The following is a 72,089-nucleotide window of genomic DNA, read 5'->3' as shown; positions in this document are numbered from 1 at the left end:
GACCATTTTTTTCTTTTTGTAAACCAAGGACCTCAAATCAAAACACCCAATGTCTATATCACTTATGGTTTACAAGTTACAAAAAGGTATCACTTATTTCAAATACATAAGAGGGAATAACTCTCATATTGAGACTTCGTAAGGCTTCGGTCAAAATAAAACGTAGCATTCTGAGGATATAACGAGCAATTTGGAAGAATCTGAAACACTACATGTAAAAGTGAATACTTTTGATGAATTTTTCTCAATATCCTGGCATAAGTTGAAATTCCCAATCTTCGTACGTCAATTCTATCATAACATGGATTTAAAGACAGCTAAATAACATAATGGAATCAAAAGTTAACGAAAAGGGATAGAGAATATGACATGAATTTGCTTGAATATCACATAACCTGTTTAAAAAGTAAAATCACAAAAATACTGAACTCCGAGGAAAATTCAAAAGGAAAGTACCTAATCAAATGGCAAAACAAAAGCTCAAACACATGAAACGAATGGATAACAACTGTCATATTCCTGTCTTTGTACAGGCATTTTCTTATGAAGAAAATGGTGGTTTGAACCTGGTTTTAAAGCTAGCGAAACCTCTCCCTTGTATGACAGTCATTCTCCCGGGAACTTTTAAAACCTTAGCTTTAATACCATGACTTTTTTTATCAACTGTCAACTTTTTTGAATAATGATTACGGCTACTTCATAATTTCCAACACAGAATTACACCTGCAGCAGTAAAACGTTTAATTGGTTCCGCAAAATTGTGTTTAACATTAATTGTGTCATTTATTTGTCAGAATCTTTACCAGGTCACGAAAACCACAATAAGCATAAGTTGTTACGGTTTTTAAAAAATTCACCAAACATCCCAGCTGCATTTTGTCTCAAAAGCGGTACGTCCCTAAGTTGAATAAAACCTGAAACGAAACAAAATAATGAAGAAACTATATTTAAATCAATAAATAGTGCTGCTCTACTGGAGATTTCCAATTAGAACTTCAATTGAATGTAGAGAAACAGACAAACATTGAAGGAAATAGACAGTTCTCATAATCTTTTACAATGGGTATACTCAACAGTAAGAAATTTAAAGTAACAAATGGAAAACTGATACACGATGAGGAAACAAAAGTGCACACCTTATTCATTGATGTGGTCATTTATTCGTTTTACTAATGCCTCATTGGTTGTGTCGCCATGCACTAACCATAATTTGTTTAAATTCTTTACTAATTTGTTGACCATGTTTCGAATTTGCCGTTGGAGTGTTTAAATGTCGCCATTTAAGACTATAAAGGATTATGTATGGTTTCTTGGTTTCCTCCCTCCCCTCAAATGAAAATCACTGTATGTTAGATGGATGGGTGGCTATTTAACAGCTAAAAATAAAAACATCAAAAAAAAAATGCATATTAAGATTGAGGATATAGTGTGATAAGAATCCTGCTAACTAGTCCAACTAGTCCAACACTGAGTTAACAGTCCACAGAAGGCTATGTAACCCTACCCGGACACATAATTATGTTTCTGAGTCGACCAGTCGTTGTTCTCATTTCCCTCACTGTCATTGGTTTAGGTAGCAATACACAGTTAGAAGTTTAGTTTCGCATTTTGGCCATGGTGTATTTTTTAAATATGAAAGTTTTTGTACAATAAAATTGATTTTTAGATAGTTGAAGAATAATATAGCCTTCCAAGTGGGTTTATATGAACATTTATATTGCTTTTAGCATGTTTTATAGGACATTTTCTGTTTGAAAGTCCGTAATATCACATCCGTACCGACCATCGGTCCAGCAATTATTGTAGTGTTTTTCAACGAAGATTTGACCCTCGATCTTTTCAATTGAATTTTATGGAAAAAACGAGCATAAATGCATTTTTTTGGACCTCTTGATAGATAAATGTCTATGGTTTCAGGAAATGTATCTCTCTAATGGATTGAAATTTTCCTATGGACCAAATTTTTGAGACTTTTGTGACATTTTCACCCCCCTTTTTGCAATATTTTGTATCAAATAAATGCAGTTTGTTGCCATGGTTACACCAAAAGAGATTATATTTCACCCTTATAACTATTGGAAATCAAATCTATGGAAGATGCTCTTTCCATAAATATACACATGCATAACACAAATATTAAGCCTTATTTGTTAAAAAGGAAGGGAAAGAGGGTGGGTAAACATTATGAGTGTCAATTTTAAGTTTTTTTCCTAACTGTGTATTGCTACCTTCTTGCATTTGAAATAGCACATAATTGCTTTTTTTAAGACAAATCATATCACAAATCTATTGATATGTAGATTATATATACAATTCTGAGGGAGAAACATCTTTTAGTATGCCAATATATGATAATTTTGTTGTTTATTGCCCTTAGCAACCAATATAGACATTTTGACACAAAGACTTGGTTTGGTCATAAATCGAAACTTTATTGGGTACCCCTTGGAAAAAAAAGAATGCGCTTAATGTAGCAACCTCAATATGGAACGCTTTATATTTTTTCATGTGAATAAATCAAATTTATATTTGTAGCAAGTATAATGTTACAATTTAGCATGAATTAAATCTAAATTTGTCCCCGCTGTTCGAAATTGATTCAATATTTGCCCAGTTTTACATAAGGCTATGGTTTGCTAATACACAACAAAATTGACATTCTAGAGCTTTGAAATATCCTTAAATTGTAAAATTTGTCTACTGTTAATGTTAATTTAAGTTTTTTAACAATAAAAGACAAACACAAAAGGGATAGTTTTAGAAATTTAACTACAAAGGAGAATTTACACTTTGACATGGCATACTTCTTCATATTACTATTATGTTGCATTTCAGTGGCAACTGCTAAATAAAGGCAACAGTAGTATACCGCTGTGCGAAACTCATAAATCGATAGAGATAAAAACAAATCCGGGTTACAAACTAAAACTGAGGGAAACGCATCAAATATAAGAGGAGAACAACGACACAACAAAAACACAACATTAAAATGTAACACACACAGAAACGAACTATAATATAACAATGGCCATTTTCCTGACTTGGTACAAGACATTTTAAGAAAAAAATGGTGGGTTGAACCTGGTTTTGTGGCATGCCAAACCTCCCTCTTTTATGGCAACGTCAAACACAACACCAAAACGACAACATCACATGACAGGACCACAATACAAATAAATGGGAGAACATATAGGACAAAGAAACACACGAATAATAGCTAGCAGAAGGTACTAGGCTTAAAATTCAATACGCCAGACGTGCGTCTCGTCCACACAAGACCAACCAGTGACGCTCAGATAAAAAAAATTTCATAAAATATCTATTTCTGACCAATTTTCAAAACTAGCAGGCCAATTTGCTCGTTTTAGCTACCAGTACACAGAAATCCATTAAAAGTGGAAATTGAAAAAAAAATGTTTAACCTTAAGGTAGCAATACACAGTTAGAAGTTTAGTTTCGCATTTTGGCCATCATGGTGAATTTTCTAAATATGAAAGTTTTTGTACAATAAAATTGATTTCTAGATAGCTGAAGAATAATATTAGCCTTCCAAGTGGGTTTATATGAACATTTATATTGTTTTTATTATGTTTTATAGGCCATTTTTCTGTTTGAAAGTCCGTAATTTCACATCCGCACCGATCATCGGTCAGAAATTATTGTAGTGTTTTTAAACAAAGATTTGATCCTCGATCTTTTCAATTGAACTTTATGGAAAAACGAGCAGAAATGATTTGCAATATTTTGTATAAAATAAATGCAGTTTGTTGCCATGGTTACACCAAAAAGGGATTATATTTCACCATTTTAACCATTGGAAATAAACTCTATGGAAGATGTTCTTTTCATAAATATACACATGCATAACACAAATATTAAGCTGTATTGGTTAGAAAGGAAGGGAAAGAGGGCGGGTAAAAATTATGAGTGTCAATTTTAAGTTTTTTTCCTAACAGTGTTTTGCTACCTTAAACTACGAAGTTCCGCACGAAATGCAAACACGATATCACTTGAATACAGAGGCGATGACGTCATGTCATTGGTCGCGAATTTAAATTGTTTAAAACTTTCATAGTATTTAGTTGTATGCTATTGAAAATATCACTCAGAATGCATTACATTCAGATAAAGAGAATAACACCGTCTTATTCCCTGACAACACCTCGTGACAACTCCTCGTGGACTCAAAGTATTGCTGCTTTCCTATTTGTATTGATAGAAATACTAGAATTGATCTATGTATTGTACGTTTGCATTAAAAATGTCATCTTATAAAAGTAAGTTTGACAATAATGATACACTATTATAATACTTACATGTTCAAAGTTGCCATATTTCTATGTTACTTCCCCTATCGGTAATGACAAGAATCTGGTTAGTTGTTTTGTCACATGCAATGCTTAATGGATTCTGTAAATCTTCAATAATTACTTTCGCTGTTTTCGAATTGAGATCCAATCTCATGATTGCACCATTAGTTTTGTCACTGTAGTATAAGCGATCATCCTTGTCAATAGTAATACCTCCAATATCACAAGTTTCATTCCCCTTCTCCGCTAAAACAACTTCCTTTCGATAATTTACTGAATCTAATTTACAAATGTGCTGATTGTCAGACACATACACGTCGCCTTTACTATCAACACAAATGCTATTTGCGTGAAAGCCTATACTTTTTATTTTCATAATCGATCCATGTATATGTGAAAGAATAAGTATTTTTTTATCAACTGTATATATAACGTCATCTTGATATGCAACACAATCTGAAAACGACTTTAGAATATGTTGTTCCCTTTTTGTTGTCGTGTTGACAAGACTTACGCCATTTTTACCCATTGCCACTAGAAACGTTTTATCATCAACAGCAAATACGTCTTCAGGGAAATCACTTAAATTAATGCGCTCTTTACTTTTATTAATGATATTGTAAGTCCATACTGCGCGTTCATTGCCTACCATTAAGACCTCTCTTTTTGGATTCCAACAGCTGTTAGATATTCTGCCATCTTCTCCCAAATCAAATTCTGTGAAATCGTAATCATGGAGACGATATGCTGCCGTTCGTATTCGGACTGAATCTTGTATGCCTCTATACTGTCTTGAATCTATAATATTCCGCTCCTTTACCTCGAGCTTAACTTCTCCGAATGTTTTTAACACTTTTTTTAGGTCATCAACTGTCTCTCCCTTGGAATACGACAATTTGAATATGTTGAGTGCTTCTTGAAACGTTTCAAAGAAAGATTCTTCTTCACATTGTATGCAATCGATGTTCTTTGCTGCAATGAAAGTACAACATTCGGAAGCATGTTTTGTTGTTAAATGAAGAGCGCTCTCTAAAGATGAGAGCGTATGGGATCTTTGTTGGATAGTTTCTATGTGTTTCGTCATTTGTGTTCTACATTGCTCGTAATAACGGTCTAGCTGATTTCCAATTTTATCTTCTAATTCATTTAAATACTCATTCATGTCTTTTCGGAAATGGCTTACTTTAGACTTTATAAGATATTTTTGAAAATTTAAATCGGTTAAATTTAGTTCTTGTTCTTCTATCAATCGTAGATAATTTTCCTGCCAATCAGCAAGTTTTCTTTCCAAATCAGTAACTAGTACTGATGCACTATGCTGGCATCCTTTTGCAGCTTTCTCAATACTCTGGACTTCCGTGCAATTTATATGTTTTTCTGTCGTGCACAATGGGCAATAAATTTCGTCGTGGGATTTGCAGTGTAAGAAAGAATTTTGAAAACATTTATTGATACACTTGCAAGGTCCAGTTATAACAGATTTGTCCATTTTGTCTACTTCTGATATAGAGATAATGGAATGAAATTTTCCTAAATGAGTTTCTCTACATTCGGTACATATCGGTTTCAAACAATCAAAACACCAAAATTTTGCTTTATTGTTGTTTTCTGAACTAGGACAAGACCCACACAATGTGTTAGTTGATTCTGACATAGACATGATGATGTAGGATCTTTGTCGCCAATAATGTGCTGGTCTATTAAATCCTGTAGAAATAAGGGGAAAAGTGGTAAGATAAACTGTTTATAAGTATCTAGTAATCAGCCATAAAAATCTAGCATTCCTAAAATCTAGGTAGATCTCTCACAATACAATTACAATACTAAACGTGGATGCAGCTGAGTCTTCCTGAAAAAAGGCCATAAAAAGTAAAATAACAAAAATACCGAACTCCGAGGCGCAAAGACAAAATTTCAATCCTAGTATCTATGATGAGCTTATTCTAAGCGAACAATCTCTAAGCAAATGGCAAAATCAAAAGCTCAAATACATCAAATGAATGTATAATACCTGTCTTATTACTGACTTGGTACAGGTGACGTTCCTATTGGTTGTGTTAAACCAATATGAAGGAATCGATAATTCATTAAATAAAAAAGAACTGTATTATCAAATTTTTACAGATCAATTAATGGATGCAAAATAGTCTCAAATGACATTTTAAGAACTCTCAGCTAATTTTCAGTAACTCAATAGTATTCTGGTATATGACTTTGTTTTTATTGTTGTGATACAACTCGTGATCTTGCACAACTTTAAATAGTTAAGCGGTACTGTACTGTTGTTCTTCAATAGGTCGAGATTAACAGGGAAAGGTTGACATCATTTTACACTCAACTAATTAACGGTTAATTTAATTGCTGTGTTACTTTCTCTTCTTCATTTATTCAGTCATTTTTGCACAGCTAAACCCCGCCTTATACAATCAAATTATTGATCATATTACTATAAGCTATATATGCCTTCGTTACTGTCTTTCATTTGAGACTTACTAGAAATTTATTTTTAACGGCAACAAAATGTACACCCAACTGCGATAAAGACCGATAATTACATCATTTTATATATATACAATCCTGTATTCTGTTATGACCATTATATGCCTTAATAAAACCTACTGATATTCATTCACCGCTATCAAAATGTAACATGATATGAAGTCCTATCAACAGGTTAAGTAAGGACTTTGATACACTCTCTGTAGCATCGAGCATTATTTTTATCTATAATTTATAATTATTTGATTGAACTTTGGTATTCATAATCTTTTATACCGTTTAAAATCAGATAATCTATGTCACAATGCTCTTGATTGTCGCATTTCATATATTGTTGTCATCGTTTTAAGATCTTTAATGTTGTCGCTTAATTTTTGAATCTCGTATTATTTAGGGCAGTTTATGTTCATTTATCATGTTCGTATGCATCATGTCTACTTTTAATCAAATATGAACTCAATTAATACCAGGAATGACATTGTGTTCACCAAACGCAACACGCTGCGTCTACAAAAGACCCACCAGCGGCGCTAAGACCAAAAACGTACGAAGCATGCCACGATATAAATTCTAATATACGATGCTTTTTTGCCTTGTAACAACAACATCATAAAATTCTCGATATAGTTAATACTTGGTGCAGACTCATAAATTTACGTGATAAACGCTGTTCCAGTTAATCCCGCACGTAAATCCACATGTATAGTTACCTTTTTGCAAACTATATATACGAATATGAGTACGAAAGTTTTATTTTGATTCGGTTCACATAAAACAATACCGATATATTTTATTTGGACTTGTTATATTTTAACCTGAAAAGGGTTAGTTACTCTGCGAGTGTACTATTAGTGTATAGGGTATGACGATTCCATCAGCACAGTGCTTTGAAATTGATGTGATTGAAGGCTTTAACATTGTCTGTTTAATAGAATTGAGAATGGAAACGGGAAATGTGTCAAAATGACCACAACTCGACCAAAGAGCAGAAACAGCTCAAGGCACCAACCAATGGGTCTTTACGAAAGCGAGAACCTCCTGCAACCGGCGGCTCCTAAACGACTGCTATACCCCTAATTTTGATATTTATACCTGTAATGTCTGTTTGTTTTGTTTACCCATTGTTGTCAATATAATGGAATTTTATGCGACTGTCATGAAAGTGAGAGATTTAGCTAGCTATAAAACATGAAAAAATGCCTGTACCAAGTCAGGAATATGACAGTTGTTATCCATTCTTTTGATGTGTTTGAGCTTTTGTGTTCTGACGGTTTTTCTATGTTTTTTTTTATCCTATTTAATAGATTTTTTAATGTAAGTCATCGTTTTACCGGCATTTTAATGTTTTTTCGTTTGACGAATCAGGTAACGAAATGGGTTTTCCCGGTGTCTCCCATGTTTTACTTTCAATGATGACATTCTTTTCTTTTCAAAACTGAACATGCATGAATACGGATTAAAATGGATTGAAATGATGACTTGCAAGCCAATTATACATTTGCGACGTGTGAGTCCTAATTTTGACATACTTTAAAATAATATGACGGCTATAATGTAATAGCTAAAGATCATTTCAATATTCCACTTTCATCAATGTCTGAAACCACAGATATCATCTTTCTGACATGTTACATTATTATTGTAAAAAGGAAGCTTAGTTTAAACATATTTTATTTGCTTAAATATGCAAAAGGGATAAGACACAAGTTAATCAAACTTATATAGATTGCTCCCATGTACAATTTATATAACAATAGAATATTTACAAAGCATGCATGCAAACTATATTTTATATATATATACATATGTGTTTTTTTTACTCTTTGATCGGGTTGTTGTCTTTTTGACACATTTCCCATTTCCATTCTCAATTTTATATTTATTGGATCTGTAAAAAGATGATGTGTGATGATGTAAATGATTGTACACAATTGGACTCTATAATAAATTCATATACATTCTTTAAAATTCTTTCATTTTCAACATTAGTTAATGGCGTATCGCCGGAGGTTCAGCTGTTCAAGTTTAGTGGAGAGTTCTCTGGTAACCAGTTCAAAGAGATGGTTGAATAGTTTGATTCGTATATTCGCATAATAAGAACAACAGAAAAAGAAGTGATACGAATCTTCACGCTTAGCACCAAAACTACAAGACGGATCTGAAATGATATCGACTCTGTTAAATCATAATTCAAAAAAGGGTTGTGTCAAAATGATGCTGAGTTTACGATTGACAAATTCATAATGTTTAAGTACTGTGGCTTTTGAATTTGATGTCAGATGTTTTAATTCGGTTTTAAATTTATTTAAAGAGTTAATGTTGCATGTCATAACATTAAGGTTATTTCATAGTCGTATAGTTGAAGATATGAAGGACTTGGGTCAATGAAAGTCTACAAAAAGGGTATACTATGGATTCATTTATTTTCGTGGCTACCAATTTTCGTGGATTGAGTAAAACTTGCATTTTCATGGATATTTGATTTCGTGGATTTGCCAAAGTCTACATACAACCTTATAGAAGATATGTAGATACATTTTTTACGATACTTTTGACATGAGTGTTCCATTTAGCATCTCTACTAAATGTAACACCCATGTGTTTGTTAAATTCTGCAACTTGAATATTCTTACCATTGAATGTGAAATTCATTTCCGGAGTTTCGATGTATAAAAACAACATAATTTCTGTTTTTTTGTAGGTTAAAGGACATCAGCCATTTTTTTTAGACCACTTGCTAAGCCCACTCAGGTCGTGACTGATCACTGATTTTATTTGTGAAGTGTCACGATTAGAGTAGCCTAGAGATGTGTCAACTGCAAATAATCTACATAAACAAATCAAATTTTCAGTAATATAGACAATAAATAATAACGGTCTTAAGTATGTAATTTTGCATATAAAGGTTTATTTCTAACACAAACTAGCAGCTGCAATCAGTTGTTATTAATTAAGTTAACAAGGCCAGGATAAAGTACTGATACTTGATGGTTTGTTTTTTTAATAACGAAATTAAAGATTTCAATAACATAAAAAAAATGAAAACAAAAAGCGATCATCCTTAATACAATAACAGACCAAATGTGTTTTTATAAATAAAAACCTTGTGCACTCGAATCGGTCTCTTAAAGTCATATTATTTACTTACTATTTGAAGGTATTGTCAATCATTCCATTTAAACACATTTGGCATATAATGATATTTTATACTATATATTAGTGCAATAACGTTTATCTTAGATATCATATCAAAACTACCAGATAAACCAAGAAGGTTAGATTAAGGCAAATAACACAGCTTTACACGAACTAATAAAGAGGTTTAATGTAATTGTAATGAGTAATTAAATAATATCTATTGGTAGGAAAACAAATCTAAATTCACTATTTCAAGTATCCAGAACACTACCTCTATTGATACCGATTCTGCTAAGAATAGACTAATTGCAATAATTAAAGATATTTGCTAATATAATATTATCTATGGCCATTCAAACTAGTGACTTTTACTTTCAATATGATAGAAAAAAATACAGTGTTCTTTTCAACTAGATAGAATTTTGCTAATAGGTATTTGAATGCTATCAATATTAGTGATATTTTCTATCAAAGCTTTGTGAAAAAAAACAATATCTGCTTACATTGTACTTAAAAGATAAAAAAAAAACTTATTTAGTCAATTTATCTAACTAAAGTAAAGCTTTTTGACCCTGAACCCATTGAGCATTTTACTCTGAGCACAAACGGTTTTTAACCGTTGGAAGAATTTATGTTTGTGAGAACGTCATCCAAAAATTTTTTGGTGCTAGCAGAAAACCCTTCAAACAAAATCATTTTATATGCAAAAATCGTAATTTTTATTATATAAGAAAAGAGCTATCAATTCATAGAAAATATTGGAAACTCGAAAGAGGCAACTTTCAAAAATCATAAATCTGTCCTTCTTCCATTCTTTGGTCATTACATAAAGAGGACGTTGAAAATCTCTCTTCTTTTTATCGTCCGACATGCAGTGTCCTTTAATATTTAACTTAACAACTTTCCAAAACCCGGATGTTTTCTTCAGTAAAATATATCGAAAATCGTGTGATAAGGTAATCAAATATGAATCTTTAAAATATAGACCAAAATCTCAAACACAATCGATATAAAACTTTTGATTTTCTATCCCACGTGCCTAACTAAAGAACGATTAAACATACGCTTAAAACAGTGCTTGTTCAGCAAAAATAATATCATAGATACAAGTGTCTTGTTCAACTTCAACAACCCTGACTGTAGCATCAAATACTTCAAACACTCTGTTTATATTCCTATGGATACTTGTTGTGCAATTGGCTCGGATGATTTCGTATTAATATAAAACAGAATGAAACGCAAAACCTTCTCAAAGGCAAAAAGAAAAAAACATCTTTGCAAAGTTTTTATTCCACAGTTTGTTTTGTCACACAGTTTTACACATGTTATTGCGTCCTTGCATCTCATACATTTCATATTTTTGGATGACCCTAAAATGGATACTACTTAAACAGGAAGGTCTGCTTCATTCTTTGACCGACCTTTCTTGAAATTGACGTACGGTTTTCAAGTGTTTCTGTCTGTCATATTTGTTTTTATTTATTCTTTCATCAAAAATCATTTTTAGGGTTTTTTTTCAATCATTTTTTTCGTTGTCTTGTCGGAGCTAGTCATGGCTAATTAAACAGTGTGAGTTTTACTCATTATCAATGTAAAAGGCCGTAGCGTTACCTCCTATTGCTTACATTCATGGTATTTGGGACTCGGGTTGGTAATTATCTTATTGAGTATCATACTTTATATCTTTAGTTGTATAATAATGAAAGATTTCAAATAAGTACCTCTTAAAGACATAACTATTTCAGTTGAAATTCCCGTTTCTCTGTAGTACATATCTTATGTCTCATCATATGGCATTGCCATTTCTCAATTCAATGGTTACACACGTCCATGAGCACATTTTAGGACTTTATTAAAGGGTTGTTCTCCTTGCTCCAGTAGTGTTATGATGAATTATGACTGAAATTTACACTCCACAAGTTGTACGGTCACCATCACAAATAAGATGCGTCTATGTTTCGACTCGCGTGACATATTTTCTTTGTCTTATAACTTAAGATATTATATTCGTCTTTTATTTGATATCAATAGCCATGATTATACAATATCCCTACATTCACCACCTCACTCTGGTGAAATTGTGAAATTGCCGTTTAATTGGTTTTACATATTGTATAATTTGTCTGAATCTTAAATCATATGACAATGTATGTTCATACAAAGTACGAGATAGTGTTGACCTCAAAGAAGTTATCCACTAAAGTTAAAGAGAGGCGAAAGATACCAAAGGGATATTCAAACTCACAAACTGAAACTGCTATGGCAAATAACGACGACGAGGGAGGTTTTAAAAACTTTGACTACCCATGAGGGTCTCATACGGTCGGTAAAAACTAAAGAGGACAAAAAAGAGACAAAACACAACAAAGAAAACTAAAGACTAAGCAACACAAACTCAATCGAAACCCGGGGGTGTTCTCAGGCGTTCCATAAGGGTAAGCAGATCCTGCTTTAAATGTGGCACTCGTCGTGTTTCTTATGTACGTACAAATCCGATGATAAGTCTAATTCGGTAGATCCCATTCGAGGAAAATGAGGACGGAATTGTATAAAGATTATTTAAACAACTTCATCTTTGAGAAGAAATTCTTTAAATTGTATATTTGCCATATTCATTTAAGAAGATAGTCAATAGGATTTTTGACTTTTTCGTAACTAGCATTTGACTACGTAATTTCAGACTTTTAACTACTATGGCTTCTGACTCTTAATTTCTTTTCTCTTTTTCATTGGAAATTTACTGATTAAATATCAAAATATGAATCGAAGGTTAAAAGGCATTCAAAATTATATAATTCGAACTTATGTGAATTACGATGTGTTTTAAATGGGGAGCAGGATCAGCTTACCTTTTTTGTATTAGATTTATGAGTTTGAAAACTAGTACCCCTTTGTTATCTCCAGGCTATCTTTTTTGTAAAAAGATTAAGCAAATAATGATAGAGTAAAATGGCGTTTTATATTTCATTATGTCTATGGCAATACATAGTTTCTTCATTATAAAACTCCAAATACAACTGTGTAGATAACCTTAAATGTTTTTGTTAAAACATTTTAGAATTGCAAGTCTTTATTACTCTTCAATTCCGTACTTTATTTGACCTTTTTAACTTTGTTTGATTCAAGCGTCACTGGTGAATCTTTTGTAGAAGAAACGCGCGTCTGGCGTACACTATTTTAATCCTGGTATCTATGATGAGTTTATTTACAAATTTCAACAATCAATACAAAAATGTATGAAACCATGGTACATCCATTAAGGGCCTCATTTACAATATTGTTATATAACTGATTTTAAAACTACTCATAAATTGCAATGAATGTCATTATTTCAAATGTTCACATTCTAGATGCAATATAATCCCTCAATATATACAATTTAAACTTTTGTGCAGTAGTTATGATTTTAAAAATAGACCAGGAAGTCTTCCTGGTACACTGAACCTATTTGTCATTTGAAAAGTTTAATGAAAGCATACCACAAAAAAAATTCTATTTCTGCTGACATAGAATGGGAGAAATAACTTTCAGTAAAAGTGTTTTAACTATTTATACATAGCATTTAATACGTTAAGGAAAAATGATACAATATCTCATTAATATCTGCAATTACTTACATCGAAACTCTGAATATAAAGCATATTGTTTCAGAAATGGGAATTTTTCATCATCTATTTGAGAATGAGAAAAGTTTTTTCTATCGTATTTCTTTAAATTTTTATCTTGTTTTGTAAGTAAGGAAGCTATTTCATCCTCTATCGACTTCTTGTGATTAGAAAAGTCAATAAATTGTCCAATTCGTAGAAAAGCTCCCAGATATCGCTTTGCGATTTCATTTGCCTCCAGTAGGTCGTAATTAATAATAATAATTTCCCTGTTCATATCACGTGTATAATTGTGCCAGGCATGTTTCCATTCTTTCTCGTTCCAACGAATAGTTCCCTTGTACTCTTCACTCAAAACGATGATAAATGTTTGAGTATGTGACATCACATGTATCATTTCCTCTTCGCGAGGTACTCCTATTTCACTATCTCTGCAGGGCCAAAACACCCTAAACATGTGGTTCACCTCTAGAGAAGGCAGTAAATGCGTCGTCAGCCACAGACGAATTTTTTCATCTTCTTCATTGCAGGCAATATATACGTCGTAAAACAATGTCAAAGGATAAGAAGTTCCCTTAAAATATTTTACAAATTTCCGTCCAATTATAAATATCTCGAATCGAAACGAAAATATGATTGCTGATAGTAAAACGACAATAATGAACGCCGCAACGATAATTGAACTTATCCATATGAAATTAGTATCCGGTATTCTACATCCAAGGTCTTTCCTTGTCATATACTTTATGGAAATTAATTGTTCCTTAAACCGACACAAAACTTGTACATTTTTGTGACATTTAGAATCACTTCTTGGAAGCCATTGTTGCAACCAAATATCATTACACTTACATTGCATCTCTATAGTGTCTAGATAAATGTTGCAAGGGTTTAATTCCGCAATAGATCTGTGTAATGAATTAATATTGTTTTCCCTAAAATCGATTTCTGCTTTCCTTAAGCGAAACAAGTTTGAGCGGGGTAACATTCGAACTTGGTTGTTTGAAAAATTGAATAATCGAATACGCTCGAGGTAGTGTTTAATATTTCGACCATGTTTATGCATGTGTCTGAACTGAAGTGGCAGATTTCGTAGGCTGTTATTTGATAAATCAACCTCTAAGACATTATAATCAGGGAGCATGCGTGGAAGCTTTGTGAGATGCAACTCTGAACAATCAATGAGAGTCCTATTTCTGACAGCTGGTTGATACATACAGCGACATTTCGGCGGACATTTGTCTGCTAACGACAAATTACAAATTAAACCATCATATTGTCGGTCCTTTATAATTGTGAAAATTGATTTATTTTTATATGTTCCCGGGGCATAACATTTAACGTCAAAGTAACCCCTTGTCATGACCTGCGCAAGTGGTTCTGCTGCTTTGGCAAATTGATAGATTTTGCAATCGCAGTTCCATTTATTATCTCGTAAGTCAAATCCATAGTATATAAGTTTTCCAATTAGGAGAAGGCGTTCAAATCCGAGAAAATGCAACGTATCCAGATCAAAAAACGATGTAAGTGAATTATTTGACAGATTTACCATTCCTCCGTGACCAAGTGTGGTATTCCTTTTTAATTTCCATGTCTGGTCATTTGTTAGTGATTTTATTGAATTATGGGAATAATCTACCCGACAAAAATATTTCTGTTTTGATGCGATTGCATTTGTAATATCTAAAGTGGACATCATGTTAAAAGATACGTTGAGATAAAATAAACTTCCCTTCATATTAAGCAGAAAACCTGGATCCATTAAACTGATTTTATTCAATGATAAATCAATTATACGAAGGAACCTCATATTCACGAACGTGTTATTATTCATGTACTGAATATTGTTGCCACGAAGCAGCAGAGTATCTAAGTTTGTCAAGCACGAAATTGTATCGAAAGTCTTTATCTTGTTGAAAGACAAATCAATTATAAACAGTTCTTTAAAATTACAGGTATTCCCAGGCAGAAATTCAAGATTACCATATCGATGATTCAGCACATAAAGTTCATGTTTACCTCCATTATTCACAATTTTTGGATCATAATGGTTTCTTTTGTTTACTATTGTTAAATGTCCCAGATTTTTAACATCCGATTTTGATTGACATATACAGCAAGACATCTGAAATATTGACGGTCCGTTGTTACATTTCATTGGACATCTCAAATCAGTTCTATTGAATAATGATTGCATGTCTTCTTCAACATAATTATGCGTTAATGCTTGAATCAATATGAAAAACTGCAAGATAAATGTTGTCCAGATAATATTGATGTTCATTCTTGAGAAAATTTAATTTCGCATATTTTTTACAATGTCATCGCACTGATGAATTACCATTAACTGTTTCTTCCGATATATTAGTATTCAGTAATCACCTGTTTCCGTACTTTAAATATTACTTAATATATCACTAGAACTTTGCATAATTTAACTATCGAAATGTAATACATATTTCAAGACTTAATATCAAATGGCAATGATGCATCCACTCGAATTTTCACTAAGTTTTAAATTATTACATTCAAAGTTCCTAACATGTTTTATGTATTATACAAACATACTTCATTTGGGGAATTGATTTAAGAGATAGAAATAGTTTACGCATTACTAGTCAAATCAATATTCGTTCTTTTTCGATAATCTTATACTTTGAATATTTACCGGCCTCTCAAAAATACTTACAGATTTGAATTTAATTTGATGTCGAGATTTTTAAAACTTGTTACTGCTAGTGGTATATGTAATAAATTCATGTTTAAATAATATTCACAATTTGACATGAACATATGACACCTGTTAGAAGTCTGACTCATTTTTTCTTTGCTACAGTTTTGTTTACTAAGCTTAAGCGGCTTGTTTCCTGTAGTACCGAGTATATGTTGTTGCTGGTTTTTTATTCATGTGCTGTCTTTTATTCTATTTTTCAAGTGGGAAAACACCCTGCTGGTAGTATATGTCTGTGTCTGTTTTCAGAGTCGTAGGTTGTCGGTGGTTTGTATGGTTAATTACAATTGATATCTTTATTTGGCAATTGGCTTAAACTATGCGTGTTCGTTCTGGTTAAGAGGCTGTAAAATTCCAAATAACTTGTGAATAATACCGATAATCGCAAAACTTCTAGATATCTATTCAGCAGTCGATGAACTTTACACAACGGCCAAAACAGCCATTTTGTGGAACAACTGGATATTGGACATATGTTTAGCTCTGACTACAAATCAACAGCGACATGACCAGGGTGTAGACATAAATATAGGAAGATGTGGTATGAGTGCCAATGAGACCACTTTCCATCAAAGTCACAATTTGTAAAAGTAAACTATTACACGGCCTTCAACACGGAGCCTTGGCTCACACCAAACAGCATGTATTCATTTAAAATCAATTAATACGGAAGGCACACATGCATGTGTTTTTGGGAATTAATTTCCCCGTGTCAAGACCTATGGAACGACAAAAACCAATGTCTTTTGGTTGTTTGTGTATTTAATATTGTATCATTAACGTATACTTCATATCTCATTTGTATATAAACGTTTGGAAGAATCAAGACCAGAAAAACATTACCTAACAACAAAGCTCTGTAGGAGGGATTTGCAACTCTTATTTGAATAGCACAGTTTTTGTTTGAATATGTTCAAAATGTAATAGAACTACACGTTTAAATAAATGATAATACTGTATTGTTCTAACCTTTGGCAATATATAGATCATATCGTACACTTTCCAAACTTTATAATGCAAAGTACACGCTATAGAACCTTATTTACAATTAAATGGTTTGCAACTTTCACACAAGCTGAATGCTTGCATAAATTGTACTAGCAAAATAGTACTGACATGAGCAACATGATGGGTGCCACATGTGGAGCAGGATCTACTTACCTCACGGGTATCCATGAGATCACCCACAAGTTTTTGGTGGGGTCTGTGTTGCTCAGTCTTGTTTTGTGTACTATTCTTTGTCTGTTGGTCTTTTGTCTTTTTTCGCCATGGCTCCAAAAATTGGAATGTGCTAAAAGCTATAGATGTGACGCTGTCTAATGAATTAGAAGAGATTTTTAAATCGAAAATGAAATTTACGACGAATTAGAAGATTTTATGTTTACCATAACAAACTTGCTTTCTTTTCTTGCTGCTAGTATATTTTACAACTAGTACGTATACTATCTGTTGAATGTGTTCTAGTGATGATGACTTTATACAGCGCAAAAAGTTAATATTAAACGTTATTAAATGATATGAGCAAATCAACCCTTATACGGATAAATCAGCTTGTGCAATACTGATGACGTTGCCCTGTCGATATTAAATCTATCATCACATATTCATCGAATACAGTTTCATTTTGTGTAACTCAGCAATATTTTTTTTTCTGGATGAACTTTGTTTTTCAGTTTTGCTTTCATTATTTATTAAAATCAGATGGTAAATGATTTATATTTGTCAGTTCGGGTCTTTCATAGCTGACTATGTGGTATGGGTTTTGCGCATTGTTGAAGGCCGTACGATGACCTATAGTTGTTAACCTCTATGTCATTTGGTATCTGGTGGGGAGTTGTCTCATTGGCAGTTATACTGCATCTTCCTATTTTTACATTGTCACTGGCAATTAATAAGTTTCATACGTTTAGAATATGTTAAGATTTAACACCAGTACAGTGCACATGACAGATATATTAGATTTCAATTACAAGAAACTTGGAATAGTTAGTGCTTTTATGGGTGTGTAGAATAGGAAATCACATTCATCTTGTTTTTGAAACGAAAATTAACGAATAAACTAAAATTAGCCACACTGCATGTGAAAGATGTCAAAACAATACGTTTCAAAGTTGATACGAAAAACATGAACCTGGAAACCTGAACAATTGAAGAATTAACGTTTTAAGTGCCGGCTGCATGGACTATGTAAATAAATTTATTAATGAAGATAATTAAAGAACACATGATGATCAATACATGAATTAAAATTCAAGTTTTTTATATGGCAGTTTGTTTGTTTGAGAATCATCAAATGTGCTGATATAGTTTAAGTACGAAGTTTTATCGTGTGATGACTTTTTAGATTGCTAATACTAATAAACTCATATCATTACCTGTGTGTTAGAACAGGTCATCCAAATACGTATTCACAATTGTCGGTTTGGGGAATTGATACGGTTTAATCTTAACTGTTGCGCATTGACATTGAGATGTCTTGATAAATAAATTAAAACGATATGATTTGGCTTTACTGTTTAAGATATTCATGCGAAATAATTAGTTTATATTTTCATTCATTCCTTTCATATCTTTAATTCCTCATAAATGAGATTCAATGAACATATAATTAATGAATATAAGTAAACGTCATAATACACACAAAATATTAGTATAAGAGCAAAATATAAAGTAAATACACAAAAGATAAATGAGTGTTTATACAAGCAATATTTAAAATACTGATGCAGTGACACATCATGTATTGGCACATCTAATAACACTGTCTAAGAGATCGACTATATTCTGCTACACACTGGATAACATGTGCATGACACAGCTTGAGAAACTGAACCGATTCATCTATGTTTGAAAAAATTGTCAGTGGTTTTCGACCGAGTAACATTTGAAACAGGATTTCGTCGTCATACATGCTTAATTCACAGTAAAGCTGCACTGGAAAATTGTCAACTAAAATGTCCCACCAGACTTCGCGCTGTGCATTAGTACTTGGGCAATTGCAACACGCGTGTACATAAACATCTTTAAAATTCATTGTACATATATCACATGTATTACTTGTTGTATTTGGTATTTCAGTTAGTAATTTAGTGATTAAAAAGGAATTTTTAATCTCCTTAAAAGAATTTGAGTATTTCCAAAATTCCGTAATAGTCACTGACGTGTGAATATTCCTGAAACGTGTGAAATTGTCATCAGAATTAACACGGTTTAACCAATTGTTTAACTGTATACTATCAACTGCGCTATAAACGATAGACTTCCAAATTTGTTTTGATGGGAATGTTCCCTCTTCAATATAGTCAAGAAGGTAACTAATAAGTCCATACTGTTTTAAAATGTCAACGATATCAGGAATAAATCCGTAGTGTTTCCTTTAAGAGTCTACAAAGAAAGTAAACAATCTGGTGAGAAATATTCTCTTAGAAAGAGAGGAAATGTCTAAGATACACAGTTTTTGTAGGAATATGAGTTTTCTTTTGTCAATATATCCTGTTATTGGATGAATACCAAGAATACTTTCGCACATATCAGATCGAGTCGACGTTTTCAAGTTGAGAATATGTTTCACTATAAAATGTTGAAACCGGTTTAAAGTAGCTTTGTCATAAGATTTCATGTTATTCCACGTCTCACACCCGTATAAAACACTGGGTAGTATCACAGTTTTATATAGTTTGAGTAATACACACGGATTCGTTGCGTTTGTCTTTATACCATTCAACGCAAATTATGCGTTTCTGCCTTTTCTGCATGAACTTTCAGTTCTTTGATTTGATTTAAATCGAGAGTTTAGTTCTATACCTAAGTGCAGATAGTTATTTGCTATCGGGATACGTTCATTACCAATTAACCATGGAAAATTGACATTGATCTCTCTTGAATTTACAGAAAATTGAATAATACACGACTTATTTGCATTAAAACGAAAACGCCATGTCTTTGAATATTGGTTACACACATTAAGCATACGTTGTAAGGCTACTGGAGATGTGGCAATACATGATATGTCATCTGCAAGAGCTGGTGCACAACAATTGATATTGAAAATACCTGTATTTGGATTAAATTTTTCCAGATCACAAATTAAATCATTTATAAATACTAAATACAATAAACCTGAGAGCACACCTCCTTGTCGTACACCTTCTAATACAGAGAAAAAATCTGATTGACATTGATTGACAACAACTGCACTTTTCGTATTATAATGGCAGTCATTAATTATTAACCATAGCTTGCCATTTACACCAAGTTTAAACAGTTTGTACATTAAACCTAGCCTCCATACCGTATCAAATGCTTTCCTGCTATCCAGGAATGCTACAAAAATTTTACTAAATAATTCAATATTATGAAATATAGTTTCATGTAAATTAAAGGATGCAGTAAGACATCCGAGATATTTCTGAAAAACTTGCTGCTGAGGGTTCGGAAAGACACTTTCATCAAAGACATATAACAACAATCTTGACTTAATAACATGCTCAAACACTTTGAGTACACATGAAAGTAAGGTGATTGGTCGGTAACTGTCCGGTGAAGTCTTAGGTTTATTGTTGCCTTTAAATAATGGAACAAGAAGACCTAGTTTCCAGCCATTAGGGATACGACCTTTACTCACAACTAGATTGAATAACGATGTTAAGCATCGAACTAAAGTATTTCCACCATACAACAGATGTTCGTGTTGAATTTTGTCATGGCCACTAGCTTTTCTACGCTTTAAGAGTTTAATTATACCATCGACTTCACTTTCTTGGATAATACCACCTGGTAAATACACGTTTTGTTCATAACAAGATTTTAATATTTTATTGTAATCAAGTTCAATCTGTTGTTTCGTGTCATTATCATACACTTCATCACTGTCAGGCTGGTAGAGTTTCGAAAAATAGTCCATAAACGCATTAGCGATGCTTTCGGGAGTGTTGCATATATTGTCATCTTGGATTATTTCAGGATAAATTTTGGACGAGACAGTTTTATTACGTTTAATGAGTTTCCAAAAAAGACGGATATCGCATTCAGCTGCCTTGTTAATGTCATCGTTAGTTTGTTGTATATATTGTTCATACGCAGCCTGTTGTATATTTCGGAATTCATGTTTTGCTCTCTTGTATAACCTATATGAATCGTGATGCATACCTCTAGGGCGACCATCAATAACCCAGGCTTTTCGTAATGATCGTTCCTTCTCGTGATAAATTTAAAAAAAATCAAAACGCATGATTTGATATGAAATTTTAAAAGTTCGAAACTGATTATTTTTTAAATTAGTTCATTGCAATTACATAGGAGATCCAGTTTTGGTAAAGCGTTTCCTTTGAATTTATCGATGTTAGTGTAACGTCCAGTGGCAATTATCAAGCATGTTTTGATCGCATACAAATCAAGTCTAATATTTGATTTATAAGTCACGTTAGTGAGGTTGATGGTTCGACCGAAATGAAAGGTTAAACATTAAACTGACACGTACAGAGAGGAATTCTGACTCGTTTGGAAAATACTGAAGATATTCAATTATTAGTTACTTAATAAACTTATACTGCATGTGGATAAATTTATATTATATTATTTAGATATATAAATTTTATTCAGCAAATTATCTTTTTTGCAGCATTTAGAAGTCTGGCATCAACAACTATAGTTTTATTGATACGTATTTGTCCTTAATTCATTTTAATGGGGAATATTTGATTGAGATATATTATCTAACGAAAATAAATAACGTTCGGAATGGACAGATGATAGATATATCTATCTGGGTTGCTTTTCTGCTTTAGTGATTTACCTTACAAGGAGGGCGACACTTTAAAGTTTAAAAGGAATTAACATCAGTTTGAATTAGTTTAACGGGGAGGTGGCTTGTTAGTTTGACGGAGGTTAACCGAGTCTTAAAATAACTTGAATGACCACAAAGGAATCTATTTGACTGGTTTTATAATAGTTTAAAATGGATTGAAAGATAGAAAGTCGTTTTTAATTTTTGTTAATCTTATTCAATATTCCAGCAATCTTTTTTAAAGCGGGTTAATACTTATTTGGCCGATCAATCTAAATTCTGGTTACTAGTGTATAAATCAAGAGTTAATATTTCCTTTCGGACAGGGCCAATACGGACGTTTACTTCCGGTTACAATTTTCTTACGCCGTATCGTTATGCATAAAAAACATTTGTATCAATTTTTTTTTAAATAAAATCATAAAACAAAAAAGTTTAAATGATGTTCAGAGTTTTGTAACGTCTTGAAGTCTTGAAACGAAAATATTTCACAGCCTTTTCGAGCACGACTTTCGATTGTTGACACTGTTTCATTTCCGTTGATAAATCATCAGAACGCAGACGATCTAAGAGTAATAATAGTTAAACTGTCTGATTTATTCTTCCCAGCTACTTTATATTTGCTAGATAAAATGATTTGTAATAGCATAATATTCAGTACATGGACAAGAAATTAGAAATTACATCTGACAATGTTGACAAAAAATCCATGGACGTGAATGCGAAAAGACAAGTTCAGATATTAAATTCTGTATCTTCTTCACGGTAAGTTTCTAAGTTTATTCTAAATAAAGAATTAAAATCTTTAAATAAAAGTGTTATGAACTGGCTGTTTCTGCATTGGCCCTGTTATAGATTCTCGGTCAGCTGTATTGGCCTTCGACTCCTCGAGTGATTGAGAATCTATAACAGGGCCAATACAGAAACAGCCAGCTAATAACACTATAGTATTACTCATCTTGCCTTTTATTGTGATATCGTAAAACATGATTTTTGAAAATGATAGATTAAAACTTTTTCTTACAGCTAGCATTCAAAACAAACGTGTACAGATGTAAAATGCATATTTATTCAGCTAAAATGTTTTCATTCCGATTGTCTGAAGATTGGAAATACAAACTGGCTTGTCACAAATGATAGCGATTTCAATATTTTTTGAAAATTCATAAATTAGATAGGAGTATTGTTTATGTTTCTTTTTACTAAAACACAAGGAGAGATAGGGTTATCTTTTACAATGCTAATTTTGTTGATACTCAAGTAAATGTATTGAAAATATAACGATTATGTAACATCCACTATGTTCCGTCAGTTACTTTGTTCCGGCGGAACTTTTCAACTAGTTATTTCGTTCCGATGGAACTTTCCAACTAGTTGTTTTATTCCGAGAGCAGTCGAAAAGTTCCGGAAAAAAGTAGCTAGTTGAAAATTCCCGGAACAATGTAGCTAGTTGAATAGTTCTGGCGGAACAGAACAACTAGTTACATCGTTCCGAATATACCATATTTCGTCCTTTTTGTAAAAAGAGGGGGAAGAATGAGTATCAGTATATATAAGAGTAAATCATTAATTTACAAGAATACCAAACGCACTGAAAGGGGTTTCTTTGGGGACAAATATTCAAAATGTAATTTGTATTTCATAGCTCACGTAAAACGGAATAAGTTGCATTATCATGCAAATTTAGTATTCATAGTACCCACAAGAGAGGGAAGAATACCCCCTCCTCATGTGGTTCTTTGCATCAATTCTCCAAATGGAACTTTGTGACTGGTTGATAAGTTCCGTTGGAACTTTTGGGCTAGTTTGTTAGTTCCGGTTTTGACTTATTTGCCAAAGAGGAACTTTGTGTCTAGTTGATAAGTTTCATTTGACTTTTGTAATCAGTATCTTGGTTTCCCTTTGAAAGGTTCAAATATAATATGTTGCGCTTTTACTTTGCATCAATTCTCCAAATGGAACTTTCTTTCTGTCTGGTTGATAAGTTCCGTTGGAACTTTTGGGCTAGTTTGTTAGTTCCGGTTTTGACTAATTTGGCAAAAAGGAACTTTCTGACTAGTTGATATGTTCCGTTTGAACTTTTCAACTAGTCACTTTGTTCCGGTGGAACTTTTAAACCAGAGGTAGAACAAAGTAACTAGTTAATAAGTTCCTCAGGAACTTTTCGGCTAGTCAGTTCTTTCCGCCCGGAACTTTCAAACGTCGGAACAAACGAGCATTTACATTTACACCTTCTTAATACTATTTTGACAACATCCTTCGACCGTTATCATTATAAGATTAATTCATTTAACCTCAATTCTTTCAAATTATATGAGGATCTTTTGCTCGTGCACATGAAATAAGGCAAAATAATTATCATGTTCCTTAGAATTATAAGATTATTTTTGGTGCCACTTTTCACACTCAGTTGTACTCGTCCAAACTTTTAAACAAGACCGAGTCAACTCGGACCGCTATAAATAATAAAACTCGTCTATTAAGATAACTCAGACTTTCTATAGAGACAACTCGGACGTTCAACAGACCATGCCTGTTATATTATTCGATCGGTTTGAAGACATATGTTGAAAACCAGTAGGCCGTTAATAGAAAGAAATTAGTGCGTACGCCCTTTAACTTTATTAAAAAAACAGATACAGTCCGCTATCATGCGTATAGAAGAGATTACCAGTAAAATGACATTCGTTCGTAATTCGACGTACGTACCTAATTGGAACGGTTATTGCCAACCTATGCATTCTGTTAAATACGTTACTCAAGTGATAACAAAGTTTTCAAAGACTTTTAAAATCATGCACTTGAATTTTTGTTCAAATTAGATAATTTTAACATGATGAAAAACGATAGAAATCATGTATTTTTTATCACGTGGTTCTCCGGATTCCCGCCTTAATTTTCACTGACATAAGATACGTATCCCTTATCTATCATACTATCGATTTGAGTTACCTGTCATGGTTTTGGTTTTGACAATTATTTGACAATATACTTTGCAGATGAACGCTCCATTATCCTATATCTTACACGTTTATTTTTCGCTAGCCGATGTTCTTTCTTTATCTATCTATGTATTTATCTTTTTTTTTTGGTGGGGAGAGTTTGTTTAGAAAGATATTCTTCTGACCAGTCAGAAATGTCGAAAGCAGTGTTTGTCAAAATTTGTCGATACACAGCTTATTGGGTTACTGAATTTGTTTTTACTGTTGAAATCATAAAAGGGCTTGTGTCATAAGTAAGAAAAAATATATAAATTAGATAATAAGATGTCAATGCGTAACTGCACGTCATTTGTTTTTTGTTTTTTCGATGGTTTTATTCCCAATGTAGTGTAAAAGATCACGACTTTGCGCAGCGTAAATATATAAATATCAACCGGACGAAAGTGTTCAAGTGTTCATTGCATATGTATTTTGAATTGAGGGATTACTGCAGTCGTAATATAAAACAAAACTTACGAATAACGCTATCCAAAAAAATTATAATTTGAGCGTTCTTTTCATTCATACTTTATAATAGTATAATAGAAACAAGTATTTTAAGAAATACTTTTGTTAAAGTTTATGCATGAATATCATGATTCCACTATATTTTCTTTATTTACAGTTAAAATGAAAAACACCAATTATGAGGGATTAATATATTAATAAATGTTGGTTGACGTCAACTATACACCTAAAAAACAACATACAAAATCATCAGGAGGTCTACCATAATACACGGGTGTATGCACAATATATAAAGCTGACAGTTTCGAAAAGTACCGAATAAATTTAAGGAACTATAAATAATCAGTCGTCAACACCAAATTCACACAAAAAACACATAAGTACATGAACAAACACTTCTAACAGATTATGGCATAGAATATACAAATAAAAATATCGCATGGTTACATTTTTTGGGCGATATTAACCATAATAGCAATAAAAGGCATGTTGTAAATGAACAAGCAAGGACCATGATTAAAAGAAAACAAAGACAACATACCTCAAAAACACTGGAAATTTAAATCATTTATGTTGTCCTTAAGAGATAAGTTCCAGTTCCACAATTTAAGTCACACTCGTGTTTATTTCCTTTTTCTTTAATTTGGGGAAATTTCGTGTTTGATGAGATACACATGAACAAAAAAATTGTTGTAGCTACGACATAGATTATATACCCCTGTAATTAGTTTAATAAATATACATGATTTTAGCTTGTTGATAACAAAACAATCTCGGTAAGTAAGAGATATATATCGACATGTATGATTGGAACAAAATAATGTTCTATTAAGTCCGCAAAACGTTAAACAATTACTGTCCTTTCTCAGCTAAACGTAAATCCTAATATTTTGTTTTTATCATGATTTAAAACAATATGAAAACAAGGAGATGTGGTATGGTGACAAAGAGACGACACATACATTAAATGTGCTGAAAATTATATAATGTTTAACCCTAGGGAAAAGTTTAACACAACGTAGATACAGGACATACTCAGTTATTATATGGTTGTGGCCTGTTATCTATTTCTTGCATCAAGAGATATTTCTCGTATCACCTTGGACGGAATGTGATACGAAAAAGTGATATGACAATTTGCGTTTATTTGATTGGCTTATTCAGCATCAAGAGACTATATAACGACATTTCCATTGGCTATTCGTTAGGTCATTGATAACTTTCAAGGTTAAGACGATGTACTTTCGTCCGTGGAAACGGACATATGTGATTTCTTCAAAAATATACAAAACACTCACACTTTTGAACTGACAATCTTCATTTTGTCAAATTTTATTACATTTTGAAGCGTACAAAAAGTTTTAAAATGTCTGATGTTAAAGTTTGACATCGGAACAGGACATATGACGTCATACTGGTATGTGCAAAAGATTAGATCAACGATTCGCGGGATTTTTAATTCAACACAATGAAAGTGTTGACCAAAAGAGAAATAGGTTTTACAACTTGTGAGATTGGATGTCGCTTGATATCAACTCTTGTTATTTAATTTAAATAGTAATAATAAACTCCCCGAAGGCTCGTTTATTTTTATATCGAAATTAAATAACTCGAATTGATATAAAGCGATATCCAATTCTCACTCGTTATGAAACCTATAATTAAGACTACTCAATGTGACATTAATTACATTTCCTATTACAGAAATAACGAAAACGATTGATTTATTTAATTCTAATAGCAATTACATTTAAATACTTTCTTATAATATATATATGTATATATATCGCATGCATGAGATTTTTTTTCTGATTTGTTTTTGCTTTCAGATTATTAACTGATTACGACGTTAATATTCACCAACTACATTTATATTAGAAACATAAGCACTTCAACAGCAGTATCCAAAAAAACATAATAATATCAATATGAATATTAAAAAAATACCATCAAAACAATGTTTAAGGTGCAATGAGATGGACGGACGTTAAGATTAATTAACCACTTATCACCTATTTCCCCCTTAAATCATCATAACTAACTGCGGTCTGGTTTTTTTTTTAAATTTGGTTCTGTCCTTCTGAAACCTGATACACAAAATAATGTTCTAAAAGCGCTTATTTCCTTACAGGAACTCATTTATTAACTCAATTCTACAAAATATATTTTTTGTTAAAAGTTCATTTGACGAAGCCACGTCATATATTAAGGCAACAGTAGTATACTGATGTACAAATATAACAATTCTTCGATCAAGAAGACAAATTCGGGCAAAAATCGAAAACTGAGGGAATCGCCTGAACTCAAAAAGATAAAAGGCCGAGTACGTCAACCGGGTTATCGTCTATTGCTTTGCCCTCATGCAAATCCATATTCAGTTTAAATATCACACCCGGAAATAGAACACAATCTATAAAGTTACAGATTAAACCTTGTTCCCAAACCATCGTATGTATTAGAAAAGTTAGCAGTTTAATACTCAAACTAAAGGACGGACATTAATATTGTTAAGCAAAGGAAGAAAAGAAAAACAAGTAGCATTGGAAAACTAAAACTTAAGCAAAAAGATCCTATCTAAAAATCTGTTTGAATTAAAATCACATTGCCATACTTCTGCATATCAATTTTCTCAAAACTCTAGTTTTGAATACAAAGGATATTTTTTCAGAAAGGGCATTTTTTCCTCTTCGATCACAGCAGTGACACGGTTTTCTCGCGCATAATTTCTAACCTTTTTATTATTGTTTACATCTATTGACGATATGTCGTTCTCTATCGATTGTTTATGATTAGAAAAATCAATATAGTGTCCAATTCGTTTAAAGGATCCTAAATATTTTTGGGCAATTTCATTAGCTTCAAGAAGATCATAGTTAACTATAAGTATATCCCGATGAAGATCACGTGTATAGTTGAGCCAAGCATATTTCCACTCTTTCTCATTCCAACGCAAAGGTCCATTGTACTTTTCACTCAAAATAATAATAAAATAGCGACTTCTGGACATCACCTCAATTATTTCCTGTTCACGTGATGACCTTATTACGCTATCTCTGCAGGGCCAAAACACTTTAAGCGTTTTTTACTCGAGATTTGGTAATAAATTTGATGACAACCACAGTCGAATATTCTCATCGTCTTTATTGCAAGAAATATACACATCGTAAGATAGTGTTAATTGAATTGAACTTCTTTTAAAATTCTTAATAACTCTACGTCCAATAGTATATATCTCGAATCGAAAGATATATATAACTGCCAACAGTAAAACTACAAGAACGAACGCAGCCACGATAAAACTGCTGATCCATATGATGTTTTTATTCGGTATTGTACACCCAAGATCTTCCTTAGACATATTCTTCATGGAAATTAATTGTTCCTCTTTTCTACATAGTACTTGCATATTTTTCGTACACTTAGACTCCTCCTGTGGAAGCCATTCTTGTAACCAGATATCATTACATTCGCATTGCATGATTATAGTTCCTAAATAAATGTTACAAGGGTTTAATACTTCAATAGATCTATGCAATGAATTAATATTGTTTCCCCTTAAATTTATTTCTGCAGTCCTTAACAGAAACAAATTAGATCGTGGTAGAATTTCAATGTTGTTTTTTGTAAAATTGAATAAACGAACACATTTAGAGTAGGATGTGTTAGTATGTTTATGTTTTGGTTTAGATTTGAACTAGTTTTGTAAGACGCACAAATCGTTATTTGATAAATCGACTTCTAAACTTTTGTAATCAGGAAGCGCATTTAAAATCTTTGTGCGATCAGAATAAGAGCAGTCAATCAAAGTTCTGTTTCTTACTGCTGGTTGGTATATGCATTGACATCGTGGTGGAAACTTGTCTGCTAAAGACAAATTTCAAATCAAGTTTTCATATTGGCGCTCTTTAATAATTGTCAAAATTGACCTATCTTTAAATGATTTCGGAGTATAGCATTTAACATCAAAGTTATCCCTCGTTATTGCATAAACAAATCGTTCTGCAGCTTTTGCAAATTCATATATTTTGCAATCACAATCCAATTTATTATCTCTGAAGTCAAATCCGTAATAGATAAGTTTTCCGATTTGTAGAAGATTTTGACAGCCAAAGAACTTCAACATCCTCATATTAAAAAATGACGTAAACGAATTATTTGACACATCCATCATGCCTCCACGACCGAGTGTGGTTTTATCTTTGCATTTCCATGATAGTTCATTTGTTACAGTTTTTATTGAATTGTGAGAGTAATTTACCACACAAAAAAACTGCTGTTTTGACGCAATTCAATTTGTTATATCCATTGTAGCCAATTTTTTTAATGGATAAGTTCAGATAAAATAAACTTCCGTTCATTTTTCAGGAGAAACCCTGGGTCTATTATATCAATTCTATTAAATGATAAATCAAGTATACGAATAAACTTCATATGCAAAAGTGTATAGTTATTCAAAAACTGTATATTGTTCCCATGAAGAAGAAGAGTATCCAAGTTTCTCAAGCACGAAATTTCTTCTATACTCGTGATATTTTTGAAGGAAAGATCCATTACAAACAATCCTTCAAATTAACAAATATTCCCGGGTAGAATAGTAAGGTGACCATACCGATGATACAACGAATTCAAATCATGTTTTCCTCCACGATTCACAATTTCGGAATTATATTCACCGTCTTTGTATTCAATTGTTATATTTCCAAGATCATCTACATCCGATTTTGAACGGCATATACAACAATGCATGTGATTTACGCCGGGGTATCAATTACATTTCAAGGGACATTTCAAGTCTGGTCTGTTGAACATTGATTGTATATCTTTTTCTACATAATTCAGCTTTAATTCTGAACTTATGCAATAAATCACAAAAAGAACTATTATGCCTATGTATATTTTATCTTTATAGACTCGCATTTATTGATCAATTAGTTACATTTTCCTTTATCTCAGAGGTTATAAAAACGCATTATACATTTTTAGATGGAATGTATCATATATCATGACTTTAGAGTCACAAGAGAGCTATACGTGATATTTTAAAGATGACCTTTGATTTGTTAATTAGTTTCCCATAGAAATAATTCAGCGAAAAACAATTATATGAAATAGAAAGATCTTACTGATATCCTATTTCACACGGACATATTTGAAACATAAAACCCAAAGTTAAAACACAAGTTTTAATTCTAATTGCTCTTATTACAAAGTACAATATCTATTTAAAGGTATACTTTCAGCAAGACAATACTGGACCATAACTATTTATTTTTTGTCTTACGTTTTTTTAATTTTTTTTTTTTGTCAGATTTTGTTTTAATTAATTGAGCTAACCGCATGCATTATCCATCGAGTGAAGAAATCTCTTTTTCTTCCGAACATTAAACTAGTAAATATATTTGAGAATTGATCATTACGACATAAAGACAGAGTTCTTCAATGTTTTCATTCTTAACGATCCATTTTTTATGTAACACTACCCCAGCAGCCCTGTAGACTAATGTATCTCCAAGATGATACAATAATCAATGCCATGTGTTTCATATCAGGATTTTCTTATTCTTACACGATTTATCCTTTTCCTGACCTGTTGATTATTTGTATTTAATAAACGTGTGGTTCGTTTGATCTCAGTTCTTCATTGGTCAAAATTCGATTATGACGTCAAATTTTCTTTCTTTCCTCTAAATTTTCTATTGTGACGTCATGAAAAAGGCGACCATGCATGATGACGTCACATAGAAAGAACACATCCTTTTGCAGATCATTCGAAAAGAAGGATTGAATTTGTCTGCCTATCGTTTAAAATCATTAGAGAAACATATTCAACCACCAAATCTTGTGCAATACGATATTTATCAACTCTCGATAGTTAAATTTTAAATATTTAAAACCCAAGGCGCTCCTCGCGTTTTAATTTGAAAATTTAACTCTCTCGGGTGACTAAATATCTTATCATAATCGATACAGTGGTAGAATCTATATTTCTTTGACAAAAAATCTTGAAGATTTCTAGTCTCATCATTCTCGTTGCTAAATATTTTTTTACATCAAAGATATCATGCATGTTCCATTTGATGTTGTCATGATCCTGTCCTTCCTTTCTCTTGTCTATGAATATTATCACAGGACTATTGATTGACTTTTTTCTGCAAACTTTCATTTTTCATGTTACAAAAGTCCAGCACCCAAACTATTTGCAAGATGATAACATATTCCATGGCTTGTGTTTCGTATCAGAAATTGTTTAATGTAGGGTTGCTGCTTTTTTTGCATGAAAACTAACAAAGAGATACTAATTGTTACTTTCAGTTAATGTCTTCGAAAGTTTTCTGACGTTATGATCATTTGGTTTGTCGTTATGGGATATCTGTGACGTAACAGATCATGTGATTTTGTATGTTCCATTTGCTCAGTGCTTTAACAATCCTATTCTTCTTTATTCGTTGATGACTTGTCACCGAATACCTTGTGTCACTCATCATTTTATGAATGGTCATTTGTTATATAGCCTTGAAATTAGTGCATATTCTGGAAAATTGAAAATCTATATAAATTCATTACCTTTGGAACAATAAATTCACAGTAATTGTATAAAAAAAAAACGCGAAAATGATATTTACACGGAAAAAAAGTTTTTTTCCTATTGTCTCTAGATCTCATTCTTAAAATATACGAACACTTATCGCTATATTAGTTTATCACACATAAGAATGAATTATTAGGTTACAATTTTGTAAAATCATTCTTAATTAAAATAATTACGTCATAGATATGCACAGGACTAGGTAAGAACAAAATCCTTACAAATATGTATGCTTCAAGTACAAATTTAAAGATTTATAAAATCGTTATATTTATATTCCAATTAAATTGATTGAAAATTTTCTTGCAAAAACATTTTTATCAAAATGAAAACGACCAATCCTGAGATTTTCGCCGTAGTCAAGATGCATACCAACACTTCCTAAATAAATAATGTAGGAGTTTTTAAAGATGAGATAGTCAAAAGTAAAATAACAAAAATATCGAACTCCAACTCAAATAGATATAAGAAGATGTGGTATGAGTGCCAATTAGACAACTCTCCATCCAAAGCATACTTCAAACATATCTTTTCCGCATAATATTTCCTGATAAGACAATTTATTTATACAGAAAAAAACATAATTTCCGTATGGATGAAGTCAATGAAGATGCTAGAAACGGCGATTATCTTACGTCGTTTAAACGTTATCCTCGTGTATCCTCATGTGTTCTCGTGTTTTTTTCTCGAGTGTGAGCGTAGAGTATTTTATATGTCGACATATAATTATGTTAACAACACGAACAACATGTGCTGGAAAAAAATGAAAAGATAAAAACAAACATGCATTTTACATTGTACGTACACTTCGCCTTAACATAGACATTCATTTATTTAACATGTTATAAAGAAAATATCTAGAAAGTAAGGGGCTAAATACAAGAATTATCGTCCTTATTCAATTGTTCCTCCGCTTCGATGAATCGGTGTCTGATTGCATTACGGCCAAAATAAACATGCCTTTATGCAGAGGCGGATTTTTCAATTTTATTTTGGTGCGTGGAAGGGGGAGGGGGTGATGCATGAACTTACTTACTTTAACGATAAAATGAATTTGTTGGCCCTATTTTGCATAGACATGTTTGAATTTAATGACTGACATGACGTCATGTTTATTTCTATACTTGTTTTCCTATGATGTTGTAAGGTCTGACGAAGCTGGCATTTTTTCTTTGACATCAATTGTTTTGCATGTTATGCAGTGATGTTTTAGATTGTAATGAACATATTATAAAGATTACTAATACATTTCTTACAGCAATTTTGAAAAGCATGTTATTTCACATTCACATTTGTATGATAGATTGATTTGTTGTTGCTTGTCTGCTTTAATTCAAGTGACAAATATGTCATGCATATTCAGGAGGAAAACAAATTAAAGTCTGTTTGAGCTTCTATAAATCTTCAAACATAGGTCTTTTAAGGGGGTACACAACACCTAAGAAAGATAACTCTAACTCTTTGGTCTGTTTCATTGTAGCGTTTTAAAATTACATGCAATATGCAAGACTTTTAAAGATCCAGATCAGAATGTTTACTTGTTGCTAAGAGCAGACGATCAGGCTATTGTAATTCGTTAATCTTGTTAAAAATCTACCTTAATCTATAAATAGTTACAAATTTTTCCATAAATGAATCAGCAAAGAGACAAAACAGGCAAATTTCAAGGCAACGTTAATGTAAAAAAGAAAAACAAGAGGTCCGATTTTTTCAAGTGGTCACATGAAGGGAAGAAGAAGGACCCCGAAATAGTTGGCTTATTTAATGACCACTTCAACTACATTCATGACCACACAGATATAGCAGCAGAGGCTGAGATCACTGATCCACTTTATGGGAAACAACAGTCCTGGGTTGTGGGGAGGAGGATTGTTGAATTAGACCTTCTTGCAGTGGGAATGTACTGCTGTATTTGTAAGTCCCCTCTACACCTGTCCAATACAGTAGGGGAAAAGCTATTTGGTCTAAGTGGCATTATAATGATCCGTTGTGAACTTTGTGACACAGTGACAGATGTCCAGACAGGGAAAAGAGGACCAACTGGAAGTTATGATATTAACACAAAAGCAGCCATAGGTAGGTTTACATTTAGTTATTGCGAACCCAATGGTACTTTTCCACAGATTCACCTGCAAGTTACCTGTCGATTTAAACTTTTGTAAGTTCTTTTGTCCCATCTAATAAATACAATAGCTATTGTTCTCTGTGTAGTTTATTTGATGGGACCTTTAAATTTCTTCCAAGAGAAATCTATCACTCACTGATTATTTTACCTGAACAAAAAATTGAACTGTCAAAAATGGAAATACATGTACAAATACTAAATAAGGACTCAAAAAAACTGCATGTGGTGTTGTTTGTTTATTTGTTTTTTGTTTTGTATTTATTCAATATCAATAATTCATTTTTAATTGTTTCAATATAAACACTGATTCAAAAATTAAAAGTTGATTTCTGAACAAATTTTTTATATTTTCCTTATTAAAATTTGCTTTTTTTTGTGTGTTTGACAAATAAAAACTTGAAAATTATTGTGTTTAAATTAAGGTCTTGATAAATGTATTCTATAACTGAACAACAACAAAAACATGCAAATTCATTGGAACAATACTTAAAATTTTGTCAGAAATAAACTTTTTATAATTGAACAGATTGAAAATATATTATTGATATTGATTAAATACAATATTGCATGCAGTTTATGCGTGTTTATACATCTATTTCCCCCAAAAAAGAAGATAATTTTTTGGTCAGGTAAATTAATCAATGAGTGATAGATTTCTCCTAGAAGAAATTTAAAGGTCCCAGTGAAAAAACTACACAGAGAACAATAGCTATTGTATTTATTCAATAGGACAAGAGAATTGACAAAAGTTTAAATACCCTGGTCAAGAACAGATGACTCTGTGGAAGACTTTCATTTGGTTGGCAATAATACAATTTTTAGCAGAAACTATAAACAAACCTAATCAAGTTCAACCAGGATCTTCTATAGCTAGTAGATTGTACCTGTATACTCCCCTCCATACTCAAAGCTTGAATGCAAAATCTTAAATCCAATTTTGTGCAAAATAAGAAACATTTCTAAATATCTTTTTTTGAACTTTGTTGTTAATGTTTGAATTTGAGTCTCACTCTGTAGAGAAGAGCAAATAACAGTAGTGAATCAATAAATTTTTATCAGCCCCCCCCCTGACTGCAGTAAGAGGGGGCATGTTCCAGTCATGCTACAGTGATCCCTAAATAATCCACCAAATTTTTCACACAAAAGGAGGGCCTAGGCCCCTATATTTGTTTCTTAATAAATAAACATTTTTTTAAATTTTGGCCTTATTCTTGTAAGCAATAATTTTAAACTTCTCCCCATGAATTTGAAAATTAAAAAGTTAACTTCTCAAGCAAGATTTGTGAACAAGGTAAGAAAAAAAAACCTTGCACAAGGTAGAAGAATTTGTTCAATTCAATAATATTTTTTTCAGGATTGTTTTAGATTTATAATTCATGGTTAACAATAATAACAATAAAAATAGATATCTTTGGTTTGATGAATGAAATATATTTCTTTTCAAACATTAAGCATGAATTTATACAAATGATTCATACAAAGACCACATTAATGTCTTCAATAAAGCAGAAACTATATACACCATATATGCAGACAGCTCTTAATTGCCCTTATGACAAATCCAGTGCAAAAAGTATACATTGTATTAAAATATCAAATATGCTCTAAAATGGAGCATTTATAAGGGAGATACAACCACTGACCAAGCATTTTAAACCAAGGAGACTATAATTAAATTATCTACTTTCATATGCGTAGATATGGATATTTCAACACACTGAAGTATCCAAGTACACCGTGAGGCAAAGCCCAAGGGTGTACAGGGTACTGAAAGGTGTTAAAATATCCATATCTACGGATTATAAACGTAGATAAAGAATGTTTCCCCAGTCTTAGTCAGAAAACAGTAGTTTTAAGAGAAATTGGACCACAAAGTGTAACATTTTTTAATTATTTAAAACTATTTTATTGAAATTTGAGAATTTGACATTTTAACTGCGCTAACCAATCCAAATCCTAGAAACATAAAGTCAGGGATAAATTTATTTAGTCACTCTCAAACAGTAACCTCCCACTACTATGCCAATGGTCAATATCATAAAACAACATATATACAGGTACATGTATCAGAGCATTTTTATTCAACAAACAAATATATTGTCCGCTCTATGGTCGGGTTGTTGTCTCTTTGACACATTCCCCATTTCCATTCTCAATTTTATATATATTCAAAAGCCTTTGAAAATATCTCATACCTAAAAATAAAAATTTTGTTAAGAGAAAAACATGCATTATTCCTATATCTCTATTCACTTACATCTTCATGCATTGCAGGAATGATACATGCAGGAATAGGACCTACCCATCTACAAAACTTTCTTGCTGAATGTAATTTGCCATCTATCAGTGAAAACACTTTGAGGAAGAAGGAGAAGGAGCTTAGTAAACAGATTGGGGAAGTTGCAAACAGATCTTGCAGAACTGCACAGGAAGAAGAAAAAGCGCAGAGTAACAATAGTAATGTAAGTTTAATAAATAATGTGTTTAATTGATTAAGAAAAATAAATTTTATTCTAATGCAACATGGTTTGTAACGTTTAATTTGGTTGAATAACGTCATAAATTTTAATGGTTTAATGAATTTGCTGGATCCAAACCCGTTCTACATCACAACAGAAGAACAAACATATAAAAACTTTTTTTCAGTCAGGTTTCATGTTTACTTACTATTTACTGCTAAACTCTAGACCAAAGGGTATAAAATATTGGACACTATGAAAATAAGCCAGAATTCCTCTACGATTTGCACTTATATATCTGATTTGATGTTCTTATATATAGTTACAGACTATAAAAAGGATTTTAATTGCTCTTTTTTATAAACATATTTTATTTCTACAAATATCCAATATTGATTCATATATCAAAATTATACGTTCAAAAAACTTTCTACCAATTAATTTTAAAAAAAAGGAAAGAATATAATTGTCATTTACCCTGTCTTACATGCTGCCTATAGACTTTCTTTCAAATCTTATTTACATGTATGCATAATACTAGAAATAAAATTATATTTTGGTAGGTTGAAGCTAGTTTTGATGGTGGTTGGCAGAAGAGAGGCTCTGGATGGAATTACAATAGTAATACAGGTAAGAATTAATATTGGTATGCATGATGTATACCAGTAAAACCAGTAAAAACCCAACTTAATAAATCCAAACAATCTAGCAAAAATTTACTCTTAAACCTCAAACTAATATTGGAACAAAACAAATTAATGTGTTTTTTTTGTGTATTTAATAAATATGATTTACCTACAGAAAAGTAAACCAATTTTAGTTAAAATATGAAATGAATATTCTTGTAATTGTATTATAAAAATCAGAATATATACTAGTAGTAAGTCAAATAAAGCCAGTTTGGTCCTTGGAAGTATCTTAACAAGCAGAAGACAAAAAAAGACAAATCCTTCTTTTCGCAAGAGTAACCTCCCCTGTGCCATTGAACATTTCTAAGAACAGAGGTTAATGGGCCTAAATCAGGACATCTGGATTTTAAATTTACCCTTTATTCAGGAATTAACGATTAATTTCTCAGGATCTGGGAAAGTCAGATATTTCATTTTTCAAGAAAACATGGTGAAATTCACCCTTTTTCTAGTCTATTAAAAATGGATGACACCCCTCATACCTCCCCCTTTTAGGAGATTTTAATAATATAATTTGGTGGTTTCCTATGGTATGATTTGTTAATGCAATAAGTTTGAGGTCAAAGTTTATTTTCAGTGGACTATATTAGTTTCAATGTTCTTTGAACCTGTGTAAACTGTTAACTTAATATATATATATAAATACAAATTAAATCTTCAGCCATGAAGGGGTTCACTTTAGATGGGTTCATAAACTGTAATGATGTACCTAAATAATAGAACTGAATGTGTCAGTGAACTACAGTAATTGCTACATTAGTATTTTAATTTTAATCGTATCTGTGTGTATGTCACTCTGTCCATCCAGAATCTTGTTAAAGTTTTTGGTCAAGTTAGTTTTTGATAAAGTTGAATTACGTCACATCAACTTGAAACTTAGTACACATGTGTCTTGTCATGTTATCTTTCTAAATTGTATGCCATATTAGTCTTCTGACCCACTGAATGTTGTAAATGATACTGTAAGCAGGGCAGCAGAGTACAATGGACACATACATTTCTTGGAAAGGACTTCTTTTTGCCTCTAACAAAAAAGGATTATGTAAGTGATGCTCATTAGGAAAATGTTTGATCACACAATTTATACATTTTAACTTTCTACAGGACACTCAACCTTTATTGGAAAAGAATTTGGGAAAGTACTGTCATTTGATTTAAGGAGTAAAACATGTAAGACCTGTGAGTACCACCAATTTAGAAAAGAGACTGTTCCAGATCATGACTGTCAATCGAATTGGCATGGATCAAGTAAAGCCATGGAGGCTGATATGGCTGTAGCAATGGCTCACAGGTTGAAAGATGATGGATGTGAAATCAAAGGTTAATAATATGTTAACAATAAAGCAACAAGAGTTATGTTATATGATGAATTAAGCCAAAAGGTGACACTAAGGTATTGCCTTTCTGGTTTTGCCAATGACTTTTGTGTTCACAAATGGGATAAGCTAAAGTTTAACATGAACCAGTAATTCTATATCAATGAAAGATGATATCCACTATTATAATATGCAGTTGCAATAACATTAGATCATCTCTGATTTCATGTCCATTTCATGTCTATGTTAACGAAGCGTGTTCAATTGACTGTTAAATGTCTATACAAATTCAATGTTAAAGTTAACTCAGTAAAGCATGAACCATTAACTAATCATAAAATCAGAACCTTGTAAGCACAACTCAATCTTCTTAAAATTCTCAATGATTAGGGTATGTTCATCATGTTTAATGAAAATTTCAATTTGCCAAAACTTTTCTGGTCCTAAAGTTTAGTTCTTTATGTATATCTCATATTCTGTTTCAGTTGTGCATGCTGATAATGATGCATCAACAACAGCAAGACTTCAAGTTGAGTTTGACAACATTTCAAAAAAGGACGACCAGAACCATGTCAAAAAAGGGATATCTACAAGCTTGCATAATATTTCTAAAAGGTATATACTTCTGTTAATCAACAATTTTGAAAAAAAAAACAATTACGGTAGTTGAAATGTTATGCATGTTAAAGAATGGTCATTTGAAAGCGTCTAAAAAACAACAGCACAACAAAAGAGTGAAGTTTATGCCCATGGAGAACAATTTATGAGTTTTCAGTGAACATTGAGGAATCATCACACTCAGTGCTAGATGGTGGATGGGCCATAAACAAAACTGTATACTAACTTAATGAAAAGGATGACTCTAACTGTATTATATTTGGTAACAAACAAAAGAACAAACATTTAAAAAAACAGACATGTGGTTTAAAAACTAGTCTTGTATGGACAAATCAGGATTTTTTTAACATTAATAATTATATGAACATCTTGATTTTTTTTTTTAACTACAATAATATAAAATAACACATTTATATATATTCAACAATGAAGGGGGTTAAAAAAACACTGGCATAATTTCATCTGCTTATTTGATTTTTCTTATTAATTTTTTTAGTGCATTTGAATTATATATAATAAACTGCAGTGAATACCAAAAATATATGTATATTCCAACATCAAGACTTTGAGCTTTTAAAATGCACCTTTTTTATTATACCTTCATTATATTCATTGATATGCATAATTTTTAAAGAGTTATCTTCCTATTGCATTTCTGGTTGCTGTCTGGTAATTGACTGCTCCATAGGTTTACATGCAAAATGGCTGATCTTTGAATTTTTTTAAAAATGAAATGCTACATAGAAAAAAAATTTCATGTGCATATCATGTATGTATTAATGTGAAATAGAGATTTAATCTAAAAAAGTGGGGGTTGCCACACAGAATAAAAAGTTAAGTAACCCTGTAGTCATAACTATTTTTTTCTACTTTCTGTTTGCTGTTTTTACTTGGTCACACAAATTCCAGTAAACATGATAACCTTCCACTTTCCTGGTAACAGGTTTCTTTTTAAAATAAATGTTATAAATTATTCAGCATAAACTTTTAATCAAACAGAAAAAAATGAGTCCCAAAACTGGAGTTTTAATACAAAACTAGTACTTCTGTAACAAAATTGTGTGTTTTTTTATTATTAAGTTTGGTGTTAACTAACAAACGAAGAACTAATCAAGAAACAGTAAGCTAATGACCCTTTTAATCATTTGCTGACGAGGCTAAACTAAAAATAAAATGCTTCGCTGGGCACAGCTTGATACGACCGAAGAGGTCAAACCCTGAACAGTTGGGGCAAGTATGGACACAACATTCATGCTTGATACAGCTCTGAATTTGGATTGTGATTAAATATTTGACACAGCATAGGTTTCTTACACAGAAAGAATGTGGACTAAGAACTTGATTTTTTTTAATTTACCTATTATGGTCCAATGTCCAAAATCAAAATACATGGTTAGATTCAGCATAACAAAGAACCCCATATAGTCAATTTTTGTTGAAATCAAACAAAGTTTAATTTTGGACCCCAACTTGGACAAACTTGAAAATTGGGCCCATAATCAAAAATCTAAACACATGTTTAGATTCAACATATCAAAGAACCCCAAGAATTCAATTTTTGTTAAAATCAAACTAAGTTTAATTATGGACCCTTTGGACCTTAATGTAGACCAATATAAAAAACGGGACCCAAAATTAAAATTCTAAATACACGGTTAGATTTGGAATATCAAAGAACCCTAATAATTCAATTTTTGATGAAATAAAAAAAAGTTTAATTTTGGACCCCAACTTGGACCAACTTGAAAACTGGGCCCATAATCAAAAATCTAAACACATGTTTAGATTCAGCATATCAAAGAACCCCAAAGAATTCAATTTTTGTTAAAATCAAACTAAGTTTAATTTTGGACCCTTTGGACCTTAATGTAGACCAATTTAAATAAAATGCTTCGCTGGGCGCAGCTTGATACGACCGCAGAGGTCGAACCCTGAACAGTTGGGGCAAGTATGGACACAACATTCAAGCTTGATACAGCTCTGAATTTGGATTGTGATTAAATATTTGACACAGCATAGGTTTCTGACACAGAAAGAATGTGGTCTAAGAACTTCAATTTTTTTAATTTACCTATTATGGTCCAATGTCCAAAATCAAAATACATGTTTAGATTCAGCATATCAAAGTACCCCAAGAATTCAATTTTTGTTGAAATCAAACTAAGTTTAATTTTGGACCCCAACTTGGACAAACTTGAAAACTGGTCCCATAATCAAAAATCTAAACACATGTTTAGATTCAGCATATCAAAGTACCCCAAGAATTCAATTTTTGTTAAAATCAAACTAAGTTTAATTTTGGACCCTTTGGACCTTAATGTAGACCAATTTAAAAATGGGACCCAAAATTAAAAATCTAAAATCACGGTTAGATTTGGCATATCAAAGAACCCCAATAATTCAATTTTTGATGAAATCAAACAAAGTTTAATTTTGGACCCTTTTGAACTCAATATGAACCAATTTGATAGCGGGCCCACAAATAAAAAATCTAAATACATGGTAAGATTCAGCATATCAAAGAACCCCATATATTCAATTTTTGTTGAAATCAAACAAAGTTTAATTTTGGACCCCAATTTGGACCAACTTGAAAACTGGGCCAAAAATCTAAAATCTAAATACATGTTTAGATTCAGCATATCAAAGAACCCCAAGAATTCAATTTTTGTTAAAATCAAACTAAGTTTAATTTTGGACCCTTTTGACCTCAATGTGGACAAAGTTGATAACGGGGCCCAAAAATCAAAAATCTAAATACATGGTTAGATTCAGCATAACAAAGAACCCCATATATTCAATTTTTGTTGAAATCAAACAAAGTTTAATTTTGGACCCAAATTTGGACCAACTTGAAAACTGGGCCACAAATAAAAAATCTAAATACATGGTTAGATTCAGCATATCAAAGAACCCCATATATTCAATTTTTGTTGAAATCAAACAAAGTTTAATTTTGGACCCCAATTTGGACCAACTTGAAAACTGGGCCACAAATAAAAAATCTAAATACATGGTTATATTCAGCATATCAATTAACCCCATATATTCAATTTTTGTTGAAATCAAACAAAGTTTAATTTTGGACCCCAATTTGGACCAACTTGAAAACTGGGCCCATTATCAAAAATCTAAACACATGTTTAGATTCAGCATATCAAACCCCAAAAATTCAATTTTTGTTAAAATCAAACTAAGTTTAATTTTGGACCCTTTTGACCTCAATGTGGACAAAGTTGATAACGGGGCCCAAAAATCAAAAATCTAAATACATTGTTAGATTCAGCATATCAAAGAACCCCATATATTCAATTTTTGTTGAAATCAAACAAAGTTTAATTTTGGACCCTTTTGACCTCAATATGAACCAATTTGATAGCGGCCCCACAAATAAAAAATCTAAATACATGGTTAGATTCAGCATATCAAAGAACCCCATATATTCAATTTTTGTTGAAATCAAACAAAGTTTAATTTTTGGACCCCAATTTGGACCAACTTGAAAACTGGGCCAAAAATCTAAAATCTAAATACATGTTTAGATTCAGCATATCAAAGAACCCCATATATTCAATTTTTGTTGAAATCAAACAAAGTTTAATTTTGGACCCCAACTTGGACCAACTTGAAAACTGGGCCCACAATCAAAAATCTAAACACATGTTTAGATTCAGCATATCAACGAACCCCAAGAATTCAATTTTTGTTAAAATCAAATTAAGTTTAATTTTGGACCCTTTGGACCTTAATGTAGACCAATTTAAAAAACAGGACCCAAAATTAAAAATCTAAATACACGGTTAGATTTGGCATATAAAAGAACCCCAATAATTCAATTTTTGATGAAATCAAACGAAGTTTAATTTTGGACCCTTTTGACCTCAATATGAACCAATTTGATAGCGGGGTCCACAAATAAAAAATCTAAATACATGGTTAGATTCAGCATATCAAAGAACCCCATATATTCAATTTTTGTTGAAATCTAACAAAGTTTAATTTTGGACCCTTTGGACCTTAATGTAGACCAATTTGAAAACTGGACCCAAAATTAAAAATCTAAATACACGGTTAGATTCGGCATAACAAATAAATAAATGTGGTCACAGATTTTACAAATCTAATGCGCCATACTGTACAATTAAAGATTACTTCTTGAAATTTGAAAAAAAAAAAATATTTGAAGAATAATTCTTTTTAATTTCTGAAATCTGAAATGAGAAAAAATTGTCCCCCCACAATTTCTTTTTACCCCCCCCCTAAAAAAAATTCTTCCCCTCAAGATATGGTCATAATCTCAATTCAAATTTCCAATGGAGTTTGCAACCATAATTACCCATCTAAATTTACCATAGTGCTAACTTAATCTATTTTATAATAGAATTTAAAATATAGTGTCAATCAAATCTTTCATATGTTTTTTTTTGTAAAAAAAAAAGATGAAACATTTGCAGATATTTTTACTAATCTTCCTCTATAAATATGCATTTCTTTAAACATAATTTAAAAGCAGTGTAAGGGAAGTAACCAAAACGTTGTATTTGGATTACCTCCCTTACACTGTTTTAAATTATCTTAATTGTTCATTAACCATTACTTTATACATAATTTAAAAGCAGTGTAAGGGAGATAATTTCAATGATGTATTTGATTTATCTCCCTTACACTGCTTTAAATTATGTTTTGTACTAAAGTATTTGTCCATTAACCAGGACAACCTTGTTTTTCCCCCTTTTTTGCCCCTAATTCCTAAACGGTTTGAGCCATAACCCCCCCCAAAGCAAATCCTAACCATCCCTTTGTGGTATGGAAACTTGTAGTATAATTTCAGAGAGATCCATACACCGTTCCACAGTTCTTGTCTGGAAACTAGAAAATGCTTATTTTTGGCCCCTTTTTTGCGGTCGTATAAAAATAGCAGGCTGTAAGTCAAATTAGTGATTAGCACACCAATTTAAATAAACTTTTTGCAACTTGCAGTGTAATATGTTCTCTGCATGTACATTTATTTAATAATTTATATTGCAGTTACAGGGAGTTGCAGAAAGATGAAACCAGGCAGTACATTTTGAGATGTTTTATGTATGCAATAAAAGGAGGAAAGACAGAAAATGACATCAAAAGTAATCTGGAAAGAATTGTGCCACATGTTTTTGGTAGTCATGAGAAATGTGAAGATGTTGACTGGTGTACATATAACACAAATCCTGAAAATTTCAAGTAAGCACAAAAACTCATTATATTAGTAAGGATTATCAGCAAGACAAGATCTAATATTAGGCAATGAAGGAAATAGTTTGACATCTTCTAATTGGAGTTATTGCCCATTATTGACCATTTTTCCATTTTTGCGTTTGCTGTAAATGATAATAAATTATATTAGATATATAGACATTTTAAATTAAATAAAATGCTCCGTAGGGTGCACCTTGATACGACCACAGAGGTCAAAGCCTAAACAGTTGGGGCAAGTATGGACACAACATTCAAGCTTGATGCAGCTCTGAATTTGGATTGTGATGAAATATTTGACACAGCATAGGTTTCTGACACAGAATGAATATGGTCTAATAACTTTAAAATTTTAAATTGGACATTTACCTATTATGGTCCAATATCCAAAATCTAAATACATGGTCAAATTCAGCATACCAAAGAACCGCAAGAATTCAATTTTTGTTAAAATCAAACTAAGTTTAATTTTGGACCCTTTGGACCTTAATGTAGACCAATTTGAAAACGGAACTAAAAATTAAGAATCTAAATACACGGTTAGATTCGGCATATTAAAGAACCCCAATAATTCAATTCTTGATGAAATCAAAAGTTTAATTTTGGACCCTGTGGACCTCAGTGTGGACCAATTTGAAAAAAGGGGCCCAAAATCCAAAATCTTAATACACGGTTAGATTCAGCATATCAAAGAACCCCATATATTCAATTTTTGTTGAAATCAAACAAAGTTTAATTTTGGACCCCGATTTGGACCAACTTGAAAACTAGGCCCATAATAAAAAATCTAAATACATGTTTAGATTCAGCATATCAAAGAACCGCAAGAATTCAATTTTTGTTACAATCAAAGTTTAATTTTGGACCCTGTAGACCAATTTGAAAACAGAACCAAAAATTAAGAATCTAAATACACGGTTAGATTTGGCATATCAAAGAACCCCAATAATTCAATTTTTGATGAAATCAAAGTTTAATTTTGGACCCTTTGGACCTCAATGTAAACCAATGTAAAAAAAGGGGCCCAAAATCCAAAAACTTAATACACAGTTAGATTCAGCATATTAAAGAATCCCAAGAATTCAAGATTAAAACCCCATTGAAATTGGTCAAGAAATATGCAATTTATACAAAGTATAAGAAAAGTATTGTTTTTGGCCCCTTTTTGACCCCTAATTCCTAAACAGATAGGGCCACAACCCCCAAAATCAATCCCAACCTTCCTTTTTTGGCATGGAACCTTGTGGTACAATTTCAGAAAGATCCATACACTTACACACAAGTTATTGTCTGGAAACTAGAAAAATGATTATTTGGTCCCCTTTTTAGGCAATTAACTCCTTAACTATTGAGACCATAACCCCCAAAATCAATCCCAACCTTCCTATTGTGGTTTCAAACCTTTTGTTTAAATTTCAAAGAGATCCATACACTTAAACATATTAAACTAAAGTTATTGTCTGGAAACTAAGTGTCTTCGGACGACGCGGACAACGACAACAACATGATACCAATATATGACCACAAAAAATTTTTGCGGTTGTATAAAAAAATGATGAGCCAGTCAACATCTAATAACAAGTCAAATATGGCCGATATATAACGCAAGATAGAGAGAAACTAAACAGACTAAAGGATAATCAACAAAAAAGAGATTTTTGTCATAAATTCTGTTCTGGTATCAGGGGTGTGTAAATGCTATGCCTGACTCGCCCGACTTGTACATTTGAACAACCGGACAATTAATTTTCTTTGTCTGGGTTGCCCGTGGACAGAAAAAATTACACTAGACAGAATTTAATTTAATCAAAAATATAGAAGTACTTTCACAACTTACTAAGATGTATTATTTTATGTAAAAGAAACCAATGATCAACACATGAAAAACATTTATTTAACTCAAAATATCAGTGTTCATGACGACAAGTAGTAAAATATAACTGGAAATAGATCGATAACCAAAATTAAAAAAAATAAGTATAGGAACCGGGTCTCATAAACATTGCGTTATCTTTGTCCAGAGACCTGGGATCGTGAATAAGGTATCATCCACTATCTAACAGAAGTGTTATTTTAATTTTTCATGATTAAGTTCTATCAAGATGGATAAATACCTGATAAAAACGCGTAGACCGGGTAATTATTGTGTGAATTTTTATGCAATAATCATAAATAGTTTCTGACATACAGCGCAACATGCAAACCCCCCCCCCCCCCCCCCCCCCCCCCCCCCCTTTTTTTTTACAAAAAACTCAATATCTCTAAAATAAAATTTGAATCAAAATCAAAAAGTATACAGATCTTTAGATTAATATAACTAAGAAGTGTGTAAAATTTTAAGCAATAATCATAAATCGTTTTAGAGATACGGCGCGACATGTGAAAACCCCCCTTTTTTAAAAAGAAAAGTCAATATCTCTAAAATAAGATTTTGAATCATCACCAAAAAGTATACAGATCTTCAGATTAATATAACTAAGAAGTGTGTAAAGTTTTAAGCAATAATCATAAATTATTTTTGCGATACCGCGCGACATGTGAAAAAAACCACACACCTGTTTTAGTTACTAAGTCCCGTAACTCAAAAAGTTTTAATTTCATTTTCACCAAAAAGTATACAGATCGTTTGACCATCATAAGAAACAACAATGCTAAGTTTCATGAAATTTGAATAAGTCGTTCTCAAGTTACGGTGCGGTGCGACATGTTTACGCCGGACAGACGACATTTGTATACCATAATACATCCCGTCAAAATTTTGACGGGCGTATAAAAAGGCAAGCTAGAATTCCAGACGTCGTGGCTTACAGATTTCCCCTGGCTCTCCAGTAAAGAACTGAACATAAATTAAATTTTTGATTAATTTGTAGAAAACTAACCCACAACTTGCTGATCAAAAGTCTTTAAACTTATTTGTTGGCAAATTAATAGATAGAAGGGACACTTTGGTGACTCATCAATGCTCTGCAGAACACCAAACTTGTCAGATGAAAGAAAACAGTATAATTAAACACTAGGTGTCTGGGGGAAATGGATAAAGCATTGCAAAATTGCCCTCTAGATGTTTTGGATTTTTTATGTTGGGTTTCTGTCTCATTGATGTTCATATGATGTTAACCCTAGACCTCCTTTTATTTAAACACATAAACAAATATATCACAATTAACTTCATTTATATTGTGATACAAAACAGTTTTAAGAATCATAGAAGCTAATACAGTAAAATACTTATTGGAAAATTCAGGGCATGTAACTTTTTATCTGGACAAGTAAAATTTTCAGTTTTACTTGCCCAGGGACAAGTGCTCACAACAAATATTTCCACACCCCTGACCAGTCTATAATTTTGGGGATTGTCCTTTGTTGATAAGGCCTAAAAAAAATATGTGTTTCCGGTAACCCGACCTAACTTTTTTATGGCGTCAGCAAAAAAAAAAATAAAAACCCTACCTACCATCCTTTAAAAGAGTGTTACTGGATTTTTTTTTAGGCCTAATGCACACTGACCAAGGTGAGCGACACAGGCTCTTTAGAGCCTCTTGTTAAACTTAACATAATTTTACTAATTGTCATACTTGCAATGTTCATAAAAAGATGCATGATTAATGTTTTTTTTTGTATCTAGGTACAAAAGTCTGCCAAATGGGAAACCACTAACATCAGATGGATTAAAGGAGGAGTTAAACAGCTTAGTCAGAAAGATGATAAGTAGGAGTGAGTCCATAACTGATTTAGGATCAACACAAGCCAATGAAAGTTTTAATCAACTTGTATCTGTAAAGGCACCTAAAGCAAGGTATCTACAACAGTATTCACAAAGGGCTAATGCATGACTCTGACATTTCAATATGTGTATGCAATTGGTTCTATGCAACTTCTCCTTAACAAATGGACCGGTACTGATGAAACTTTACTAATTTGCACTTAAAGACCTGAGGATATAAATGAAGGAGTATAATCTTTGTCTGAAATATTTCAAGGGAGATAATTGAACTTAATTACTTGGTTTAATGTGGGACACATGTGGGACAGAAGATTTCTTTTAGTGTTTGAGTCGACTCATAGTTCTTACGTCTGCACTGCTGTACATACTTAAAATGCTTTGCAATCTACATAGCTCTTAATTCATTAATAATCTTATTGCATTCATTCAAATTGTTTTTCAATTTATATCAATTAATATATAGTTTAAAATATAAACAATAAAAATTAGAATGATGTTCAAAATAAATTATCAATTAATCCATCGTTCTCTTTCAGACATTATGGTGGATCATGTTCCCTTCAAAATAGGTTATCAGCAGCAGTTCTTCAGAAAAATGAGGGATATGGTTATTTGTCGAAAGTAAGTTATTGGTTTTAAAGTTTTTAACAGTTTTTACAATCATCATCAGTTGTGGTTTAATTATATTTCCTCAATTATGGAAGAGACAAATATTTGTTTATATCCTTTACACCTATATGTCACAAAGTTTTTCAACTTAAATCCTCTGAAACTACCTTACAGAATGTGAGGATTGGCCATTAAAAATTATTTATTTGATATAGCCTACCTATGCTTGTAGGTTTGGATTGGCAGAAAGGGATTTAATTGTTTTGTATTTTTGGCCAACAACATAAGTTTTCCCGACCATCATCCCTGATGGCCTCTTTTATTACAAGACCTACCTATTGTATTTATTGTTGAATTGTTCTCGCCCTGAACATGCATGAAATATTTGCCACTGGACGTTAAGCAACCATCAATCAATCTTAAGATGTCTTATTATATTATTTAAATATATCGCCTTTCATGATCACAGCTAGCAAAAGAAACGGAAAATTTTACTAAGAAATACATAATGTTATATAAAAAAATTGTTTGCTTATTTATTACCAAAGTCAAAGGTGTATATTTTGCAATATCTGTCAGTCAATTGATCTCATACAGATTGCTGAATCAAGGTCGACATGCTAAGTTTTTGTCTCGCCTTGATGGAATCAAAAAGCGAGACATAGGTATGCTGTTTCCGGCGTCGGCGGCGTCAACAATGTATTAGTTTGTGATTAGGTCTAGTTCATGGTGAACCACTAGTGGTAGGTCAATCATATTTGGTATGCAGTTGTATTAGCATTAATTGGCACATCTCATTTCCATGGAGATTATTTGGCCCAGCCCCCTCAGTCAAGGTCTATTGACTTTGAAACTTTTCATAGTTTACATGTATTAGTTTGTGATTAGGTCAATTTATGGGGAACCACTAGTCGTAGGTCAATGATATTTGGTATGCAGTTGTATAAGCATGGGCATATCTCATTTCCATGGAGATTATTTGGCTTCGCCCCCTTAGTCATGGTCTATAGACTTTGAAAATTTTGCTAAGTTTACATGTATTAGTTTGTGATTAGGTCAGTTCAAGGGGAACCATTAGTGGTAGGCCAATGTTGATTGGTGTTCAGTTGTATAAGCATTAGCACATCTCATTTCCATGGAGAATATTTGGCCCCGCCCCCTCTGTCATGGTCTATTTACTTTGAAACTTTTGCTTAGTTTACATGTATTAGTTTGTGATTAGATCAGTTTAAGATGAACTGCTAATGTTAAGTCATTGATATTTGGTATGCAAATTTATTGGCATTTGCAAGTATCATTTCCATGGAGATTATATAGCCCCCACCCCATGGTTCATTGACTTTGAAACTTTTACATAGTTTACAAGTTAATGTTTGTGTTAAGGTTTGTTTAAAGGGAACAACTTATAATACGTCAATGGTATTTGGTATACAGTTGTATTAGCATTGGCACATCTCATTCCATGGAGATTGTTTAGCCATGTACCTTCAGTCATCGTTCATCAACTTTGAATATTTGCATAACTTACATGTTAAAGTATTGCAATTTTAATTTCAACATTTGCATTATCAAAATTAAAAAAAAGGCGAGACATATCTCTGTGATAACAGTTTATGTTATATTATGTGGTATTTTGCTAGAAATTGACATTGTACTGGTGTATTAGATCGATCATGTAAGTTTTTTTTATCTTTTAGGTTAATGTAGCAGCCAGCCTTTCTCCTGGTGAATTGACTATGTCAATTGCATCAACTCGAGACAAGAAATGTGAAAAAAGAAAGATAAAGAAACAGTCAAAAGAATTCAAGATTGCCAGAATTCAGAAAAAAAGGAAGCGCAACATCAATTCAAGAAAAGATATGGTAAAAGAGGGCAAAACATATGAACAGCAGTTAGAACTGTCAATACAAGAAGACCCTGACCAAGGAATTGACATTCCACAACCTCTGAAACTGGATGGAACTGAAAGTGATGTGTTCTTTGATCTTGAAACCACCGGATTAGGCAGAAAAAGTGATATAATTCAGATAGCAGCACTGACGAATATGAAAAAGTTTCAGAGATATGTTATTCCCCGAGTTGAAATAAATATTGAAGCCAGTAAGGTAACTGGGATAACATATAGCCATTCCACAAACACAATGTATGTCAGAGGTCAAAAGGTGGAATCTGTAACACTACATAAAGCACTTCTAGATTTCATTTCTTTCTTGAAAGAATGTAACAACCCAATTCTAATTGGACATAATATTTGTAATTTTGACATTCCAATCATAAATGAAAAATTAAAGGAATGTAAGCTTTTTACAACATTTTCAAGTATTGTAAAAGGATTTATTGACACTTTGAAAGTTGCCAAAAAATATATTTCGAATACAGATATTCCTAACTTCAAACAGGAAACCCTTGTGAAGCATTTTTTAGGAGAAACATACGTAGCTCACAATGCTATTGAGGATGTTCAGTCCTTGCATAATTTGTATGCAATGAAATTGGTACACCACATCAAATCTGATGATTTATATGCTTTTGTTTACCACAAATGTCTCGATTCTTACTCTGATATTTTAAAGAGCAAGGCAGTAAGTAGGCTGATCTGTGTAAGACTGGCGAAAGAGGGTATTTCTCTTAAACATCTTAAACTGGCTGCCTCAAGAGATTGCAATGGGATAAAATTTGTATTTGAAGACCATAAAGTTCCACAGAAGAGTGTGAAAGCCTTCAATAAATATTTGAAAGATGAAGAATGAATAACAGTTATATTGACATAATGAAGAACTTATTATCATATATTTATTTGTTAACTTGAAATGTCATTAATTGAATAAGAATACCTGGTAATTAGGGTTCAACAATAATTTGATCTGTCCATCAACCAGCCCGTCCATCCGTTTTAAATTTTGTCTCTAATGACTTATGTACCTTCATGATTTCAAAGATTATACTTGTAAATATAAAAAAGGAGATGTGGTTATATGATTACCAATGAGACAACTCTTCACAAGAGACCAACTGACACATATATTAACAACTACAGGTCACTGTACAGCCTTCAACAATGAGCAAAGCCCATACCACATGTTTATTCACTAACACCAGAGGATGTGTCATACTGATGTACTACTGTTTAGGTAAAAGGCAAAGGTTAAAAACTAAGTTCAAAGTTGTCAACCCTATGCTATGCATGTGGTAAAGATCTTGTCTTGATTTTCAAAGTCTATACTTTGCATGTATGTTCACTTGCATCAGACGGTCTGTGATTATAAATTATATGTACAACTAATTAGGTCAAGGATTAAGGTCAAAGTCCAGAACTCTATATGTATGGTCAAGATGGTCTATAACTTGAGAATAGTTTGAAGTAATGCAAAGGTACACACATGGTTATTCAGCACTGTCAAAAGGGATGTCATGATTATTGGGCAAATCTTTAAAAAAAAAATCGAAATAAATTACTGAAGTCAAATGTGGGATAGCTGAATTGGTCTTTGAAAAATATTGTGTTTGTTATACTTGAGAACAGCTGAAAGTTTAGTGACCTTACATGGCATGATTATATATATGCATCACATTTGAAGGTGTGTCTCAAATAATGTCCAAATAATCTTTGTCAATGGTAACGGTAAAAAAATGTAATTGATCAGAGATCGGTACCCCAGGTACTTTGATTAAGGTCTTCCTCACTATTTAACATTGGAACCTTTACAGGGGCGGGCAGAGATAGATTCCATCTCCTTGATGTCTATTTGGTCCATGCTACAATTATCCCTGTCTTTCTCTTTCACCATGTATGACTGGTTATGGCTATCAAACAGTATTTTTAAAGATAATTGAAGACAGGAAAAAAGTTGTGGATGACAACAAATTTATTGCTGCATTTTTGAAGGGTCTGTATACTACTAGGCTTTTGACTGTTTACCTCACTATTCACTTTTATTAAGATAGATTGAAAACATAAATATGACCTCTTAGATTTTTTGCAGTTATGGTTTAAAACCAGTTCACTCTTTTTTCTGTCATGCTTGAAGATATTATGTAGATAGTTTTACCATGACAAATTAATTACGATGATTTTTTTCTGTTTGAATGATTTTCTGCAGGATGATTTTCTGCAGATTCGTGCTTCCACACTTAAGAGAGTTCATGCTAATAATAAGTTTCTGGTATTATTTGTCATGTTTGAGGTATTAACCATGACATTAGTTACAGATACAGTTTTAATTTTGTTCTGGTCCCATGATTTTTTCTAGAATTTGGTCCCATAGTTTAGGTACTGATGGCCTAGTAAATTTTCTTTTGTAAGGTTTGTTTACCTGTAAATCAAAAGAAATCATAATGTCTGTTCATCTGTCTATTAATGTTATTGATACAACTTCTTCAGTAAAACTTTATTTGCAAGAAAAGTATTTCATAATACCTTTTAGTATTAACAGATTAGGTGTTCAATATTTGCACCAGGAGATATTTGGACTTCTTTCTTTTGAATTCAAAAAATATTACTAATTTACCAATGAAGTTCCAGTCCAGTGAATTTTCAGCAATATCTTGATCTGTATTGCTTTTTTTATGCCCCATTTATGGACATTATGTTTTCTGGTCTGTGCGTCCGTCCGTTCGTCCGTCCATTCGTTTGTCCGTCCGTCTGTCCTGCTTCAGGTTTAAGTTTTTGGTCGAGGTAGTTTTTGATGAAGTTGAAGTCCAATCAACTTGAAACTTATATATATATATTTTTAGTACACATGTTCCCTATGATATGATCTTTTTAATTTCAATGCCAAATTAGAGATTTTACCCCATTTTCACAGTCCACTAAACATAGACAATGATAGTGCGAATGGGGCATCTGTGTACTATGGACACATTTTTGTTTTAGTTGCTTTTAAAATTTTAAAAATCTTGAATGATACATTTTAATTGTAATTTATTTAGTTTGTAAGTAGTTTTTTCTAAAATCTGCCTCAATAGAAACTTATGCCTTTTTTGAAATTGTATGGAATTGCAAGTAATTTTCTGTCTTGATAGCATATAGTTTAGGTATTTTGTATGCATGGAATTTTTTATATGTCGTAATATGTGTCTATATTGTTGTATGGGTGATTTGTATAAATCATTAGAGATTGTGTGGTATTTATTTGATTACTAAATATCAACTCTAAATAAATTTTTTGAAGTGAATTGTATTGAATTGATTTGAATGAAACAGCCAGATATCTCAAACCTACCTCAAAAGACAACAAGTCCATAGCCAGGTCAAGTGTTTCTTGCCAAAAATACAGTTATCGTCCTTCAGGTCTGAGTTCAAGGTCACATGAAGGTCATAATTGTAAGGGGACACACCACCTCATCATGATACATCCATATGCCAAAGATGTAAGGCATAAGTCAAAAGACAAAAAAATGGTGACCTGGTCATGTTTCTTATGAAAAATGCATTAATTTGACCTTGAGGTCAAATTTGAAGGTCACACAAAGATAATCATGGTATAAGATGCTAAACTTCTTAATGATACATCTACATGCAAAATATATAAGGCCTAGATCAAACAACAAAAAAGTTATGGCCTATATGTACTATCAGAATGGAACTTGCTCTTATTTATTGAGGGGGGGGGGGGTATGTTTATCTTGAATTAAAAAACAATCTGACGGTTAAATTGCTCTAATTTTTTGCGAGAATAACAGACTGATATAGTAATACAAATGGTTAGTTTTTGAAAAAAAATAAACGACACATTTTTTTTAAATCAAAATTTTTATCTTAAAATATTTTACCAATCACAGTCATTTTTGGTTGCTTCATCTTAGACCCCCTTTTTTATTTCAGACTAAAATTTGAATTTAGAAACAAAAACTTATAAGTAAAGGGTATCAATCAACTCAAAATTGCCTAATTCATCACTATCAATTAAGCTTTTGTCAATTCAAGCTAAATTTTCAAAAAAAAATAACATGAATAGCCCTATACCCATATTTCTGGAACTTCAAAAATCGACAGAAATTAGCATGTGACCCATGCCATATTTGGGTGGCCATAACTTTTTTACCAACGGTTCAAATCCTTAAAAATGTTTACATGATGCTCAGCTAGGCCTAACTTATCAATGATGTAAAAAGAAGAAAAATTAAACGACAGGTTTGTTTTGGGGTATAGTGTTGGGTACCTCCTTAAAATCAAAATCGTACTTATTAGCTAGATTAGTATCCATCTTTTTCTTGTTTGACTAACTATGACATTTTTTGCAAGATTTTTTTTTTCATATAAAAGTTGTCCGTTAGGTCTCCAAAGTAAATATCCATTTCATAATTCATTTTTTACAAAGGGAGGCATAGTTAATGACCCTAACAGCCATTCCGTTGTCTCTAGCAGTTCCAAAAACAAATGACAGTCCCTTGAACAAGATTAACTTTTTTGGTATACCTCTATGGAGTTATATCCTTTCAGAACGATAGGTCATTCTTTCGAAGAATCAACCCGGACGATACCAAGTTTCAATGAAATCTGCTTCAAGGCACATCATTATTACCTATGTAAGGGCATAATATTTCCTGATTAAAATGCAAACAACAGTTCGTTGAAACATTTAATTCATTTGATAGTAATCGTGTGTTGTTGCCTATTTGGGTTTTACTGTACGATTTTTCATCTTTATTAGTCTTTAAAGATTTTTAGGCAGAAACAATCCTTTCTTTCGTTTCTTTTGACTGAAATATAAAAAATAAAAAAACAAGCCAAATCGTATCACATTTATGAGTCGGATTATGAAAAAAACAAAAGTATACAATCTTGTTGATTCACACCGTATTGGATTTCATACTGTGACCTATGGATATCCGTGTTTCCGTATATAATGTACATCACAATTTTGTGCTCTTCTTGCCATTCCGTGATTTTTTAAAATTAATTTACCTTTTTTTTCACTCTATCAAATTACCAAATATTCTCATTTTATAAAGGCGAATAGCGACGTAATTTAATTTGTTGGTGGGGTATACTATTATCCTCAAAACACTATTGCCCGACAAAAGGCAGAAAACAATTATTCTGAATAATTCGTTTAAAATTGTTAAAACCGCTATTCTATAGTAAAAATGGGGTTGTGCTAAAATGAGAAACGAAATCGAAACGCAATGAACGAAACTAAACGAAACGAAAAGTTGACATAACATAACGAAACGAAACGAAACATGAAATGACAAAACGAAACGAAATGAAATATATGACATTTGATAGACTTACTTCAAAAAGTTCTTTAACGTCTGAAACGTGACTGACATTCTCCAAGATTGCAATGGCTTGCGAACAAACTGTATATTTGGTCATATATTAATTATCTAATTAGTCTGATTCTGAAAACAAGCAGAGATCAATATAAATATTTCCAGGACAAACACACCAAAGAACACCACTCTTTTTCTGATAGTCTTCATAACTATACACCTTTTCTTTCTCTTGCATTAAAAAGCACAATCGTAAGAATAAATGGCAGATTAAGTGAATTTTTCATTTCTGGAATAAAAAAATATATTATTCTTTGAAATACGGATTACATTAAGCAGGATCCGCTTTATTTCTCGGGAATAGTGTCATAATGACGTTTTAATGCCATCGCATAATTAGTTTATGCGATTGCATAATTGTATTTATGCGATGGCATAATTATATTTATGCGACGCATAATTGTATTATTGCGATGGCATAAATAATTATGGAATTGCATTAATTTATTAGTTATGCAATTTCATAATCCTATTTATACGATCGCAAAAATAACTTAACATTTTAGCAATCTCATAGTCATTTTTGGATTTGCGGAATATATTTTTTTTGACCAACGAAAATTGATATAACATAGATTTCGTCTTCCATTGATTTTTAAGGAAAAGTACCAAGTATATAAGAATGCGCTAGTACTGGTACTAGGCCTACCAATTGTTATTTATACAGCTGTAGAAATCATTCGGAGTTATTGCGTTTGGTATATCCACTTCTGTCTGACATCAAGGAATTGAAAAGGTCTCAAATTTTTATTTAAGCGAGCTGTAAATAAATCACATATATAAAAGCTGCGTACAACAGCTACTTTATTTCACAGGGACTCTGTTAGCAGATTAAACAATTTGAACAAGGTTTTTTTAATTTTTTTTTGTATTTTTTGTCTATTTGTATTACATCATTAACGTAGTTAACACTAGTATCAACATTTCTTTGTTTTCTATCAATGTGCAGCTTACTATCCATATCCGTATACTGAAAAATCCTACTTTAGTTGACCCAGCCAAATTGATATGTATATCGTCGGGGTACCCAAATCGCCCAGTTTGGAGGGTGGTTACGGACCATTAGGGAGAAACTGTTGCAACAACATTGTTGATTTTTATTTTTGAACAAGTAGACTTCACAAGTGTTTTCCTCAAATGCATTTTGTTTGCATACACTTATTGATTTTCTGCCAGCAGCGGCTCAAAGGTCGTGTGGTTCCGTGATTTTGGAGGGGAAGCCAAATCGCCTAGGTAGTGAATAAACCCAACAAAACTTCAGTGCATAAAGTTTTTTCCTGTCTGTTAATGCTACAAAACGTTTCTATCATCCGCACAAGAATTTTTTCTACAATGGTCAGGATGGTGAACTTGTTCACTTTATGACAAGTAAGAAAAAGCCCAGTAGTTTGACCTTGTCATTACACAGAGGTGTAAAAATGCATTACAATGTACTGATAATTGCTCATGCGAAAAATGGAATTTGAATTTATTATACTTCACGCTAAAATGCCAGATGTTGATTAGTTGATACAAAGGAGACAAGTTACCCTATCCCATGGCTCAGCGGGAGACAATATTTTAATGTCACTCTCTCGTGCAGACCAATAATTTTTAAGACAATGAATTGAATTTGCATCAGTGATTTATTGAGAATGCTCAAGTTCTTCGTTTCGGCCTCAGACCTTTTTCATAGAATGCGATATAACATAAATATAAATACATCTTGCTTCACTTTTTTGGTTTTTCCGATAACTGTAGCGTTGTTATGTACATGACGTTATAGTTGAATTACTTTCTATTAGCAATGTAAAAGACAATAATGACAGAGCATTCAGTATAATAAATTAAAAAAACACATCGCTTCGGTTGACAATGTTTTCTTTGGGTAACAATCTGCTCTATCACCCTCTCAGTCATGTATTATTGATATAAAGTTACCTCCTTTTTATTTTGAAACAAATGATTAATGAAGCTTAGAAGGAACAACATCACTGTATATGTCCTACTTTATAAAATAAATCAAAAGTTGGCGTGAGCATCAAACGTGTCTTATAGACACAACCATTTTAAATTGTACTTCTGCATTACTGTTTGTTAAATCTAATGTTTAAAAACGACATCGAAATATTTGTACTTATCTCCCAGATGTAGAAGTGGAAATGGTGTCTATTTCAAAACGTTGAGGAAGTTTCTATCGTGAATACCTATATGTGTTTTTTTTTTCTTTTTCCTACTAATTTCGCAGTTATAAAATACTACAAACATTAGAGTGAGTATTTCATTTAATCATCTGGCGAAACAGTTTTTTCAAAGGTGATCACGTGCATTCCAATTGGATATGGAAAAATAAAACAAAATTTCCTGCACTGTTTATGTCTGTGAATGTCAATATTTTAGCCCCTATAACGTGACAGAGGGGTTGGACTAAACTTTCCATGGATATGTTCTAAATGCAACTCACACCAACTATACTCAGTAAAAAAAGTTGAGCAACATAATTTTTAATTATATATTTTTAGTAATAAATATAAAAATCTGAAGATCTGGTTTGATTGCGAATGAGACAACTCTCCACCAGAGACCAAATGACATAGAAGTTAACAACTATAGGTCACATTACGACCTTCAACCATGAGCAAAACCCATACCGCATAGTCAGCTATAAAAGGTCCCGAAATGACAAATGTAAACAATTCAAACGAGAAAAACTAACGGCCTGATTTATGTACAAAACAATGACCGAAAAACAAATATGATATACAGCAACAAACGATACCACTGAATTACAGGCCAACAGATCGATACTTGCTTCTATTTTTAACAATAAATAATTATTGAAACAAACAAAGTAAACCAAAAAAAAGGGTAAAATGTTGATTAAGATACAAATGTTGCTTCACTTTTTGTACTCAGTATACAATTGACTGTTATAACGTCCCTACGTTCCTGTTGTAGCAAAAGACCAACTTCAAGGAACAGTGGCGGATCCAGAACTTTTCATAAGGCGGGGGGCGCTGACTGACCTAAGGGGGGGGCCCGCTCCAGTCATGTTTCAGTGATTACCTCTATAATCAACCAAATTTTTCCCACGAAGGGGGGGGGGGCAGCTCCACCTCCCCCCCCCCCCTGGATCCGCCTATGAGGAACCAATGTTTACCGAGGTTGATGTCTCCTGTACTTTACACCACATTTAATTATGTTATGATGATGACAAACCAAATGAACTAACTACATAATGTACCAGAAAAAAAAAACATACGTCTTATATCTAAAATCAGAAATACCTACAATGATACAAACACTTCATCCAATGAGCATACAGAAATCACCACATATCTTTTGTTCGTCAAGGACAAATGCGCATTTTTGCAATTTGTATTTTAAAGATTTTAAAATGATTGGTGGAGACAGAAAAAGAATTAAACGCCAATAAATTAAACACATGTTGAATAATAGGCGAGTGACATTCAAACCTAAAAAAAATATATGCTATGCATCTACCTAATACCTATTATTATATGACTGTAAATAACGTAGGCTTATTACGTTATCCAAATTCTCATTTTTCGATCCTATTAAATATTTCTACTTATTAAAGTTAAGAAACTGCCAAAGCATATAATATATTCAGTAAAAAGGGAGCACTTAATTATATCTTGGGCAAATACTAGAAATTCGAAATGGATAAAAAAAGTAATATAATAAAACAAAATTGTTGACTTTTGAAATCAGTTGATACAATGATTTATTAACCCATAGATAAGACATCCACCCTCGGCCGTTGGTCTGGAGAATATCATATCTATGGCGTTGATAATATCAGATTATTACATGGCATTTTTCATATCAGATGTATTATCAGCCCAAGGTTCAATATCAGCCCAAGAGCCGTAGGCTCGAGGGCTGATAATACATCTGATATGAAAAATGACAGGTAATGATCTTTTTATCATATGCTTCAACAATGGAGAAAAATAACAGTTTAATATATGGTTCTCAAGTAGAAGTTCAAAAAGTGAAAAGTTTACGGACGCCAAATGTAATACATCCGATATGAAATCTTTCTGTCATATGCCTTAACAGAGGAGAAAAACCACAGTATAATAATATATTTTTATATTGACGATAAAAAAAAATCAACAAAACATAATGAACCCTGTATGGAAAAGTCAACATTTGTAAAGTGACTTGCTAAATTATGCTGGAAACTTTGAAAAATGCATTTATTGTATCATTTGTTTTGCAATTCACATAATATATTTTCCTGTTTCCTAATATTTGTTTTGTACCATACTTTGTTATGTTTTTCACTGAAAACGTAACATTGAGGTGTATTTTCCGGATTTTAACGTCGGAATGTCATGCGATAACGTTACGGAAAGGCATGCGATAATAGCCGGAAGCAGTTGATGATTTTTTCATATAAGCCCGCTAAGCACCACTTTGGAAAATATGGAATTCACGTAAATTTAATGCTATTACCATACTATAAAAATTATAAGTTATTTATTCTAAGTATATGATAAATAATTGTATCAATCTCATCAAAAGTTAATAATTGTTTATTATAGTATGACTATAAATTTTCTGTTTTCTCATTGGCTAAAAGCATAGGAAATCCTCTTTGATGTAACATTATATTCACCGCGGAAAAAATCAAGGGAGGTTAATATAAGATTTGGAACAGCGTCCGTGTACCTAAATATAGATATCCCAAGGCAACGTTAATGACGTAGGTTTATGATGTCATGTAAGTTCCCGTTTTTTTCTTTTTCTTCTTGTTTTCGGTGTGTTTTTTCTCTTCTTCTTGTTTTCGGTGTATCTTTTAGTAAACTTTATTGAATATTTCAACTTATGAAATTATGATATATTTAATATAAAAACAGTGAGCAGTTTTAAAAGTATCTTGAGAAAATACTAGAAAATTGGAGAAGGATAAAAAGTCATATAATAAAACAATTGTTGACTTTTGATTTCAGTTGATACAATGATTTATCAACCCCAAATATATGACATTCACCTTCGGTCGTTGTCCTCGTAGAATATCATATCTCTGGGGTTGATAAATCATTGTATCAACCTCATCAAAAGTCAATAATTGTATAATATTACTTTTATCAAATGTATTTTAATATCACACTTTGGCTATAACCCGTTATCATATGCCGGTCACTCTTATTGTCGAGGTGCCGCTACTTGGGCTATAGTAATATTGGTTTATCAGTTGCAGAAATCAAATTGTCGGGGTATTTGTCCAGTGGTTGTAATTAAAGATACGTGGATTCAGATCGTGACAAACGTCTACGGGTTATCAGTCTTTATAGTTCCTTATTACCTCGTACCTACCACCATTCCTGTTCGGGTTTGGGTCATTTTACATGATTGTTTAATTAGGAGTTATGTAAAGAGTAGTTTAAGCTTGGAGGTACCAGGCTAATAAATTTGCACTTTTTCACTCTTGTTGTTATTATTCCAAGTCTGGTAAAGGTCTAATGAGAATAAATTGTGTTTTAGCCACTTAGATAGAGTATTGCGTAATTTAAAGTTTTCCATTCAAACACGTGTCTCAATTAGCTCTGTCCATTCCGGTATGTCATAGCTTCCCTTGTCACAACTACACGTGAATTTAGCTCCACCTACCCGCAGCCTCATTTCCATAATACTTACACGTGTTTATTCGCATTATGGCAGTATGTCATGTTTTTCGCTTCCCTTATCCCACCCTTCCAGTAGCATTACTGAGGGTTCAACGGGACATATCATTTACCGCTTCTATTGCTAATATAGTATGTGCTTATATTTTATTGCATACGATTTTTTATAAGGACATATTCCATGATTGTTTAGTTAGTTATGTAAAGGGGGTTTAGCTTGGGGGCACCAAGTTTAAAAAAAAATGCCATTTTCACACTTGTTGTTATCATTCCAAGTCAGTTAAAATTAGTTTAATTGTTCACAAGGTAGCAGTCCCCACCTTACCGGAACACATTATTTTAAACCCGAGCCGACCAGTCTTTGCTTTTGCTCCTTAATGCCGCGTGCTTAGCGTAAAAGCAGCAAAAACCAATTATACCATTTGTCTTTGGTTTGACCCGGTCGTGGTTCGAACCATGAACCTCCTGCACTCGAGGCAAACACGCTATCAAGGGACGTCCGAAGCGGTAAACTGATATTGGTGACGAATATCATGTATTATATCATGTCATGTAAATGCTCCTAAGGCACCGACCGTTTGTCTTTTGTGGGAGAGCGTGTGTTTTTCCGTGGGACAAACGATATTTTTTTACTTTTTTCGAAACCATATAGGAACTAATTTTTCAAACTATCATTTCCCCCTCTAAAACAAAATATTTGGGTTTTTTTATAGAATTTAGAATCAAACACAATGTTTTTATCCATGTCCCCATCACATTAATGATGATAGTCATCAATACACAGGTGTCTACACAATATGTCAAGCTCTACATCATCCCGAAATCTTTAAGGATTGTAAATTTATTTATCAAGAACAACCGAAAATCTGCGTCAACAACACTATTCAAAATAACGACGCCCATCAAGTTATGACATGCAACAAATCCCGTATAACTGCCGCGATACTCGTATAAACATACGATATGACAAACAACAAATCCCGAATAACTGTCGCGATACTCGTGTAAACATACGATATGACAAACAAAAAATCCCGTATAACTGTCGTGATACTCTTGTAAACATACGATAAGACAAACAACAAATCCCGAATAACTACCGCGATATTCGTGTAAACATACGATATGACATACAAAAAATCCGAATAACTGTCGTGATATTCGTGTAAACATAAGATATGACATACAACAAATCCCGAATAACTGTCGTAATATTCGTGTAAACATACGATATGACATACAACAAATCCCGAATAACTGTCGTACTATTCGTGTAAACATACGATATGACATACAACAAATCCCGAATAACTGTCGTGATATTCGTGTAAACATAAGATATGATACACACAGAAAACTACATATTGAGAAAGACGAACCCCATCTCATATAAAAATTTCTGTCAATCCGTGCAAAAATAAAAACAAGAAACTGCTTGATTCACAGAAAAAAAATCTGTTTAGAATTTAAAAAAAACAAAAAACAAATAGAATATAGTTATTGAAAAGTAATGCGTACAAACTACAACTGCAACATGAAACACGTCCAGTATAGAAAACCCCAGTTTCCTATAGTTCAGTCATTTGCCGGTCTTTTTGAAAAATTCAATCGACCGTTAAGCTACAAAATGTATAAACAAACAGGACAGCAAGACTTCTGACACTTCAAAAATAGGAGAAAAGACATATATATTCGCCATTTAATAATTAATAGGACTTTTGGGAAAGGTCCAAACCTTTTATTGGGGAGGGGGTCAAGGGTGTTTAAAAAAAAATAATCTAAATTTATGTGGAAAACTTGAAAACAAAATTGTGATTACCCAATAACTACGCTTTGTGTTCAAGTGCTTGTCCCATACATGTTTGTCAAAAAAAAAAATTGATGGTCAAAGATCTTGTAGTTTTGACAACTTTTTTGCTCGGGGCGATTTAGAGCTTAATTTATTGTATAGAAACTAATCTATTATATAAATCCTTATATATCCTTCTTGTTTTATTTTGGTTTTAAATCGTTAGGTTGCTCTGTCAATGACTTATAATACCACATGTTTCATTTTAGTTATACATATCAATCAGTAGTCTTTTATTCACTTTCCCATGTTAGGAGGAAGGGGGTTTAGCGCTTACAAACATGTTTAACCCCCGCCACAATCTTTATATGCCTATCCCAAGTCAGGAGCCTGTAATTTGGTGGTTGTCTTTGGTTCATGTCTGTCATACTTATTTTTTTTGTAAATTGTGTTGCTTTAAATAATGCCGTTATTTCTGTCTTGTTTTAACTGTTTCACATTTTGTCATGCATGGTGTTTTTTATAGCTGACTATACGGTATTGGTTTTGCTCATTGTTGAAGGCTCTACGATGACTTATAGTTGCCTAATTCCATTTACATTGTTTGATCTCTGATGGATGTTTGTCTCATTGGAAATCATACCACATATTTTAAACAGTCAAATAATTCAGTCAAATTAAATGATGAATCAGACGAAAAACAAACTTTTAGTCTGCTTATTCTGTTTTTAACTTGTATTTAGGAGTTGGATTATTTTAGTTTCATATTTCAATATGATTTTGTATAAAGTCTTGTCTATTTAGGTAAATATAAATGACTGTAATATTTTTTCTGTCTATGAAGAAATAACATCAGACATGTGGTGCACACATACGCGGGTTATTTAAAAGTGTGCACTACATTTTTTAGGATATTTCAAATAGACAGAAAAAATATAACAGTCATTCCTTATAATCTAATTCTTAAAAGGCGTAAATCATGATAAAAACGTTGATGACGTCACGGTCACATGACAAAATGATGTCTATGAGCTGATAGACAAAACCATTTCAGCCAATCAGAAGACGTGTGACATCCAAAATTAAATTATAAATTGAAAGACTTTCTTAAAATTATATGTTACGCTCATTATTTTTCTAATTATTTCTTTGGGGATTCGATCAAATTACAATGCTTTATATTACTTCAAACAATGGGAAACTTCTTATTATATTACCCTGTATTTATTTATTTACTTTATGGCCGTGTTGATTTGATACTCTTGAATCGTCTAATTTCCCTCAATCAATTTTGTTTTGTACTTTGATATCTAATATTGCCTTGAATACGTCATAGCTTAATTAGTCTTCAGCAATACAAGGAAATAGCTTACAAAGTGTGTATTTTTGCTTTTAAACTATTTTTGTAATACAAAAGTTCTAAATGAAACCTTTAATGTCACTCTTAGTACACATAAGTATATACATTAGACAAATTGATCGAACGTTCTAAATATTTAAAGAAATAGAACAAAACATCTGTTATTCAATTTTTGGTAGAGTCGACACACTTTGTATATCTTCTATGATAAATATCCGTTGTATGATCTCATGAAAAAGATATTAATTTAAAAAGGTTTTTGTTTAGCCAACTTGGCCTATTCCCGATTTCATATACAACATACTTGTGTCATACACTGTAGTTGTGCAACACGGCTTTAATTATTTTTCAGATAGGTGTTTTTGGGGATCCGAAAAAGAATAAGATAAAGGGGTTGTACGGTTCGCAATTCGCAACTTCTGCATGATTTTGCTTTCACAAGTCGTTTTTTCGACTTGTAGAACTCGTCTTTTTTTCGATTTCCTGAGTCGTTTGTGTAAGTTTAGAAGTCAGGCTATTTATTTCGAACCACAGAAGTAGTTTTATATTCAAATTCAAAGTCTAAACTTTGACTTTGACTTTTTTTTTACTGTTTTTTTTTTTAGTGTTTTTCTGTTTCATTTTTTTTTTTGGGGGGGGGGAGGGGGGCTAATCTGCATCTGTACTTACAATATTTGATTTAGATACTCTTTTTCTGACTTGAGTTCTGAGAAATTTGTCCATACTCTGGTACATAGGCCATTTATTTTCATAGATTTCACATGTCCCAGCACCACTTCTCTTGGAATCTTCCATCTTATTCATTTCCCCCTTATAATAGGTTCTCAAATTGTTGATTTTTTTATTGATCTTATCAGCTGAAACAAAAAGACATCTTACCTATAACCGATATTAAAGCACAAACTCGATCGCCATAAGCTGTCGGATAAATAATTGAGAATGACGCACTTTAATAGCAGATGACAATAAAAATAACATTAAGTTCCTTACTGCATATTTTTAAAATCAATTTGAACAGAAAAGCAATCGCACTGTTTTCGAATATTTGTATCATTACTTTTATTTTAAACTGGAGGGACAACAAATATTCCTGAAAATTCTGCTTAATACAAAGGTAGAAAAGAGTAAATGACAGTCTGTTGAAATAGCACACATATTGAAAGATTCTGTTTTAAAAGAGAAAAAATGAACAATTAAAGTTCCCTTTTGGAACCTTACGTCACTATATTTTATACATTTATAGAGTTATCCCCCATTTTATTTAAAAAGAAAACATTGATGCCACATTAGACACTTTGTTTTCTTCTTCTAAAAATTGAGTGATGTAATGTTAAAACGTAAAGTTTTGAATATATTCATTACATATATGTATAAGCATTTACCTCCTATGTTTATTTTACCATCCCTTAATCTCTCTAGGGCCCTTTTCCTCTCAATTTTATCATGATACACTTGGGAAGTAACGTCCCATAGAGATGGCTCATTTTCATAGAGGTCGATGAAATTCAAGTCTTCAGATACTTTCTGCTATTCGTTATTGTCTAGTATTTCAACGGCTATCATGTCAGCCATGTCTGGAGAATGAGTGTCAACAAACGCGCTTACGTGTTACATTGCACTCGCACTCGTAAGTTCAAATAGGTACTAGTAATTTATAAGTAAAGGTCTGGTAAAAAAGGGGGGTCCGGAATGAAATGCATGTAAAAACAAATAACGAACAATATGTGATGTATACGTAAGTGTTTTAAATAATTGAATAACCACACGATACGATTTTCCATTCGATTTTTATTCGATTTTTACCTATGCACCTGTTTTCGACCAAAATCGTACCGTGTGAACACTAAAATCTGAAGTCGAATGTCAAGTCGAAACGTCATTTTGAAATCGAAAGGTACGCTATTTCTATTCGACTTTTTAACTGGAATCGGATCGTGTGAACGCCAAATCGACTAAATTTATTAGTCGATTGAAAAAATCAAGCAAATAATTTTTATCGACAATATTCCGACTTTTACATCAGTCTAAACGTGTTTATTTCGTAAAGGGAACAGTGTCATCTTTTGTTCATAAACCTTGCCACCGTTTCACAAAGCCTTCGTAAGTCTACGTGTCATCGTACGTCCATCTAGTCCGAGATTTCTCTGACGTCCAACGGCTGTTTTGCCAGACAAGCTGGGGCCGTGGGACGTCAGAGCTCGTCCCATATCAAAAAGTGGATATTTGCCCGTCCAAAATAGATGCGCTGCTTCGTCGCTTCTGGTGCCAACGGACGGCCTTGGAATTATATAAATCGGGTATCAATTTGTTCATTTTTCATTTATCTCTTCATTTATGTAAGTTTCACCTACCTGCCACTTTTTATTTTCTCATATTTAGACAGTTTTCACAGTGACCCACCGATTCTGGCATTTTGACTTCCATTTTGAAAGATTGTCATGTGATCACGAGAAAAAAGTAAGGCACAATGGACTATGGGAAATGATGTATGCATATGACCCTTGGTCAATATGAATATATAATCTAACACCTCGCTCATTTACGATGCAAGCACTGTAAATATCCGAGAGCTTCCGAATGTTATCGTGGTTGGCACTAAATGCTTAATACCGATCTCCTGTAAAGGAGGTGAAAAATCGTGGTTGGCTACTAAATGTTAAATATCGATCTCCTATAAAGGAGGTGAAAAAAGTATGAATATTTGCATGTTTGAGTCTCGAGGTCGCAAAATCTCATGATCTCTCGTAACTTGACGTCCATTTGAAAATAAAAGTAAAGATGTCTGAATCGATGGGTCACTGTGAAAACTGTCTAAATATGAGAAAATAAAAAGTGGCAGGTAGGTGAAACTTACATAAATGAAGAGATAAATGAAAAATGAACAAAAGAGGGACGAAAGATACCAGAACAAATTGATACCCGATTTATATAATTCCAAGGCCGTCCGTTGGCACCAGAAGCGACGAAGCAGCGCATCTATTTTGGACGGGCAAATATCCACTTTTTTATATGGGACGAGCTCTGACGTCCCACAGCCCCAGCTTGTCTGGCAAAACAGCCGTTGGACGTCAGAGTAATCTCGGACTAACGTCCATCGTAAATAAATTGTAGGTATTACAGCCGTTTCACAAAGCCGTCGTAAGTTAAGATGATCGTAAATAATACGTAAATCCTGGCGTAACTTACTAGCTACTGCAATATTTAACTTTTAACTCATCTTATTTCCTTCCCGGCTTCCGTCTAGTCAATGTAAATAGGCTTTCTATCACGTCCGCGTTCTGATATATATTTATAATTATTTCACTTCAGGCACAGTGGTAATCGACAAAACGTTTAAAGGAGGATGTTTTATTCCCATTAAAAGAGCTCACAATGAACTTATTAATACAATGTATATCATAATTTTTTACAAATAATACACAAAAAACAATATACATAGTTACAATAGCATAATACACATTAAAACGCCACAGTTTTTAAAATTAAAACTACACTTGTAGATAATATTTTTGTATCTACTTTTTTGGAAATAAATTGTCACTTATCTACAGTAGAGAAAAATAAATAAAAACTACATATTGAATATAACCCCGTGGTCCGTCTGTATGCATGCAGATAGGTCTGCATAAATTAAATTAAATGCAAAAGAAAACCGTAAACTGGTTGTGTATACACGTAAGACACCTCGGGTTTGGTGCACCTGCCATAGTTAATTAATTCTATAAAGTATGCCATTATGTTGTTCTTCCAGATTGAAATAAACAATTAATTTCCCAATAGGCGACAATGATAGCCTTTTTCGAGATACAGACTTTAGAAAGTGTTTTTTTTTTTACTTATCTCCCATGCCTATCAATTTTGCACTTAAAAATACGTGTCTCATCCTAGCGTTTAAAAGACATCTCAGTTCCGTTTGGGCTAAGGAAAATAATTTATTTGGCCTTTGGTATAATGCAGAATCCAAGAAGTCTCTAATAACAAAAAATAACGGGCGCACATATCAACCAATCATGATTAGCTATACTCTTTAATTCTGAATACCATGTTGCGCCCATAAAATCTTATGGTTTATTGTAACCTCCAAGCTTTAACAAAAGGCAGTTAACTTACCTAATGCAGCTTGAATGAAAAAATGAGCTCGTCAAACTATCTATAATTTTCTATCTATTTAAAAAACAAGAGGCTCTCAAGGGCTTGAATCGCTCACCTGTTATTCTTTTGCTTAAATCTTTCGTCAATGATTATTTTTGCTTTTCAATACATATATTAATGAGTGGCTTAAAAATACCATTTAAATGTTCATTGTATCTGTCATATTTCCTTCAAAAGCAAATAAATGCATTTTACCCATATGTTCCATTTTAGCCATAGTGTCTATGTTTCTTGACGTACAAGGAAATAAAATACAAAATTTATACTAAATTCATTTGAGAAGATTTTTAAAGTTAAAAAACATAAACAACTTGTGTAAAATTGTCCTTAAAGGGCAATAACTCCTTAAGGGGTCAATTGACAATTTTGGTCATATAAACTTTTTTGTAGATCTTACTTTGCTGAACATTTTTGCTGTTTACAGTTTATCTTTATCTTCAATAATATTCAAGATAATAACCCATAACTGCAAAATTTCCTTAAAATAGCCAATTAAGTGGCAGCAACCCAACAATGTGTTGTTCGGTTTGTCTGAAAATTTCAGGGCTGATAGATCTTGACCTCTTGAACATTTTTAACCCATGTCAGATCTGCTCTAAATGCTTTAGTTTCTGAGATATAAGCCAAAAACTGCATTTGACCCCTATGTTCTATTTTTAGCCATGGCGGCCATGTTTGTTGATGGATCAAAAATTCAGATACAATTCATAAACTAGATTCCTAAAAGAACATTTATTTAAAGTTAAGAAGTATTAGGCACAATAGTTTCAGAGAGAAAGATTTTAAATGTTAGCAAACTTGATGAACAAATTGTGTAAAATTGTCTTTAAAGGGCAATAACTCCTTAAGGGCTCAATTGACAATTTTGGTCATATAATAAATTTTTTGGAGATCTTACTTTGCTGAACATTATTTCCTTACCCCATGTCAGATTTGCTCTAAAAGCTTTAGTTTTTGAGATATAAGCCAAAAACTGCATTTGACCCCTATGTTCTATTTTTAGCCATGGCGCCAATGTTTGTCGATGGATCAAAACTTCGGATACAATGTATAAACTAGATACCCTAAGGAACATTTAGTTAAAGTTTGAAGGTATTTGGCTTAGTAGTTTCAGAGGAGAAGATTTTTGAAATAGTTTTCGACGACAGACGACGAAGGACGACGGACGCCAAGTGATGGCAAAAGCTCACACGGGGCCCGAAGGGCCCCGGTGAGCTAAAAAACTTGTGGGCCAATTATGTGTATTAACATCTTACAGAATGTTAAAGCTGTACCTGGCATTTTAATAAAACTTCACAAAAATCAAAATCCTATGGACATGCACACATATATGTTTTAATATAATATAACGATTATCGAATACATTTATAAAACGTCTAGCGGAGGTATTTTCTTTGATTTAAGAATACACTAGATGATTCCCGCGAAATCGCGGTTAATTGGGTAAGTGTTGAAACAAAGAGTGTGAACACAGTAATAAGGTAGACACAATAAGGATTTGGATACGGCATTTAATTCTATTTTTTAAAAGAGATGACATTTTTAAAAGAGATGAAAATGAGGAACTTTATGCCAAAGATCCCATTACTCTCGGTTGGAAAATAAAAATATTAAATACCATAAGAAAAGTGTGGCAAAGTGTAATTTTCAGTAGTATTTTACCCTTTTAACTCAATAACCGTATGAGCTATGTAAAATCCGTTGACATTTTCAAAAGGGGTCAAAATGAACAACACAATGGAAAAAATTCCATCTCAATCGGATGAAAAATAAAACCTATACCACTTCCAGTGGCGGATCCAGAAATTTTTATAAGAGGGGGCCATTGACTGCCTAAGAGGGACCCGCTCCAGTTATGTATGCTTCAGTGATTCCCTATATAATCAACCAAATTTTTCTCACAAAAAGGGGGAACGGGCTCCCTGCCCCCACCCCCTAAATTCGCCTCAGGCTTCATCAGGAATCAACCCCTCTTGTATCTCAGAAGCCATTGACGATACTCAAATTAGAAAATTAGGTCAAACTTTCTTAGCTCTTGGAATAGTCGTGCCATTTTAAAAAAGTAAACTTCTGCATTTCGGGGTAAAACTTAATTAGATCCGGGAATTTGTGAACTGAGAGTATTGCTAGGGATCATTATAGTACTGAAAAATCGAATTGACATTTTTAAGGAAAACAAATCATGCTAGCTATTCCTAGTCCGATAATGTTTTGACGTGTTGCGACCTTGAATTTTGGCAAATTTTTTCAGGGATTGAAAAGTCCCATATCCCTTTATTTATTCTAAATTTTCTAATTTATGGTATTGCACAAGCTGGACTATATCATGGATTCGAAGACCTTTAACGTTATTTTATAAAAAGGTATTATTTTCCTATATTCATGCCACACTTAAACCCTACATTAGTTTAGTTCGCACATGTATATATAATTTAAAATAAGTTTGAAAAAAATCACAAATAATTATAAATACTTGTGAACATTATACATAAGAATATGTGGTTTAAGAGCCAAAGAGACAACAACCAAGTCACAGCGAATTTGAGCTAACAATTATAGGTCGACACGGAGCCTTCTTTAGCTCACACAAAACAGCAACTATAAAGGGTCCCAAAATGACCAGTGTACAACAATTTAAACAGTAAAACTAACGGTCTAATCTATAATTTACAAAACGAGAAACAAGAAACATCTATGAAACTCACAAACAAACGACATTCACTGACCAACAGGCTCCTGACTTTGGACAGATGCATATAATATAGCATGTTTGAACGTTTTAACAGGCGCCAACCTTCGCTCTTGCCTAAAAAGTAGTATATGTATGACATTTCAACACAAAAAGAAGCACTATAAAATATTAATTGAATATAGTGGCTTAACTCTATCAAAAAGACGTGAATTACACAAAAACATGTGCCTATAAAACAAAGACGTACATGTAGTAATAAATCAAGACGCATGAAGCAACTGTTATCTGTTTAGAGAGTCCCATTCTT

The 72,089-nt window shown here is 32.4% G+C and overlaps 2 protein-coding genes across 2 annotated transcripts; one reads left to right on the top strand and one right to left on the bottom strand.

The window, feature by feature from the left end:
* Positions 1-13,478: 13,478 nt before the first annotated feature.
* Positions 13,479-16,048, bottom strand: LOC127711769 (protein toll-like). Its single transcript, XM_052217891.1, has one exon. It carries the CDS (start codon positions 15,834-15,836, stop codon positions 13,557-13,559), a length of 2,280 nt encoding a protein of 759 aa, XP_052073851.1. The 5' UTR covers positions 15,837-16,048; the 3' UTR covers positions 13,479-13,556.
* Positions 16,049-33,528: 17,480 nt separating this feature from the next.
* LOC127711765 (uncharacterized) lies at positions 33,529-52,584 on the top strand. Its single transcript, XM_052217887.1, has 9 exons — positions 33,529-34,179; positions 36,503-36,690; positions 37,251-37,317; positions 38,481-38,696; positions 39,178-39,307; positions 44,339-44,530; positions 48,168-48,338; positions 48,803-48,887; positions 50,573-52,584. Exons 1-9 carry the CDS (start codon positions 33,735-33,737, stop codon positions 51,623-51,625), a joined length of 2,547 nt encoding a protein of 848 aa, XP_052073847.1. The 5' UTR covers positions 33,529-33,734; the 3' UTR covers positions 51,626-52,584.
* Positions 52,585-72,089: the final 19,505 nt, after the last annotated feature.

Source organism: Mytilus californianus, unplaced genomic scaffold (assembly GCF_021869535.1).
Source record: "Mytilus californianus isolate M0D057914Y unplaced genomic scaffold, xbMytCali1.0.p SCAF_8, whole genome shotgun sequence".
Classification (NCBI taxonomy): Eukaryota; Metazoa; Mollusca; class Bivalvia; order Mytilida; family Mytilidae; genus Mytilus; species Mytilus californianus.
The sequence above is the reverse complement of the archived record's forward strand: the minus strand, read 5'-3'. Positions and strand labels throughout refer to the sequence as shown.

Excerpts from the sequence above, each read along its gene's own strand:
- LOC127711769 (XM_052217891.1), bottom strand. The coding sequence starts at position 15,836 with ATGAACATCAATATTATCTGGACAACATTTATCTTGCAGTTTTTCATA.
- LOC127711765 (XM_052217887.1), top strand. The coding sequence starts at position 33,735 with ATGAATCAGCAAAGAGACAAAACAGGCAAATTTCAAGGCAACGTTAAT. Across the intron at positions 38,697-39,177 it reads TGATGGATGTGAAATCAAAG|TTGTGCATGCTGATAATGAT; the intron begins GTTAATAATATG and ends ATTCTGTTTCAG. Across the intron at positions 39,308-44,338 it reads TTGCATAATATTTCTAAAAG|TTACAGGGAGTTGCAGAAAG; the intron begins GTATATACTTCT and ends TTTATATTGCAG.